This window comes from Bos indicus x Bos taurus, chromosome X, assembly GCF_003369695.1.
Source record: "Bos indicus x Bos taurus breed Angus x Brahman F1 hybrid chromosome X, Bos_hybrid_MaternalHap_v2.0, whole genome shotgun sequence".
In the NCBI taxonomy this organism is placed as follows: Eukaryota; Metazoa; Chordata; class Mammalia; order Artiodactyla; family Bovidae; genus Bos; species Bos indicus x Bos taurus.
Window position 1 is genome coordinate 52,894,933 of NC_040105.1, and position 72,089 is coordinate 52,967,021.

Consider the following 72,089-nt stretch of genomic DNA (forward strand, 5'->3'; position numbering starts at 1 on the left):
AAAATACCCCAAGGGAGCATTTTTGAACATTGAGACATTTTCTACGTTTTTATTGTGGTAGCATTTATACCACGGTATACATTTGTCAAAAATCTACAAATGGTAATATGTTAAAGTGTTGGCTTTTATTGTATATAAATTATACCACAATAATTTTTTTAAAGGAAAAAGAAATTTTAAGTATTTAAATACTGGTTATTTTATCCATGTAGACCATGAGCTCAAAAACATAAAAATCTAATTTGGAATTCTTCCCAGACCTGGACAACTTCCAGAATTCACCATGACAGTTTTGTACTTTATGACAGGACACACAAACTTGGTCTTATCCATGTTTACGATTCCCACTCCCTCACCTCAAGTCCAAATTCTTGCTGAGTTCTGTCCATTTTACTTCATAAACATCTAATGCATCTACTTTTTCTAGAACATCTACTTCTGTGTCATTGACTACGCTAAGACCTCTGACTCGTGGATCACAACAAATAGAGAAAATTCTTAAACAGAGGGCAGTGCCAGACTACTCGACCTGTCTCCTCAGAAACCTGTATGGGGGCCAAGAAGCAACCGTTAGAACCAGAGTTGGAACAAATGACTGCTTCATAATTGGGGAAGGAGAACGGCAAGGCCGTGTATCGTCATGCTGCTTATTTAACTTATACGCAGAGTACATCATGCAAAACGCTGGACTGGATGACTCAAAAGCTGAATGAAGATTGCTGGGAGAAATCTCGACAAGCTCAGATACACAGATGACACCACTCTAATGGCAGAAAGTGAAGAGCGACTAAAGAACCTTTGGATACGGGTGAAAGAGGAGAGTGAAAAAACTGGCTTAAAACTCAACTATTAAAACACTAAGATCATGGCATCTGGTCCTATCACTTCATGGCAAATAGAAGGGGGGTAAGTGGAAGCAGTCCATCCTAAAGGAGATCAGTCCTGGGTATTCATTGGAAGGGCTGATGTTGAAGCTGAAACTCCAATACTTTGGCCACCTGATGCGAAGAACTGACTCATTTGAAAAGACCCTAAAGCTGGCAAAGACTGAGGGCAGGAGAAGGGGACGACAGAGGATGAGATGGTTGGATGGCATCACCGACTCAATGGACATGAGTTTGGGTGAACTCCAGGAGTTGGTGATGGACAGGGAGGCCTGGCGTGCTGCGGTTCAGGGGGTCACAAACAGCCGGACATGGCTGAGTGACGGAACTGAAGTGGAAGCAGTGACAGATTTCATTTTCTTGGGCTCGAAAATCACTGCAAATGGTGATTGCAGCCATGAAATTAAAAGACGCTTGCTCCTTGGAAGGAAAGCTATGACAAACCTAGTTTACATGAATTCTCAGGCACTTCAGTAGTGTCCGGCTCTTTACGACCCCATGGACAGAGGCCCACCAGGCTCCTCTGTCCAGGGTATTCTCGAGATGAGAATACTGGAGTGGGTTGCCATGCCCTCCTCCAGGGGATCTTCCTGACCCAGGGATTGAACCCATATCTCCTAAGTGTGCTGCATAACAGACAGATTCTTTACCGCTGAGCCCCCAGGGAAGACCATGACAAACCTAGACACCATATTAAAAAGCAGAGACATCACTTTGCTGAAAAAGGTCTGTAGAGTCAAAACTATGGTTTTTCCAGTAGCGATGTACAGATGTGTGAGTTGGATCATTAAGAAGGCTGATAAAAATTTTTTAAAAAACCTAAAAAAATAAATAAATAAATAAAAGGAGCATAACCCCTGCAAAAAAAAAAAAAAGAAGGCTGAGTGCCAGAGAATTGATGCTTTTGAATTGTGGTGCTAGAGATGAGCCTTGAGAATCCCTTGGATAGCAAGGAGAACAAACCCGCCAATCCTAAAGGAAATGAACTCTGAATATTCACTGGAAGGACTGATGCTGAGGCTGCAATACTTTGGCCACCTGATGCGAATAGCTGACTCATTGGAAAGGACCCTGATGCAAAAAGATTGAAGGCAGGAAGAGAAGGGGGTGACAGAGGGTGAGATGATTACATAGCATCACCAACCCAATGGACATTAATTTGATCAAACTCAGGGAGATAGTGTAGGTCAGGGGAGCCTGGCGTGCTGCAGGCCATGGGTAGTAAATAGTTGGACACGACTGAGCGACTGAACAACCACCACCACCTCCACCTTACCTTTGAGCTTCCCTAAGCTTCCAGAGCCCCACTCTCAGCACGACGACGAAGATTTCTGTGTCTGTCAGTATTAAACTTCTCTCTTCACACACTCAGTGCCCCCTGCTTAGGGCTGATGGTGGGTCCTTAGAATGCTCATCACTCCCTCCCAGAGCTCAGACCATGGAGCCTTCTCACGACAGTAATGGAGCACCTACCCTGCTACAGAATTGGGAGTTGGAGCTGTTTACCCCTTCTCCATGTGCTTTCTCCCTTTACATTCATTTGCATATTTCTTCTTGAGTCACCGAATCCAACTCCGCTCATCCCCACCTGGTAACTGTAACAAGCTGCACCTGCATCTCTTTCAGGGCGGGTGCACGTACCCCCTGCACTCTCTATTTTCTTTCTCTCCCTTCAGAATCTCTAGACTCCCAGACACCACCCTCAAAAGGGGCAGTGATGCAGGGGAGGTTGTGACTCTCATCCACAGCCTGGGTCAAAGCACAGCTGTGTTATATATAACCTCTTTCACTCTTAGAATGAACCTTATCTTCTAGCTTTCCTCCTGCTTCTTGGCCACCCTGCTCACCGTTTTGCTTTGCTTTTCCCTTAGGTCCATTCCCTGTGTTTCTCCTTTGCACTTCTTTTCTGTTTATGTGTCTGTCTGGCCCACCAGTGTGATATTCCCATCATCCACCTCACATCACTGGTCTTGTTATTTCAAGCATTGTAGACACGTCCTGAAACATGTTAGTAATCAATGTGTGTGTACTCAATGAAGGAATGTTTTCTAATGACTGACAGGAAAAGCATCTCCTCCATGTAGGAGTCAGTATATAGGTGTCATATTTGTAGCACCATACATAATGCCTTGTGTCTTGTTCCAGACACTGCAGGGGTGTGGCTCTGTCTTCATGCCTTGGTGCCCTTGCATGTCCCCACTTAGGCTATGTAGACAAGGCTAAATTGAAGGCTGGCTTGAATTTTGGCAGAGAACCTCCTGATTGCTCTTGCAGCAAGGGGAGAGAAGCAGCCTGATGAAGAGCTGCTATGAGGCCATTTCTCACCTGCCTCCTCATCCAGCTGGAGGTGACACAAAGTTGTTACTCATCCACCTCTGGTTTCAGTTGAACATATGACGGTCTCCCTAGCCCCAGCTGAGTACAGCTGTGGACTGCAGAGCTGCTCAGTGCCATAGGGCACAACTGTGGGCTCCTTCCTGGCACAGACCCACCACCTGTAGTGCCTGTTACTGAGCCCTTCCAATTCAGTGTCAAACCACTGGACTAGGGACAAGGCAACTGACACCAGGGTCATATTGCTTCTGCACTGTCTGTAAGGTAGAATCTGAATCCATTCGGGTTCATTGTCTCCTTACTGGCCAAGCCCATAGAAGGTGACAAGCCAAACTAACAACTGCAGTGGTGCCCTGAGGCCCTGTAGCTCCTGTGCTGTGACTTAGGGACTGGCTGCCTGACTACGTGACAGAGTCTGGTGTTGAGTTGTGTGATGTTGTGTGACCAGAATACTGGCTTATTTTGTCATCACACACAGCAAGGAGCACGGTTTTCACTACATGCTATGACTCAGGGTAGCCTTGTCAGTCCTCATTAACCAACCAACCTTACAATGGATGCCATGTCTGATACCAGCTATTGAATCAATATATTTATTTAGACAAAATATGTTTCTGAAGTCCAGTTCATATTAAAAGTTAACCTTATAGTCTACTTGAAATTCAAAATCTGTATCACTTGTGAGAGAATTGTAATTGTAAAGGTAAATGTTTAAATGAAAAAATGAGGTAGAATAAGCCAAATCCATTTGCAATGTAATGCCTACTTCACGTTATCTTGTTTATTCTTCATAACAAATATTTAGTGTAAAATTTTAATTTCCATTTTAGAAATGGGGAAACAGATCCAAAGGATGTAAATACCTTTCTCACCTTCACTCAGTATGTGTCAGAGCCAGTACTGATACTCTTAGTTATGTCAAGTGCTGTGCTTAGTCGCTCCGTCGTGTCTGACTCTTTGTGAACCCATGGACTATAGTCCGTCAGGCACCTCTATCCATGGGGATTCCTCAGGCAAGAATACTGGAGTGGGTTTCCGTGGCCTCCTCCAGGAGATCTTCCCAACACAGGGATCAAACCCAGGTCTCCAGCACTGCAGGTGGATTCTTTACCGTCTGAGCCACCAGGGAAGCCCAGTTATGTCATGTCATAGCCAATAAGGAGACAGAGCAGATAAGACTCAAGTCATTTTGTCTCACGAAGTTCCCCTCATTCCTTTCCCTTTTCTTCTAGCTAGGATCTAATCTTGTCAGACAGCTCCATGACCTAGGGGCTTTTTCACATACTTTTTGGTAAGATGGGATACTGTCTAATGGTAGATTTGAACCTCCCATTTTCAATCCTTTTGGACCTGGATTTTCATACCTCTATAAGGGCACAACAGCTGCTATTTATAATCCCCTGTTATTCGCTAAGCAGAGTGAAGTCTGAATAGGTCCTTTGTTGCAGAAATATATTTTTTTGGTGCATGAGGATGCAGATGGGGGCTCAGAGATGTAAGCGTTTTGTTATTATGTTAATAAAAAGGATAGAAGGGAGGAATCAGACAGCTGGAGGACTTCCCTGTAGCTCAAAGAGTAAAGAATCTGCAGGAGACCAGGGTTCGATCCCTGGGCTGGGAAGATCCTCTGGAGAAGGGAATGGCAATCCACTCCAGTATTCTTGCCTGGAAAATTCCATGGACAGAGAAGCCTGGCGGGCTACAGTTCGTGGGGTCACAAAGAGTCGGACACGACTAAGTGAGTCACACACACACACACACACACACACACACACACACTCACAGACAGCTGGAGGGCTTCTGAGATCTCGTGACTATCAAGCCAATGGAGGACATCATGGAGAAGAAAAGATGTTTGTGGCTGTTCTCTCCCTGCACCCAAAAAACCTTGGAAGGCAAGTCAGAAATGTGTGAAAGATATGCTGTGCCATTTGCCATGCAATTTGACAGCAGTTCTTTCCCTGTCTCCCTACAACCTTTAACAATGGCTTTGGCATTCCATTTCTCTATAGGACAATACAAATATATTAAGTTTTTAAAAATGTTTCTCAATGATTTCATCAGGGACACCGTACGAGATTTGGGTGGCACATTTTGTAAACCCATTTATTCAAGAGAAGACCAAAGGCTTTTATGAAATTTTTATGTGTGGGTATATATATATATGTATGTATATGCATTAACATGTAGATTACACCTAAAGAATATGTTATGACCAAACTTTTTTAACCCTAGAAGTGCAAGGGTGGTTTACATGTATAAGGTTACCAATGCAATTCACCACACTAATAGAAAAATGGAGGGAAAACAATTCTATGATCATCACAATTGACGCAGTATAAGTGTTTGATGAAAATTAATCTATATTCAAGACAGCAAACTAGGAACAGAATGGAACTTACTCTGATAAAGTATATCTACAAAAAAGTAATGTAAACAGGTTGAAATGGAGAAGATTTTTCATTTCCTATTGGGAAAAATCCCGATTATCACCTGCTTTAGTCAAGACTCTTCTGGCCAGGTTTGTTCAATGCTGCAAAATGAGGACATGTTTAAGGTTTAAGCCAGTAGAAACTGTTGATATTCAAATATAATAGTATATTTTGAAAAGCAAAAATAATCTAGATCTAAATTTTTGGAATTAATATGCATATTTAGAGGAATTGTTGGACAGAAAATCTATATATAGATATTCTATCTCTACATACATCCTAAACTAGACAATAAAAGCCACAAACCATGAATTTTCAATAACATTAAATACCCACGGATAAATTTAACAAAAAATGTGCAAGTAGAAAATGAAACTTTATTGACTTAATAAACTTTTTTGACTTTAATAGTCAAAAACACACCATAAGAACAGCATAGATGGTTTCAGTTTATCTTCTTTCAAGCAAATGGTTGCCCTTCACCTATAATATAAACATTAAAAACGTTACTTAGCAGAACTTTATTTCGATGACAGGAGAGGTATACAAAGTTCACTGCAGTTGTAGTTTTATAAAATGGACTAAAACAGGAACACTAAGGGCGACCTTTGGCTTACCTTCAGTTAATCCTCTATAGAGATTTTATAGACTTTCCAGGCACAATACCAGTATTTTTAAAAACACACTACTCTTCCTAGTTATACAAGAAAATAAGGACACTGAGTTCAGAACAAATGAAATCAATGGAGCCTATCAGAAGTTAGTTTTCAGTAGAAGGCAAAAGTGTGTACACGTTCAGTAAAATATCTAACAACAAAAAGCACCCTAAGGAGAACAAAATACACAAAAACTGAAACAAAAAATCCCAAACAAAGTATCATTTAAATGTGTTGGTTTGAAATAATATTCCAAATATAGGATAGCTAAACAGTTGTTCTCTCTGTTACTGCTTAAGTGAAGTAAATAAAAAGGCCAGTATTACATTTGTTTCTTCTCTACTGTGCAAAAGTGTAGACATTTTCATTTGTTCTAATTTATCCCTGATATGGTGGTTTTAAGTCGGTTAAATGTTTGTCCCCTTTTTTACCTGTGGCCCTCATGTAATTCTAAACGTTTCTTTTCACCCTGGAAAGCATTCCAGTTGGTATAATACATTATATGGTGACACTAATTTTAAGTCATTACTATCACTGGTGACATGGTGACATCAAAATGTGAAGCAGAAATAGGACTGTTTCTCACAGCCACACCAAAAAAAAAAAGAAAGAAAGAAAGAAAAAAGGAGAAAAGAAAAGGGAGAGCAAGAGGCAGTATGAGTGAGAGAGTAAATCAAGTAGGAAGAGAGAAAGAAAATCTGGAAAAGCAGATTTTTTTGTTTCTAAATGGTAATGGCTTTTGAGAGAAAACTCTGACCAATTTCAAAAGTTCATCCACGGTATTTGTGATGTTTAGTTGTTTAGTTACTGTGGGGTATGTTAAATAATATTTGTTTTTCTACCCTAATAGCCATTTCATCAATATTCTGAAAATATTTGAGTTTCAGATTATATTCTGTTTAATTCTGTACTATACTAACGGTTAGTGTAGAAGGCAATGGCACCCCACTCCAGTACTTTTGCCTGGAAAACCCCATGGATGGAGGAGCCTGGTAGGCTGCAGTCCAAGGGGTCGCTAGAGTCGGACACGACTGAGCGACTTCACTTTCACTTTTCACTTTCATGCACTGGAGAAGGAAATGGCAACCCACTCCAGTGTTCTTGCCTAGAGAATCCCAGGGACAGGGTAGCCTGGTGGCCTTCCATCTATGGGGTCGCACAGAGTCGGACACGACTGAAGCGACTTAGCAGCAGCAGCAGCAGTGTCTTGTTCATATTTCTAATTATGTGTACTTGGGCTTTGTCCATTTGCTTCACAATGATGTAAACTAGAGGAATGGATTGGCAGTTTGGGGTTGGCAGATACAAACCATTACATTCAGAATGGATAAACAACAAGGTCCTACTATACAGCATAGGGAACTAATGTCCAATCTCCTGTGATAAATCACAACGGAAAAGAATATTGAAAAATGTGTGTGTGTGTATATATATATGTTAAAAACTATGTAAACTAGCACATTGTCTTTATTTATTAGTTGAGTTTATTTTCCTCTTCCTAACACTTCATACCTGTCTTTTAATAAGTATCTTTTTCTTTTTCCCTTAGGTTTATTCTGTTGCTCTTTTTCTTACCTTTTATATTGGATGTAGGATTTTGTATTTATGTACCTTGTAATTTATGTGTTTTTCTTTTTAAATACCACACATATTTAGGGCTAAGGTTTTTCTATGAGAACATTTTAATCATGATCTCTAGTTACTTGAAAGTCGTCTGAAAGTTGTATTTTTATCTAATTGTTCAAATGGAATGGAAAAAAAATGTGAAGTGAAAATATTTAGAAGGCTAATACACAGTAAATTCTTCCCTAATTATGAAGTTCCTCCTTTAAAATCAGAACCATGCAATTTATTGTCAGCAAGTTGGAAAACAGGTAAGTGAAAGATACTAAATTGATTACACGGGAAGAACTAGAGTTACAATTTTTGGCCTTCAAAATTTTTAAACTCATGTATCAAAGAGGAAAAATAACATACTTGATACGGTTAGAGATGATTATATCATGAGGCTCAGATTTTTATTAGTTCTTTAAGAGTGAGAGTGGGGTATATGGCAAAACCTTCATAGTTTTGTAAAGTAATCATCCTCCAGTTAAAATAAGCAACCACCACCTCCCCCCCGCAAAAAAAAAAAAAAAAAAGTGGGGGCAGGTAGTGTGCTTAGCATATGTATCTTACTCACACCTGGCTTGAATATCACTGACTAAATGCACTCTCTCAACTTGATCAGCCACAGAAACAGGAAACTAGACTATTTTTGGCCATTTTATTCAGTCATTTCATGCTTCCCTGGGGAAAGGATTTAAAATGCAACTATTTTTTAAAGAGCTAGAGAATTCAGAATTTGAGACAATTTAACATACATCAAGCAGAATGTTGGCTCATTTTCTTTTATAAAAAATTAATTAATTGATTTTAATTGGAGACCAATTACAATCTTCTGGTGGTTTTTGCCATACATTGACATGAATCAGCCACAGGTGTACATGTGTCCCCCGTCAGAAAATGAAATCTCAATCCCCCTGTTATAATTTGACTCAAGATGATATTTTATGATAAATATATCATACAAAACAGAGTATTCTTGTATGCTTTCCATCAAAGAGAATCAGAGAATGCAAAAATCAGCATTGAAAAATCAGCATCTTCGTGTATCTATTCTGAATTCACAACTTACATGAGTAAAGTTGAGTTTAGAAGTTAAGGGATTTCACAGAATCACACACATTATGCTAAAGCTGGTACTAGAACCTACTTGGATGCCTAAGCATATTTCATATAAACTGATATTTATTACAAATGCATTCCATATTTGCTACAAGCAGAAATTATAAAAGAACCTGAAAATTATTAGCTGTTACTTAAAGTACTTATACTCAAGAGAAGAAAACGGTTTCCTATTTTCAATTTGATATGGCTTTGATCCTGTCTGTTTCTTTATTTGAAAGTCTGTAAGTCAGGCACTCAGGCATCTGGGGTCTGAACTTTCTTTCAAAGAATATGTGAACTCTGTTATTAAAATAATAGTAATGTTCCCTCTATATTAGTAAAGATATAATATTCTGAAAAACAGAAACCACATAAATTACTTTCTGAATGGATGACATACCTGCTTCTGGCATTTCAACAGGCTCTGTATTTGATGCAAACTCCTCCCTCACATCAGGACCATCTCCACCTTCACCCCCAGTCTCTGCCACAGCCAATTGCTGCAGATCAGCTTCCAGGCCAGAATCTTTAAAAAAATGCATCAATTCAGCTGTAAAGCATACAATATAAACAAGGGAATGATGATATTCATTCCCTCGGTGTTATGAATTAAAAGCCTTAGGTTAGTATGCTAAAAATGTGATGAATAAGAACCTCAGGAGCATTATTCCGGGAATGTTTTGCTGGAGAAAAAGGAAAGCAGAATTTTCCGAATGTTATTACCATTTTCCTTTTCCAGGGTTGTCCTCAGACACCTTAGTTGCCCCCTTCTCTTTGTCTTGAAAACAAGGGAAAATTTGAGCAACCACACTGACCTGCAAACTATACTCTCCTCAGTTTTTTAGGAACTGTCTGAAGTCCTTTTCTAATGTTTCCTTTCCTCTTCTTACTGGTTATGTCCTAACGCATGAGGCACAGATACACTTTACCTTGAAAGGGATCCTTCTCCTCTTCTTCATCACGATTCACTGGATCCTCTCCATGTACTTCTTCCTTTCTAGGTGTGATATCCTGAATCTCAGCTGGTGGTTCCTCTTGTTGAGGTTGTTCAACACTGGGCTGCTGGTCCTAGTAGAGTGTGCATGCAAATAAAAACTTTAGTTGTTAATACATCTAATAGCATAAATATACATAATACATAGATATATCTGATCTTAATTAAAACTAACAACATTTTTCCAACACAATTCTATGTACTTACTTTTAATAAAGTTACTCTTCCCACAGAGAAGAGTTAGCTCCCATAAGAGTTACCCAGAAAGACTTTGGAAGTTATTTAAATCTATGTTGGGATGGAAGTATGCAGCCTGTTGTTAATAAGCAGGAGGAGGGAGTCACTGGGCACATATCCAGGGAATTTAACAGTATAATCATCCAGGCAACGCCGGACTATAGTATATCTGGACCAATGTTCCTTCCTAAGACAAAGTGTCACCCTTTATCAGCATGGAAGACCTTTATCACCACATCTGTACTACTTAACATCATTTTCTCAAAAATAAACTTGTGCTGATAGAAAACACCAAATGGTAAGGTTACTCACAACCACAGGTTCATCCACCTCGGAGCTATCTTGCTTTGTAGGTCCCAATGTTGATGCCACTTGCCCACTCATATTTCTCCCTGAAAGCAGAATATTGTGATTTAGAAAATGTATTTTAAGAGTACAGCTGTATTTGATCACTTTTATGACCTTATGCTGACTTAGTTTTTTTTTAATGTGAACATACTTTCAAAAGAAAACTCTGGTTAAGTATGAGTGTACAAGCATTTCAATTACACCAAATACAGTCTTTTGCAAAGCCATTTGTGTCTTTGCGAAGCTGGCAGAGAAATCACCTTAAGGTACACAAGAAGGCTGAATTTTTGGGAGGAAGTTTGATTTCACAACAGAATTCTCCATCATGAAGATCTTTAGTGAAATACTGCTAGGAATTTAAAAGCTCAGGACTACTGCTCATGTCACACTCCTATTCACCAGACCTATTTTCCCCAACTCCCTTGGAATTCAGTTGGAACACGAAGAAAGGCTCAGTCTTTACAGCCTGACTATGGCGATTTTCTCAGTGTCTGGGGCTGAGGTGAGGCTGCATACAGAGCAACCGGTCCACTTCTCTCTTGGCACCTTACCACAAAATCCGCGATACAGTCACAACCCCACTGCGGTCCGGTTTCTAGGCCTTTCCTTAATCGCCCACCCCAACCCCTGCCCAGGTCCCACTGCCGGCCCCAGGTTCTGTGCTCTGTCGTCAGTTCCAGGGCCCCAATGAACCAAATATCTCAAATAGCACCCCCAAGTCTCCCCCCACCATCATCCTACCCCCTGCCCTCCTCTGCCCACTGCCCTTCCTCTCCCACCACCAAGGCAAGAAGTATGGCGTCGCAACACTTGTGAGGAGAAAGATGACTACCTTGAGGGCCTTCCTCCTCAAAGGCCCCAGATCTCACTGCCCGACCCGCCCGAAACTCGCTGGCTCCCCCTCACACGCACACACATTTAAACTCCAGACAGGACAGACCTGTGAACCTACCTGCTGAGTCTCAAGTAGTGAGAAAGAACCGGGACTGAATAAACAGACCCGTCTAAGGCCCAGTGCTCCTCACAGAATGCTCAGGAAGGCGTATGCGCACCAAGGCGCATGCGCAGCAACGGATGCGCACGAACACACTGCGCATGCTCACTGAGTTGGGCATGTGCAGTGCAGGTTGCGGTTTTCCCGCCACTGAGGTAGAGTCCTGGAACCGCAGGGTCTCTGGAGGATGAGAAAGGGGCTTGAAGACTGTATTTTTTCCCTTCCACTGCAGTCTTTCTTATGCATCCACAAACTGTGGTGATAGGTAGTCCCAGGTTACCCTTAGTGGAGAATGTGTCTCAGAAAGACAGTCATGACAGAAATAGATATTATGTTTTTTAATATCTATTTTTATGCATGCTTTGATGAACCATTTCCTTCTCTGCTTCTGGGTTTTCTGTCATACTCCCAATGGCTTTACTCACTTCCATGGAATAAGTACATAAATAGATGCCTCTGTTTCCACTTTTTGCTTGGTGCACTGCACATTTAAATCTCTGAACTGGTAACTAGTTTCTCTGAATATACCTCTGGTTCCTATACAGTATTGTTCTTTTAGCATCGGACTTCACTTTCACCACCAGACACATCCACAACTGGGCATTGTTTCCACTTTCTTAGCCTTTTCATTCCTTCTGTAGCTATTTCTGCACTCTTCTCCAGTAGCACGTTCTTCTTTTTCAATTATAGCAGGAATTTTCGTACTTACTAGGAGTTTTAAATTTACCCAAGAGAAAGGAAAACATGTTCACACAAGGACCTTTACTCAAATATTCTACTCATGTACTCCTAATAGCCAAAACTAGAAACAGCCCAACTATTCAACAACTGGTATAAAGATGAAAGAAAAACAAAAGAGTATACTCATACAAAAGAACACTACACAGTCATTTGAAAAGGAACTACTAATGCATGTAACAGCAAGGATGCATCTCAGCTGTGCCAATGAGAGATGTCAGACACAGAAAGCTATGTATTATATGATTTCATGTCAATGGATTTCTGGAAAAGCACAACTAAAGGCAGAGAAATATATCTGTGGTTGCCAGGGTATAGGACTGGAGGAAGAAGTCTGAATGCAAATAGCCCAAGGAAGCATTTTCAAACCAATGGGACGTTTTCTACATTTTTATTGTGGTAGCATTTACACAATGGTATGCATATGTCAAAACTTGACAAACGGTAATGCTTTAAAGCATTGACTTCTATTGTATATAAATTATACCTCAATACTTCTCACTTTTTTAAAAAAGGAAAAGGATCTTTTAAGTATGTAAATACTGGTTATTGTATCCATCTAGACCTTGAGCTCATAAACATAAAAATCTTATTTGAAATTCTTCCCAGACCTGACCAACTTCCAGGATTCCCCATGACACCTTTGTACCCTTATGACAGGACACAGAAACTTGGTCTTAACCAGGTTTACAATTCCCTCTCCTTCACCTCAAGTCAACATTGTTGCTGAGTTCTGTCCATTTTACTTTGAAAATGTCTAATGCATCGACTTTTTCCCATGTCCGCCACATCTGCTCTAGTCCAAATCCACCCTCAATTTAACTGTCAACCCCCTTCTAACGGGTCTCTCACATCCATTCAGGGTGCCTGTCTCCCACTCACCACTCTCTCCCTCTCTCTCTTACATTTGCAGAACTGTTTATGACTTTCTAGATAAAGGCTACTGTCCTACACAAGAACTGGAAAGTATGGTCTAGCACTTGCCCAGCTTGCTAACAACATGGAAAGTAGAGAATCCTCTTCTTGTCTCTCTTATTGGGCTTCATTCATACCCTCCAATTTCTCAAGCTTAGATTGTCCCATATTTCCGAAGCCTCTGATTAGTAGACTCCTTCAAGCTAGGCTTCAACAGTATATGGAACGAGAACTTCCAGATATACAAGCTGGTTTTGAAGAGGCAGAGAAACAAGAGATCAAATTGCAACCTTCATTAGATCATGGGGAAAGCAAGGGAATTCCAGAAACACATCTACTTCTGCTTCATTGACTAGACTACCTCAAAGCCTCTGACTGTGTGGATCACAATAAACTGTGGAAGATTCTTAGAGATGGGAGTACCAGACAAGCTGACCTGTCTCCTGAGAAACATGTATGAGGGTTAAGAAGTAACAGTTAGAATAAAACATGGAACAACAGACTGGTTCAAAATTGGGAAAGGAGTAAGACAAGGTTGTATAGTGTCACTCTGCTTATTCAACTTACATGCAGAGCACATCATGGGAAATGCTGGGCTGGATGACTCACAAGCTGGAATCAAGGTTGCTGTCAGAAATATCAACAAGCTCAGATGTGCAGATCATACCACTTTAACGGCAGAAACTGAAGGGGAACTAAAGAACCTCTTGATGCAGGTGAAAGAGGAGAGTGAAAAGGCTGGCTTAAAAGTCAACATTCAAAAATATAAGATTATGGCATCCAGTCCTATCATTTCACGGAAAACAGAAGGGGGGAAGTGGATGCACGGACAGATTGAATTTTGGAGGCTCCAAAATCACCGTGCCTGGTGATTGCTGCCATTAAATTAAGACACTTGATCCTTGGAAGAACAACTGTAACAAAGCTAGTATGCATGCATGCTAATTGCTTCAGTAGTGTCTGACTCTTTACGACCCCATGGACTGCAGCCTGCCAGGTGCCTCTGTCCATGGGATACTCCAGGTGAGAATAGTTAAGTGGATTGCCATGCCCTCCTTCCATGGGGCATGGCAGGGCATCTTCCCAACCCAGGGGTGAAACCCATGACTCTTGCATCCCATGCATTGCAGGGAGATTTTTTTTTTTTGCCACTTTATTTATTTTTTAATTGAAGGGTAATTGCTTTACAGAATTTTGTTGTTTTCTGTCAAACATCAACAAGAATCAGCCATAGGTACACCCATGCAGGCGAATTCCTTACCACTGAGCCACCAAGGAAGCCCATATCAAACCTAGACAGCATAGTATAAAGCAGAGACATCACTTTGCCGACAAAGGTCCATATAGTCAAAACTATGGCTTTTTCAGTAGTCATGTACAGATGTGTGAGTTCGATCATTAAGAAGGCTGAGTGACAAAGAACTGACGCTTTTGGTTTGTGGTGCTAGAGAAGACACTTGAGAATCCCTCGGACAGCAAGGATATCAAAACAGCCAATCCTAAAGGAAACCAACTGAATATTCACTGGCAGGGCCGATGCTGAAGCTGAAGCTCCAATATTTTGGCCACCTTAAGGGAAGAGCTGATTCACAGGAAAAGACCCTGATGCTGGTGATCAGGATGGGAAGCGTAATGCAGGTTATGCTGCGGTGACTGCTGAACAGGTTTTAGAAGCAAAATCTCTCCCCCAGGGAACCAGTGCTCAGTAGCGGAACTTGTGGCTCTGACCCGAGCTCTGCTGCTGCTGCTGCTGCTAACTCGCTTCAGTCGTGTCCAATTCTGTTCGACCCCGTAGACAGCAGCCCACCACGCTCCCCCATCCCTGGGATTCTCCAGGCAAGAACACTGGAGTGGGTTGCCATTTCCTTCTCCAATGCAGGAAAGTGAAAAGTGAAAGTGAAGTTGCTCAGTCGTGTCTGACTCGTAGCGACCCCATGGACTGCAGCCTACCAGGCTCCTCTGTCCATGAGATTTTCCAGGCAAGAGTACTGGAGTGGGGTGCCATCGCCTTCTCCTGACCCGAGCTCTAGAGTTAAGCAAAGGGCAGCGAGCAAATATCTACACTGATTCTAAGTATGCTTATTTGACTTTACAGGCTCATGCTGCAATGGGGAAGGAAAGACAGTTTAAAAGGACAACAGGAGAACCTATTAAGCATTTCAGAGAGATCCAGAGACTTTTAACTACTATATATCGTCCTAAAGGAGTAGCCATTACGCATTGCAAAAGGCACAGCAGGGATGGGAGTAAAGTAGCTGAAGGTAATCAGCTGGCTGACTGTCAAACCAGAAAAGCAGCACTTTAGGAAACCCCTTCACTGCAGATGCCTTTGATCTGGACAGGTCCCCTGGAGCAGGAAAACCCACAATATAGTGAGGAAGAATTAGAAAGATATGAGAAAAGAGGAGCAAAGATTACTGATAAAGGATGGCTACAGTCTGAGGATGGACGATTAATAATTCCTGAAAATACTCAATGGAAAATTCTTAAGGGTTTACACCAGAGATTTCGTTTAGCTGTAGAGAGTACTTCAGGTCAGTTCAGTTCGGTTCAGGCGCTCAGTCGTGTCCGACTCTTTGTGACCCCATGAATCGCAGCACGCCAGGCCTCCCTGTCCATCACCGACTCCTGGAGTTCACACAAACACATGTCATGACCATCGAGTCGCTGATGCCACCCAGCCATCTCATCCTCTGTCGTCCCCTCTCCTCCTGCCCCCAATGCCTCCCAGCATCAGGGTCTTTTCCAATGAGTCAACTCTTCGCATGAGGTGGCCAAAGTATTGGAGCTTCGCCTCAGCATCAGTCCTTCCAATGAACACCCAGGACTGATCTCCTTTAGGATGGACTGGTGGGATCTCCTTGCAGTCCAAGGGACTCTCAAGAGTCTTCTCCAACACCACAGTTCAAAGCGTCAATTCTTCGGCCCTCAGCTTTCTTCACAGTCCAACTCTCACATCCATACATGACTACTGGAAAAACCATAGCCTTGACTAGACGGACCTTTTTTGCCAAAGTAATGTCTCTGTTTTTAATATGTTGTCTAGGTTGGTCATAACTTTCCCTCCAAGGAGTAAGCGTCTTTTACTTTTGAAAGGTTGTTGCTGAAGGAAAAGACGCTGGGATTCTTGGCCTCTGGAGAAGAATTCATTCCAGGGCCAGAGACGAGGCTTGATCACTCAGAGCTTTTGTGTAATAAAGTTTTATTAAAGTATAAAGGAGACAGAGAAAGCTTCTGACATAGGCATCAGAAGGGGGCAGAAAGAGTACCCCCTGCTAGTCTTCAGCTGGATATTATATATAGTCACTAGCAGTCTGTTAATGAAAGAAAAGAATGTCTTAAAACTCAGAATGGTACCAGGCCCCTCATCCATAAGATGTATTTTGGGATAATCTTGGCACCAGAGGATTCATCCCTGGCCGTAAAATGATGGACTTGAATGTTGTAGAAGGGCAGATTACCATACAAATAGTTTCATTTACATAGATTAGGGGAACAATGTCTGAGTATAACATACTGGTTTGTCAAGTAGGTTCTGAGCCATTAGGTGGAACAGACTTGAAGACAGAGTTTGGGGTAAATGCATACTACATTAACAGAGCTTAAGACAAACATCTCCATAAGAAAAAATGCATTGGTTAACTCAAGGTTTGAGAATAGTTAACTTCAGGTGAAACCAGGTGTCATTATGGCAACACAGTATTTTAAGAGAAACCTCCTTTGAAATTTGTAAAGAGAAGGAAAAAATATCAGTAGTTTGTTTCCTTCTGCCGCTTAACAGAGATAAAAAATGTCTGACACTTGCAGCCTATTTCCTCCATTTGGAGATCCCTGGCCTTCCTGCCTGTTACCCTCTCTATTTCATGGCTGCAATCACCATCTGCAGTGATTTTGGACCCCCAAAAAATAAAGTCTGACACTGTTTCCACTGTTTCCCCATCCATTTCCCATGAAGTCATGGGACCAAATGCCATGATCTTCGTTTTCTGAATGTTGAGCTTTAAGCCAACTTTTTCACTCTCCTCTTTCAATTTCCTCAAGAGGCTTTTTAGTTCCTCTTCACTTTCTGCCATAAGGGTGGTGTCATCTGCATATCTGAGGTTATTGATATTTCTCCCAGCAATCTTGATTCCAGCTTGTGCTTCCTCCAGCACAGCATTTCTCATGATGTACTCTGCATATAAGTTAAATAAGCAGGGTGACAATATACAGGCTTGACGTACTCCTTTTCCTATTTGGAACCAGTCTTTTGTTCCATGTCCAGTTCTAACTGTTGCTTCCTGACCTGCATATAGGTTTCTCAAGAGAGTACTTACCAGATGGCTTCTCATTTGTTTGAAGGTAGAAATGTAATGAAAAATTTAAAGGACATTATCAAAAGATGTTAAGTTTTTCAGAAAAATAACCCAAAGACTGGAAAGCTAGCAAAATCTGGATTACAACAAAATCGAAAATATCCTAGAGATGACTGGGAAATTGATTTTACTCATATGCCACAAGCTAATGGATATTCTTGCTCACAAGTTTGGGTGGATACTTCTACTGTCTGGATTGAGGCTTTTCCCTGTCGTAGTGAACAGGCTAAGGAGGTTATAAGAATTTTAATCCATGAAATTATCCCCAGGTTTGGGCTGCCACAGAGGCTTCAGAGTGACAATGGCTCCACCTTTAAAGCGGCTCTAACTCAGGGGATGTCTGACGCTCGAGGAATAGAATATCACTTACACTGTTCCTGGAGACCCCAACCCTCAGGAAAGGTTGAAACAGCTAACGACATTATCAAAAGACATCTGTGCACATTAACTCAAGAGACACAGGACAGTTGGATTAAAGTTCTACCCATAGCTTTAATGAGGGCTGGGACTGCCCCCCAAAAGGAGGGGCTTTCCCCCTTTCAATGTATTTATGGAAGGCCTTTCCTATGCACAGACCTTGTTATAGACCCTGAACCCTTAGAATTAACTAATTATGTAACTCAGCTCTCAGCTTTTCAACAGGCATTAATGGAACTCCAGAAGGTGACTCCTGACTCAGCTTCTGAGTCAAGCAAGCCTCTATTTCAGCCAGGAACTGAGGTCCTGATAAAAACACTGGGATCTGGGGGCCAATCCCTCGAACCCCTCTGGGAAGGCCCTTACCAGGTTATTCTTTCTTCTCCCACAGCTGTCAAAGTGCCAGGAATTGATTCATGGGTGCATCACACTCGAGTTTAAGAGGTGGCACCCTGACCAGAACTAAGTCACGTCATTTTATGTCTTTACTTTCTATGCTCTGACTTTGTACTCTTCAGATGGACATGATAATCAGTGTGAGCCTACATCTGCTGACTCCAAAAATCCTGAGTTTGCCGTTTGATCCTCAAGACAATGCCTTCCTGTCCTGGGCTCACTCCTATGCTGCATTCCACAATCAGTGTAACTGCTGGGTCTGCAGAGTGCTCCCTTCTTCATCAGTGGAAGGCTTCCTATGGTGTACATCTCCATTTCAAGGAAAAGACTATCTCCAAGTCTGTGAATACCTTCGACAACAATCGCATGTGATGCCTCTTCTTAATCTGATGACATCTAACAACCCTAAGATGGACTGGTGCGACACTTTGTACTTTCACTATGGACATAACGTGGCTTTTAATTTTGATTATACATTGTCTTGGTTTAATGACTATTTCGCTACACATAAGGTAAATAGGTCTAGATCTAGTGGCGTTTTACCTGACGTTTATCAAATATGGGATGATATGAGGTTATATGGCTACCTCCTGAAAAAGGACGTCTAATGTCTGCTGCTGCTGCTGCTAAGTCGCTTCAGTTGTGTCTGACTCTGTGCGACCCCATCAGGTGGCCAAAGTATTGGAGCTTCAGCTTCCACATAGGCCTTGCCAGTGAATATTCAGTTGGTTTCCTTTGGGATTGGCTGTTTTGATATCCTTGCTGTCCGATAGATTCTCAAGGTCGTTTTCAATCACTCAGTCGTGTCCAACTCTTTTCACGAGACCCCGTGGACTGTAGCACCCCAGGCTCCTCTGTCCTCCACTATCTGCCATAGTTTGTTCAAATTCATGTCCGTTGAGTTGGTGATGCTATCTAACCATCTCATCCTCTACTTTCCCCTTCTCCATTTGCCTTCAATCCTTCCCAGTGAAAGGTTGTTGCTGAACCATGGAAGACGGTGGGATTCTTGGCCTCTGGAGGAGAAGACTTCATTCCGGGGCCAGAGACAAGCCTTGATCGCTCAGAGCTTTTGTGTAATAAAGTTTCACTAAAGTATAAAAGAGATAGAGAAAGCTTCTGACATAGAGGGGGCAGAAAGAGTGCCCCCTGCTAGTCTTTAGCTGGATGTTATATAGCGACTAGCAGTCTGCTAATTAAAGAAAGGCAATGTCTCAAAACTCAGAGAATGGCACCAGGCCCCTCACCCACAACATGCATTTTGAGATAACATTGGCGCCAGGTGAGTCATCCTGGGCCATAAAACGATTGACTTGAATCTTGAAGAAAGGCAGATTTCCATACAAGTATATAGTTTCATTAACGTAGATTAGGAGAACAAGGTATGAGTTTAACATACTGGTTTGTCAAGTGGGTTCTGAGCCTTTAGGCAGAACCGCCTTAAAGACAGAGTCTAGGGTAAATGCATAAAACATTAACATAGCTTAAGACAAGCATTTCCATAAGAAAAATGCATTGGCTAGCCCAAGGTTTGAGAAAACTTAAGTTCAGGTGGAAGCAGGTGTCATTATGGCAACTCAAAATTTTAAGAGAAATCTCTTTTTATATTTGTATAGAGAAGGGGAAAAAATATAACACTAGTTTGTTTCCTCCTGCCGCTTAAGAGAGAGAGAGAAAAGTGTCCGACACTTGCAGCCTATTTCCTCTGTTTGGAGACCCCTGGCCTTCCTGCCTGTTACGCTCTCATTCCCCTCTTTTCCTTTAGGAGAATTATGTTGCCTAGGGAAAGGGGCATCATTTTCATTCCATAACTGCTTCCGAGCTGATAAGGGGCAGTGTCCCAAAATTGGTGAGGCAACATATTGTCCTAACCCTCATATTGAGGGTCTCTGATCCAGGGGTCCCAAATCGTAGCTGGAGGAAGCTGCAGCAGGCGCAGGAGTCTGAGCAAACATTTGTAACTTAAAAACCTTCATGCGACTAGAAACAAATCCAGCTACATAGTTACAGGTGCAGGGAGCACACAGCAAAAACAGAACAATCAGAATTATTGTAATCAAGATAGTTTTCCACCATGGGGAACTAGTTAACGTGTCCCAAAGTGAGGCAATTGAGGCTTCAGGAGCATCCATAGCCTGAATCATCTTGTTCATGTGTTTAGTAAAATGAGTAACATTAGTGCTCATGTCACGGAGAAGGCAATGGCACCCCACTCCAGTACTCTTCCCTGGAAAATCCCATGGGCAGAGGAGCCTGGTAGGCTGCAGTCCATGAGGTCTCGAAGAGTCGGACACGACTGAGCGACTTCACTTTCACTTTTCACTTTCCTGAACTGGAGAAGGAAATGGCAACCCACTCCAGTGGTCTTGCCCTGGGATTCTCCATCCAAGGGACCGGGGAGCCTGCTAGGCTGCCGTCTATGGGGTCGCACAGAGTCAGACACGACTGAAGTGGCTTAGCAGCAGCAGTGCTCATATCAGGTATATATGTACAGCACTGGGTGTGAATAATGGCACAAGTTCCTCCTTGTGCAGCTGTCAGAATATCTAAGGCCAATCTGTTTTGTAAAACCACCTTTTTAATTTGTATTTGTTCAGGCTTAAGAGCTGATAGAGCTTTTCGAGAATCTTGTAATGCCTGTTGAGTAAAACAAGGGGGAAGTAGAGGATGAGATGGTTAGATAGCATCACCGACTCAGTTCAGTTCAGTCGCTCAGTCGAGTCCGACTCTTTGGAACCCATGAATCGCAGCACACCAGGCATCCCTGTCCATCACCAACTCCCAGAGTTCACTCAGACTCATGTCCATCGAGTCAGTGATGCCATCCAGCCATCTCATCCTCTGTCATCCCCTTCTCCTCCTGCCCCCAATCCCTCCCAGCAGCAGACTCTTTTCCAATGAGTCAACTCTTCACATGAGGTGGCCAAAGTACTAGAGTTTCAGCCTTAGAATCATTCCTTCCAAAGAAATCTCAGGGCTGATCTCCTTCAGAATGGACTGGTTGGATCTTCTTGCAGTCCAAGGGACTCTCAAGAGTCCTCTCCAACACCACAGTTCAAAAGCATCAATTCTTCGGAGCTCAGCCTTATTCACAGTCCAACTCTCACATCCATACATGACCACAGGAAAAACCATAGCCTTGATTAGACGAACCTTTGTTGGCAAAGTAATGTCTCTGCTTTTCAATATGCTATCTAGGTTGGTCATAACTTTCCTTCCAAGGAGTAAGCGTCTTTTAATTTCATGGCTGCAGTCACCATCTGCAGTGATTTTGGAGCCCAGAAAAATAAAGTCTGACACTGTTTCCACTGTTTCCCCATCTATTTCCCATGAAGTCATGGGACCAAATGCCATGATCTTAGTTTTCTGAATGTTGAGCTTTAAGCCAACTTTTTCACTCTCCACTTTCACTTTCATCAAGAGGCTTTTTAGTTCCTCTTCACTTTCTGCCATAAGGGTGGTGTCATCTGCATATCTGAGGTTATTGATATTTCTCCCAGCAATCTTGATTCCAGCTTGTGCTTCCTCCAGCACAGCATTTCTCATGATGTACTCTGCATATAAGTTAAATAAGCAGGGTGACAATATACAGGCTTGACGTACTCCTTTTCCTATTTGGAACCAGTCTTTTGTTCCATGTCCAGTTCTAACTGTTGCTTCCTGACCTGCATATAGGTTTCTCAAGAGAGTACTTACCAGATGGCTTCTCATTTGTTTGAAGGCAGAAATGTAATGAAAAATTTAAAGGACATTATCAAAAGATGTTAAGTTTTTCAGAAAAATAACCCAAAGACTGGAAAGCTAGCAAAATCTGGATTACAACAAAATCGAAAATATCCTAGAGATGACTGGGAAATTGATTTTACTCATATGCCACAAGCTAATGGATATTCTTGCTCACAAGTTTGGGTGGATACTTCTACTGTCTGGATTGAGGCTTTTCCCTGTCGTAGTGAACAGGCTAAGGAGGTTATAAGAATTTTAATCCATGAAATTATCCCCAGGTTTGGGCTGCCACAGAGGCTTCAGAGTGACAATGGCTCCACCTTTAAAGCGGCTCTAACTCAGGGGATGTCTGACGCTCGAGGAATAGAATATCACTTACACTGTTCCTGGAGACCCCAACCCTCAGGAAAGGTTGAAACAGCTAACGACATTATCAAAAGACATCTGTGCACATTAACTCAAGAGACACAGGACAGTTGGATTAAAGTTCTACCCATAGCTTTAATGAGGGCTGGGACTGCCCCCCAAAAGGAGGGGCTTTCCCCCTTTCAATGTATTTATGGAAGGCCTTTCCTATGCACAGACCTTGTTATAGACCCTGAACCCTTAGAATTAACTAATTATGTAACTCAGCTCTCAGCTTTTCAACAGGCATTAATGGAACTCCAGAAGGTGACTCCTGACTCAGCTTCTGAGTCAAGCAAGCCTCTATTTCAGCCAGGAACTGAGGTCCTGATAAAAACACTGGGATCTGGGGGCCAATCCCTCGAACCCCTCTGGGAAGGCCCTTACCAGGTTATTCTTTCTTCTCCCACAGCTGTCAAAGTGCCAGGAATTGATTCATGGGTGCATCACACTCGAGTTTAAGAGGTGGCACCCTGACCAGAACTAAGTCACGTCATTTTATGTCTTTACTTTCTATGCTCTGACTTTGTACTCTTCAGATGGACATGATAATCAGTGTGAGCCTACATCTGCTGACTCCAAAAATCCTGAGTTTGCCGTTTGATCCTCAAGACAATGCCTTCCTGTCCTGGGCTCACTCCTATGCTGCATTCCACAATCAGTGTAACTGCTGGGTCTGCAGAGTGCTCCCTTCTTCATCAGTGGAAGGCTTCCTATGGTGTACATCTCCATTTCAAGGAAAAGACTATCTCCAAGTCTGTGAATACCTTCGACAACAATCGCATGTGATGCCTCTTCTTAATCTGATGACATCTAACAACCCTAAGATGGACTGGTGCGACACTTTGTACTTTCACTATGGACATAACGTGGCTTTTAATTTTGATTATACATTGTCTTGGTTTAATGACTATTTCGCTACACATAAGGTAAATAGGTCTAGATCTAGTGGCGTTTTACCTGACGTTTATCAAATATGGGATGATATGAGGTTATATGGCTACCTCCTGAAAAAGGACGTCTAATGTCTGCTGCTGCTGCTGCTAAGTCGCTTCAGTTGTGTCTGACTCTGTGCGACCCCATCAGGTGGCCAAAGTATTGGAGCTTCAGCTTCCACATAGGCCTTGCCAGTGAATATTCAGTTGGTTTCCTTTGGGATTGGCTGTTTTGATATCCTTGCTGTCCGATAGATTCTCAAGGTCGTTTTCAATCACTCAGTCGTGTCCAACTCTTTTCACGAGACCCCGTGGACTGTAGCACCCCAGGCTCCTCTGTCCTCCACTATCTGCCATAGTTTGTTCAAATTCATGTCCGTTGAGTTGGTGATGCTATCTAACCATCTCATCCTCTACTTTCCCCTTCTCCATTTGCCTTCAATCCTTCCCAGTGAAAGGTTGTTGCTGAACCATGGAAGACGGTGGGATTCTTGGCCTCTGGAGGAGAAGACTTCATTCCGGGGCCAGAGACAAGCCTTGATCGCTCAGAGCTTTTGTGTAATAAAGTTTCACTAAAGTATAAAAGAGATAGAGAAAGCTTCTGACATAGAGGGGGCAGAAAGAGTGCCCCCTGCTAGTCTTTAGCTGGATGTTATATAGCGACTAGCAGTCTGCTAATTAAAGAAAGGCAATGTCTCAAAACTCAGAGAATGGCACCAGGCCCCTCACCCACAACATGCATTTTGAGATAACATTGGCGCCAGGTGAGTCATCCTGGGCCATAAAACGATTGACTTGAATCTTGAAGAAAGGCAGATTTCCATACAAGTATATAGTTTCATTAACGTAGATTAGGAGAACAAGGTATGAGTTTAACATACTGGTTTGTCAAGTGGGTTCTGAGCCTTTAGGCAGAACCGCCTTAAAGACAGAGTCTAGGGTAAATGCATAAAACATTAACATAGCTTAAGACAAGCATTTCCATAAGAAAAATGCATTGGCTAGCCCAAGGTTTGAGAAAACTTAAGTTCAGGTGGAAGCAGGTGTCATTATGGCAACTCAAAATTTTAAGAGAAATCTCTTTTTATATTTGTATAGAGAAGGGGAAAAAATATAACACTAGTTTGTTTCCTCCTGCCGCTTAAGAGAGAGAGAGAAAAGTGTCCGACACTTGCAGCCTATTTCCTCTGTTTGGAGACCCCTGGCCTTCCTGCCTGTTACGCTCTCATTCCCCTCTTTTCCTTTAGGAGAATTATGTTGCCTAGGGAAAGGGGCATCATTTTCATTCCATAACTGCTTCCGAGCTGATAAGGGGCAGTGTCCCAAAATTGGTGAGGCAACATATTGTCCTAACCCTCATATTGAGGGTCTCTGATCCAGGGGTCCCAAATCGTAGCTGGAGGAAGCTGCAGCAGGCGCAGGAGTCTGAGCAAACATTTGTAACTTAAAAACCTTCATGCGACTAGAAACAAATCCAGCTACATAGTTACAGGTGCAGGGAGCACACAGCAAAAACAGAACAATCAGAATTATTGTAATCAAGATAGTTTTCCACCATGGGGAACTAGTTAACGTGTCCCAAAGTGAGGCAATTGAGGCTTCAGGAGCATCCATAGCCTGAATCATCTTGTTCATGTGTTTAGTAAAATGAGTAACATTAGTGCTCATGTCACGGAGAAGGCAATGGCACCCCACTCCAGTACTCTTCCCTGGAAAATCCCATGGGCAGAGGAGCCTGGTAGGCTGCAGTCCATGAGGTCTCGAAGAGTCGGACACGACTGAGCGACTTCACTTTCACTTTTCACTTTCCTGAACTGGAGAAGGAAATGGCAACCCACTCCAGTGGTCTTGCCCTGGGATTCTCCATCCAAGGGACCGGGGAGCCTGCTAGGCTGCCGTCTATGGGGTCGCACAGAGTCAGACACGACTGAAGTGGCTTAGCAGCAGCAGTGCTCATATCAGGTATATATGTACAGCACTGGGTGTGAATAATGGCACAAGTTCCTCCTTGTGCAGCTGTCAGAATATCTAAGGCCAATCTGTTTTGTAAAACCACCTTTTTAATTTGTATTTGTTCAGGCTTAAGAGCTGATAGAGCTTTTCGAGAATCTTGTAATGCCTGTTGAGTAAAACAAGGGGGAAGTAGAGGATGAGATGGTTAGATAGCATCACCGACTCAGTTCAGTTCAGTCGCTCAGTCGAGTCCGACTCTTTGGAACCCATGAATCGCAGCACACCAGGCATCCCTGTCCATCACCAACTCCCAGAGTTCACTCAGACTCATGTCCATCGAGTCAGTGATGCCATCCAGCCATCTCATCCTCTGTCATCCCCTTCTCCTCCTGCCCCCAATCCCTCCCAGCAGCAGACTCTTTTCCAATGAGTCAACTCTTCACATGAGGTGGCCAAAGTACTAGAGTTTCAGCCTTAGAATCATTCCTTCCAAAGAAATCTCAGGGCTGATCTCCTTCAGAATGGACTGGTTGGATCTTCTTGCAGTCCAAGGGACTCTCAAGAGTCCTCTCCAACACCACAGTTCAAAAGCATCAATTCTTCGGAGCTCAGCCTTATTCACAGTCCAACTCTCACATCCATACATGACCACAGGAAAAACCATAGCCTTGATTAGACGAACCTTTGTTGGCAAAGTAATGTCTCTGCTTTTCAATATGCTATCTAGGTTGGTCATAACTTTCCTTCCAAGGAGTAAGCGTCTTTTAATTTCATGGCTGCAGTCACCATCTGCAGTGATTTTGGAGCCCAGAAAAATAAAGTCTGACACTGTTTCCACTGTTTCCCCATCTATTTCCCATGAAGTCATGGGACCAAATGCCATGATCTTAGTTTTCTGAATGTTGAGCTTTAAGCCAACTTTTTCACTCTCCACTTTCACTTTCATCAAGAGGCTTTTTAGTTCCTCTTCACTTTCTGCCATAAGGGTGGTGTCATCTGCATATCTGAGGTTATCGATAATTCTCCCGGCAATCTTGATTCCAGCTTGTGTTTCTTGCAGCCCAGCGTTTCTCATGATGTACTCTACATATAAGTTAAATAAGTAGGGTGACAATATACAGCCTTGATGTACTCCTTTTCCTATTTGGAACCAGTCTGTTCTTCCATGTCCAGTTCTAACTGTTGCTTCCTGACCTGCATACAAATTTCTCAAGAGGCAGATCAGGTGGTCTGGTATTCCCATCTCTTTCAGAATTTTCCACAGTTTATTGTGATCCACACAGTCAAAGGCTTTGGCGTAGTCAAAAAAGCAGAAATAGATGTTTTTCTGGAACTCTCTTGCTTTTTTGATGATCCAGCAGATGTTGGCAATTTGATCTCTGGTTCCTCTGCCTTTTCTAAAATCAGCTTGAACATCAGGAAGTTCACGGTTCATGTATTGCTGAAGCCTGGCTTGGAGAATTTTGAGCGTTACTTTACTACCGTGTGGGATGAGTGCAATTGTGCGGCAGTTTGAGCATTCTTTGGCATTGCCTTTCTTTGGCATTGGAATGAAAACTGACCTTTTCCAGTCCTGTTGGCCACTGCTGAGTTTTCCAAATTTGCTGGTATATTGAGTGCAGCACTTTCACAGCATCATCTTTCAGGATTTGAAATAGCTCAACTGGAATTCCATCACCTACACTAGCTTTGTTCATAGTGATGCTTTCTAAGGCCCATTTGACTTCACATTCCAGGATGTCTGGCTCTAGGTCAGTGATCACACCATCGTGATTATCTGGGTCGTGAAGATATTTTTTGTACAGTTTATCTGTGTATTCTTTCCATTTCTTCTTAATATCTTCTGCTTCTGTTAGGTCCATACCATTTCTGTCCTTTATCGAGCCCATCTTTGCATGAAATGTTCCCTTGGTATCTCTGATTTTCTTGAAGAGATCTCTAGTCTTTCCCATTCTGTTGTTTTCCTCTATTTCTTTGCATTGATCACTGAAGAAGGCTTTCTTATCTCTTCTTGCTATTCTTTGGAACTCTGCATTCAGATGTTTATATCTTTCCTTTTCTCCTTTGCTTTTCACTTCTCTTCTTTTCACAGCTATTTGTAAGGCCTCCCCAGACAGCCATTTTGCTTTTTTGCATTTCTTTTCCATGGGGATGGTCTTGATCCCTATCTCCTGTACAATGTCATGAACCTCATTCCATAGTTCATCAGGCACTCTATCTATCAGATCTAGGCTCTATCAGATCACTGACTCAACGGACATGAATTTGAACAAACAATGGCAGATAGTGGAGAACAGAGGAGCCTGGGGTGCTACAGTCCATGGGGTCTCGTGAAAAGAGTCGGACACGACTGAGCGATTGAAAATGAACCACCACCACCACCTTACCTTTGAGTTTCCCTAAGGTGCCACAACCCCACTCTCAACGGGGCTAAGCTTTCTCTGTCTGTCAGTGCTAAAGGCTCAGACTTATCTCTTTACACACTCAGCGTCCCCTGCTTAGGGTTGATGGCGGGTCCTTAGAACACTCATCACTCCCTCCCAGAGCTCAGAGCACGGAGCCTTCTCACAACAGTAATGGAGCACCCTGCCTGCTACTAAAATGGGAGTTGTAGCTGCTTAGCCACTCTTAATATGTTTTCTCCCTTTGCATTGAGTTCACTTCCACATTTCTTCTTTGAGTCACCAAATCAAATCTTCTCATCCCCAACTGGTTACTGTAACAAGCTGCAGCTGCATCTCTATCAAGGACGGTGCATGTACGCCCTGCAGTATGTATTTTCTTCCTTGTTTGCCGTCAGAATCTGTCGACTCCCAGACATCACAAAAAGGGCTCCAGATCACCCACAAAAGGGGCGGTGCTGCAGGGGAGGCTGTGACTCTCGTCCACAGCCTGAGTCAAAGCAGGACTGTGTTATAAGTGTCACAAGCTGCCCCACTGCATCATGGGAGCCAAAAGAGCAATGGTCTGAAAGTCCTAACACAGACATTTATGTGGATAGAACACCAGTGTCTTCCTAGGGACCTGTGACTTGTTGTTTGGTTTGGGCCTATAGAGTCAGTGACCTTTTTCACAACACTTGCAGGCTTAGCTAACCTTCCATCAGGACCTCTCTCCTCCCCTACAGCCCCTTACCTACTGTACCAAAAATCATACTTCTGACTTCAGTGTGCCGATTGGGTTTTCACCTGGCAGGGATACCAACACAACTTTTTGTGCTGAAACCTCAAGATACCTGAAGAGAACGAGTTTTCAGAAAGTCCATCTTTCAATTATAATAGAAAAACTGCCTATGTAACAATGAAGATACAACAAATTAAAATACTAATAAAATGTTATTTGGAAATTATCTAGAATGTCACACTTAAGAGAAAAAAAATTTAACACGTGGTCTATTGCCTTTCAGGTCAAATCAGCATTTAAGAAAATTAGGAGATGGGCGAGGTAATGTCTTCATGATATTGTATTTGTTGTTCTGTTTATCATTACATTATTTCTATGGTTATGCTACTTTCCAGAATGATGAGGGTGCTCCACTAATGTCTGTCACGGCAAATACATGTTTAGAGCTTGATATGGACTAGGAACTGTTCTCTGTGATTTTTGCATGTTGACATGACACCCCACAGACTTTCATGCACTTAGGAGAAACTGTGTTCAATCCACATGCAGATCCATCATAGTGTTTCATGCGGATGGACATGTTGATCTGCCTTCTGACCCACAGTAGACTAGACACTGCACTGTATTCCAGACTGGGAGTCAGATACCACGCCTGTCTGTTTCTTTCTGGCCTGGGCACCAATCTGACTCAGCTCTTGCCAGCTAGGTGACTTTGTGCAAATGCATTCACCCATTAACATCTGTGCGTCTCTGCTCCTCAACTGCAGAAAGGGATGATAGCATTAAAAATGCTCACCTTAAATTTTGCTATGAGTACTCAAAGACATTTGAGTACATATGGAGTACATATGCACATTGTGTACATATGGAGAGCTAAGCACGATCCAGAAGGGTGAGCTCTCTCTTCACTTCCGTTTCTGCTTCTACTCATATGCCCCTGTCCCTGCCCCCATGCCTTTACCTCCCCAATCCCAACTGATCTGTGTCGTCTCTGATCTGTGCTCCTGTCTTCAGACTCTGCATCCCAAAACACAGCTGAACATCTCCTCATGATTTACCTCAGAAAATATCCATATCATCACCCTTGGATTAAACAATCATGAGTATTAGTGGAAGAAATAAGAAACAACAAAACTGGAAATGTGAAAACTACGCAAGAAATAAAGCGTTACTGATGATCATTTGACTACTAACATTTTCATATCTTTATCAGATTCAGATCTTCAGAATTTGATTGAGAATTAGACTTGATAAAAATAATGGCAAAAAAAGGCCATGTGATAAGGTTTCTTGGCCTTTTAATTTCCCTGGGCAATGTTTTTTAAAATTTATATACTCATGTTCTATAACTGTCCAGTGGTAACTTGCTTTCCCGTCATGATGCAAATCCTATGAAGAGGTCATTAGACGCCTAACTTCACATAGAATATTCACTAAACTTTTTCATACGAGCACATGATGAAACCCAAATATTTCCTTTAAGCTTCACAATATCCCCATAAGAAGAGCAGGATACTCACTGTGCTAAAAACAAAAACAAAAACAAAAACCCCCCCTCATACCTCATACACTCCATTCTTGAGGCCCTGAAAGGCCTGAAATGATAGTGCAAGGTCCATGCAGTGTGTCAAAGGTGGTCTTGACATTGTGTCTCTGGAACAATCTCCAGGGAAATGTGGAACAGCAATAATATTAACAACAGTAATGACAACAGTTAGAACTGACTTGGAACGTACCACATGGCACGTACTGTCCTGACAATTTCTCATGTCTTAACACGGTCAGTGGTCTACACTGCCCCATGAAGTAGTTAAATTTAATTGAAGCTAGTGTTTCCATGTGGTTAAAAGAGGAATGAGGCACAGAGGAGCTACATAACCTGTTCAGTGTCGCCCAGCAGTAAGGGAGCCACAGGTCTAGACACACTGTGGAAAACTCTGGGTGTATTTATTTATTCAGTCAAGGGTAAGATCCAACGGCTACAGCAAAATATGTAGAATAACAGCTACCACATAACAAAAATTGATCTTACATCATAGAAATGCACACTAAATGGAAATCCGATTTCTTCAGAAATCTTTCAAATGGAGGCTTGACAAGACTGGAATCAGGATGTTTTGTAGCAACGATGGTCTACAAACAAGAGCCTCCTCAGAACAGCAGACAGCATGTCAGTGAGTCTCCTAGACTGGAGGTCTTGGGTTTGGGCATCAGAGAAGGCAGGAAACCCCTGTCACATGCTCTCAATGAAGACAGAGCGTGGCAGTTGGCAAAATAAGACCATGCCTCTGCTCTGGTAGTGCCTAGAAAAGTTGTCCATGTCAATCAGAACTGAGGAATTCTTTTAAAAAGTGCAGATTCCATGATCTACACTCAGTGAATCTCATTCAGTGCGGCTACAACAGTGCCCTAGAATCTGTGAGATTTCACTATACTTGGGAAACTCTCGGGGACTTTATTAAACCCCTTTGGTAGTGAGACTGTCAGCAAAATAAGGAAAATAGAGATCAGAACAGATATTAGAAAAAATATATAGATAATCAACAAAACCCAAAGCTGGCTCTTTCAAAAGGTCAATATGAAATCATAAGTTTCCACCCACAAGAATAAAAAAAAAGATAACTTAAGACAAAACTTACCAATATCAGGAAAGAAATAGGTTACAGATTCCACATTTCCTAGTTCAATCATTTCATCAAGGTGAAATGGGCCAAATCCAAGCAATGTGATGAAACCACTTGTTTTCTCATTGTCCTCCAGCTTCCCCTTCCTGCCTCTCTCCTTTGCCTCAGTTCCTTTCTCCTTCTTAAGCCCTGCCCTCCATCAAGAGGAGCAATGTTTTGAGGCGTGATTCCCATGCCTCATAATCCCATGATTATAACTGATGTCCGCTGCTTGGCTGAGATTCAGCGTGGATGCTATCATCCCTGTAGCTGGTACACTGAAGCTCTCTGTCTCTCATGATGGACCAGAAGGTTTCACTTTAATTTCAAGTATAGGTAAGAGAAAAGGTGCAGGGCACATGTTGGAGCCTTGAGTCCTTCATCTAAGAAATGCAGAAGACCACAAACTGGGGGAGAAACAGAAATAGCAGCACCAGGCCCCTTTCAATGAGAGCTATGTGCCAAACACAGCACATCACAGGATTCCTTGACATTCAGGAGCACGCCAAGTAGATTTCCATGCCAGGACTGTTGCATTTATTGTTCCTTATGCCTGGAATGCTCTTCCCTTAGGTAACCCCACAGCCTGCTCCCTTACTTCCTCCAGATCTCTGCTTACTTGCCATCTTTCAGGGAGTCTTTCCTTCATTATCTTGAATAAAATAATAACATCACACCTACAGACACCTTTTCCCCTGATCTAGCAATATCTTTCTTCATAGCTCCTGCCACCCTTGATTATTTACTGACCACCAAGTCTATGAAATGAGAGACTTGGTTGGCTTTGTCCTGTCCCAAACTCCTCCAATAGTGCTCAGGTCTACAGCAGGTGTTCAGAAAACATTTGCTGAAGGACCGTCTGGAGCCAGGCCCTTTACATCCAGTGCTAACATGCACAGGTACCCTCCAAGATGGGCACTGGCCACATTGTATTAATTATGATACAAACTGAGATTTCAGGAGACAAGTGATACACTGAACAACACAGTCTGCATGTCAGGTTCCAGGCTTCAGAATCATATCTGCCAGCTTCCAAATCCTCAGTTCCTAGACAGAGACCCCACAGCCGAGAACATAAGAGGTTTTATATCTAACACAAAGACTCCAAACAGCTCAGATAGATACCCAGAGACACCAAAAAGAGCTCACTGAATCTCTGCACAGAGAGCACACAACTCGAGTCTCAGACCCTCAAACACAACAGAGACCATAACCATACACACTGTGACAGAGACCCTGCAAACAGACCAAAGTCTTCCAGACAGAAACAAAGGAGAACTGCACAGATACTTCACATCATGGAGACTGACTCCCAAACCACTGGGACACTTACCGACCTAACACAAAACCCCCTAAACAGAAAGACAGAAGTTTTAATAACCCAAGAACATCATATAATCTTAAGATAAAGTTTCCAGACAAAAGAAAAACTTGCAACCTGTGCATAGATTCACAAGCAGCTGATAGTTTACACCTTTACACTGACCCATCCTTAAAGCAGCACAGAGGCATCACAACTTCGGACCCAGAATCCAAAGCTCAGTGATCTCACATTCTGGGGTGCAGACGCCTACACAGAGATCTCACACCCAGGGACTGAAAAGCCAGCAAGCTCCAAAGATGCACATCCCGGTATACAGGCACATATCCTAGAGGCTTTGTACTATGGTTCACAAAATCCACTCAGATTAAATATCCCATCACTCACAACCCCACCCAAAGGCTCATGGAGATCAAATGTACCCAAGCAGCACCTGTGTTGTCACACGTAGCTATACACGATCCCAAGCTGCCAGATACAGGTTATTCTCCAGGGATAGACACCAAACGCAGGGACCTCTCCCTGGACATGAATTGCATGCATTTGTGTGAATGACCGTGCACTGCCCCAAGTTCCAGACTGAGCGAGAGCTAAAGAAGAATGAAACGCCGTCACCATGCAAAGCCAGGGACTGCGCCAAACCTCGCCACTAAGCTATTCGACCCCTTTCGGAAAAGCAATAAAACTCGGAGGAAAATTGTACGTTCTGAAAAGTCGCGCACGCCAACGCAGGTGCACGTGTATACAGGCGCCTCTCGCCCTCAGTTCCAGGTCTGCGAGTACAGTGCCTGCAATCACGCGGTGGCCAATCACTCCCTAGAACGCTTCCCTGACTCCACACCCAAACCGACTGCCAGTCTCTCGCTCCGTAGTCGTCCCACCAACGAAGGGGTGGAGTTGAAAAAGAGACGAAGAAAGTTTCCGCTTAATACCTGTGTCCACTCGGATTCCAAAGCAGTGGGAAGATGAAGAGGAGCGAATGGGGATGGACCCAGTGGCGCCATGAGTGCCGCCGCAGGGAACCGTGGTCCATGCCTGACGCGGTGTAAGGGGACCCTCTCTCTGTTGTCACACGCACTCTCCCAATGGTACCTTTCAGAGTGGGTGGTCTTTCCGCTACTCCTCAGTGGTACATCCCAGGACAGAACTGTTTCATCTCACGCGCCCCTTGCTGGTGGGATTGGGGAACAGCAGATGTAGATGCCTGTGGATCATTCCAGGAGGATCCACAAAGGTCAGAAGGGCAAGGTTAGGGGGAAAACCCCACAGATTCCTGCAATTTTGGACTCAGAAAAAAGTCTTCATAAACTGAAGATTACATTTCTATGGGGATCATTGTCTAACAGAGAACACTGAAAGCATTTTATCTATGCGGGGCATTGTGCTTGTTGGTGCTTTCCTGTTCAGTACAGAATAGGTCTCATGGGGGAAAGCCAGGCACAGTCCCCCAAGGGGCATGATAGATAAAGCTTCCGACTGGGATCTCCAGACCTGGCGTGGGAAAGCCCTCTGTCGCAGACTGCGAGTAATAGGTGGAAGAGACAACAGGACCTTCCATTGTGTTAGGAAAGGGGTCAACTCTGAGAGGACCCAAGGACGCCACCACGTAGGTGAGAGAAAGACCATGGCTTTGTCACCATCTTGTCATCCCTGAATATGTTCCCTAGCAGGATCCTCAGCCTGTCTAGCTATGCCTCTCTCAGCAAGTTTAAATTTGTGTATTCATTCCATCATTCATTCATTCTCTCCAAAGTATGAGTCAAGCACAACTCTGTGTGTTAGGAAAGAGAAAATCAACCTTTTCCTCGTGGAGCTTACATTCTGTTGGGATCATGTGGTCCCCAAATACAAGTAATGTATCAGGTGTTTGTAACTGCCATGATTAACATTAAATCGGGATTGTGAAATAGAGAGAGGGGATGATATCTAGAAAGAGTGGTCAGGGAAGTTCTAAGATTGTGACATTTGAGCAAAAGCCTAGAGGAGATATGCCTATCTGAGAGAAAAGTATCCTAGACAGAAGTAAGGCCAGGGGAAAAGCTGGGGAGTAGAACCCTGTGTAGTGTGTATGGAAAAAGTGAGGAGGGCAATGTGACAGGCACAGCATGATGGAGGGAGAGAGAGGAGATTGGGTGACAGAAGTGATGAAGGCTAGGTCCCTTGGGCCTTCTGGCCACTGGGAGGATTTTGACTTGAACCATAGGAGGGTTCTTGTCAGAGAAGTCCCCAGGCTTCTTTCTGAGGCCCAGATCGCACATGATTGTTGAGGAGCTCTTGGTTGATTTGAAGAAAAACTCTTCCCCACCCCTTCTGCAGCTGAGCATGCCTTTCCTGGAATCCCCTATACTCAAGGGGAATGCCTCCTCCTGCTCCCAGTGAACATTCTTTTCAACTGATGATACCCTCAGGAGAGACAGGGCAAGGACCCTCTTGCTGTGAGTGAGGCCACACTGAGTCTTGCAAAGGCAAAGAGAGATGATATAAGAGGCACAGAGATGGCAGGGAGAAAGACAAAGATAGAGCATTAGACAGGGACGGAGAGACTACTTCTGGCACTAAACTGTCCTCACTTAGTTAGCCCAAGCCCTGCTACTGGATCATGTACAGTACATTTTCTCTATAAGAGAAAAGAAGCTCCTCCCCAGGGACTCTCTCTAGGGAATGACTCAGTCACCCATAGCCTGGGCCTTAATCATGCTCCCTTCATCCACATCAGGGGCCCCTGCCCATCAAGACAAGGACATGCTCCATTCCTGAGGAGGCTCATGGTGGTGTACACAGGGTCCCTCACAACCTATCCTGCCCAGACTGCCCTCCTGCTGATCTCACTGCCAATGACTGATTTAATGGAGGAAAGAGAGGCAGGGATCTCTGCATTTGTGGTGGAGCCTCATGCAAACTGGTGAATGTGAGATTTCTCCCCAGCTGCTTGGAGGCTCACCTCTGTACCTTCCCCCACCACATCCCCAGGGAATGTGAAGATTACATTCCACACATCAGAGAAGAAGCTGGGTGTGTGATGGAGAGACACAGAGACATATCCTGACAGTGAGTCAGTCATAGGGTCCTTGTGGCCCTGTGCAAATGCCCCCCTCCCTACTACCTGGCCAGGGTTGTGCTGATTCTTCCCTGCCTCCTCCAAGGAGCCCAAGTTTACATGCAGTCTCTCTCCTCCTCATGAGCTGAGACCTTCCATCTGCCCTGGGCCTCGGGTGCCCATCTGCTACTGGTGCCCTCCTTGTTGTGGGCTGGACAGATGGACTGAGGGAGTGTGTGTACACAGTTTCTGTCACAGGGCCCCTATCAAGGGTGGTAGTCATATCAGCAAGTATTGTTCTTAAGAGGATTATTACTTGGGCTTCTGTGCACTGCACATTATTACCCTCTCTGAGGATGGGGCCCCAAGCTTTTATCTCTGTGCAGAGGCATGGTAGATATCATAGCAAATGTGACATCACAGGCCTGCTTCTATAGCCTGTGAGACTGGGGTCCATCCAGCCTTCCTCTTAAGACTATTCTCATTGCAGATACAGGAACAGCTCAGAGGCCCAACCCTCTAGACAAAGGCCCCCGAAATAGTTCTGAGATTTCATGCTCTGGAACAGAGATGTGCAAACAGTTCAGACTGCTCATCCTGGACACCAACCCAAAACAGCTCTAATAGGTCACGCCTGAGGACACAGATGCACTCCAGCTCAGAAATGCCAACTGTGGCTTCAGATGAATTAGGATCCCTAAGAGAAACAGCATTGCTCACAGCCAGTTCTACAGGGTTAACTTGTAACCTCTGTGGTTCCTGCATGACACTGCAATCTGAAGGAATTCTGGGTGACAAACAGGAAGAGGCACACTGTGCTTTGGACAAACTGGCCCTTATTTAGTCACACAGCTTCCTCAGGAAAAGGTTCAGTGACCCCAGATCCTTGCCCCACACACAAAAGCATGGAAATTATTAACTTGCAATGTTTGATCTCTGTGTTTCACAGTAATCTTTTGCCAGTATTCATGCTAGACTTCATGTATTTCCTAGGCAAAACTCATATTGTCTTCACTGCTACCTCCTCAGAGCAGTGTTCTCAGAGCTAACAGAGGAGCTGTGTCCCGGGCTATAGTCCCCAGGAGACCCCAAATCCAACTTGAACTCACAACTCCTCTGTTGTATGGTTTTCTCTAAGTGGACACTACTCTGGCTAACAGCTCCCATTTACCTCAGATGCTTCACACCCCTCCCCCAGAGCCTACAGTCTGAACCCTGGGACACAGAGACCCCACATTTTTGCCTCTTGGCTACTGCGTGGGCATTTGCATTGAGTCTCTGTTCAGTCAACCCCAAGGGAGAGAGGCCCCCAGTCTTGCAATTCCTGCAGCCTGCAGTCACCAGCATGTCATCCTGAGGAAGGCAGGTTCATTCCAGGGGTGTGGTGTGCCTTAGAGCTGAGGGGCTCTGAAATTGATTTCCCATGTCTGGGTCCTGAGAATGGCCCTAACCCCAGCCTGGTCAACTCTGGTCATGGTAACTCTGTATCCTGCCCCATGGGAGATTCAGAGTGAATGCCAGATCCACAGAAGAAGCCCCAGGGACTGGTCCTCTCTAACACAGCACCCACTCTATCCTACTGAATTCTGGAGATAGGAGAGGTTTTCCTCTCACTGTGCCTATGACAACTCCCTTACATTCCTCTAATCACCTCTGTCATTTTCCAGAGTCCTTCTCCTGGTAACAGCAGCCATAATTCCTCTCTCTCCCCAAATTGCCACCCCTCTCCTCCCCTTCCACCAGGCCTCCCCTCCCCCTTCAGGGGCCTCTTTAATCCCTCCCCCAGCCCTACTCACAGGGCCTCACCCCATTTGTGTCCTCTCACCAAGCACCCACACTCCCTCAGAAGATCCCCTCAAGACCTTGCCTGCTTCCTGCATTCTGCAGGACACCTGTCTCCTGCCCACACACAGGGTCTGTCATAAAGTCCGTGTGAGGACCAAACTGAAAAATCTGTTCAGGATCCAGATAAAATTCAGACCCAGACCAGCAGTCCAGGGCAGTTCATGTGGGGTTGGAAGGAAAAGGAGATGGTCTCTGAGAGGAGCATCTGGTCTCAGAATCCTGAGGGGTGAAAGGGTTTTCTTCAAGGTTCCTAGTAAGGATGAAGTGAAATGGCACCTTATAAGTATTTATGCATACATGCCAAGTGTGTGCCAATTCTCTTGAATCGTGTCTGCCAGGCTCCTCTGTCCATGGCATTCTCCAGGCAAGAATACTGGAATGGGTTGCCATTCCCTCCTCCAGGGGATCTTGCCGATCCAGGGATCAAACCCCCATTTCCTGCATCTCCTGCATGTCAGGTGAATACTTTCCCACGGAGACACGTGGGTAGCCCCAACATTTGTTGAGAGTTAACCTAATATTGTGTTCTCACTACAGACACACACACACTCATACACACACACACACACACACACACACACACACAAAGTCTAACATAAAACAAAACTAAAGGGACACAAGGAAATTTTAGGAGGTGTTGGGTATGTCTATTACATTGATTGTGGTGATGTTAGTATCATTGTTTGCATATGTCCAAACCCATCAAATTGTACACATTAAATATACAATTTGCTGTTTATCAGTTCTATTTCAATAAAGACGTTTAAAAAAGGAGAGCAGAAAAATGTTCTCCAAAAAATTGATACTTACATAAAATGAGAACATTTCTTTAAAAATATTGAGGAGCAAAGTTCACTCAAAAAGTAATGAAGCTGAATAGTACCTTTCTATCTATTAAGTTCATGTGTGTGCATGCTAAGTCACTTCCATTGTGTCTGACTCTTTACGATCCTATGGACCATAGCCCAATAGGCTCTTCTGTCCCTGAGATTCTCCAGGTAAGAATACTGGAGTGGGTGCCAGGGCCTCCTGCAGGGGATCTTCCTAACCCAGGGACTGAACCAGACTCCCTCATGCATTGGCAGGCAGGTTCTTCACCTCTAGCGCCACCTGGGAAGTCCCAAGGAAGTTAATTCCTTTGTCTCATATTATGAGGCCACTGTTACCAGATAACATACAGCCTTGTCATACTTTTTCCCACTTTTAAAGCAGTCACCTCTTCCATCTTTGGTTCTAACTTGCTTCCTGACCGGCATACAGGTTTCTCAGGAGACACGTCAGGTAGTCTGGTACTCCGCTGTGGTTAAGAATTTTCTACATTTGTTTGATCCACAAAGTCAGAGGTCTTAGTGTAATCAATGATGCAAAAGTAGATGTTTTGTGGGAGTTCCCTTGCTTTCCCCATGATCTAACAAATCTTGGCTATTTGATCTTTGGTTCCTCTGCCTCCTCGAAACCTAAGTTGTATATCTGGAAGTTCTCGGTTCACGTACTGTTGAAGCCTAGTTTGAAGGAGTTTACAAACCGGATGGCTTCAGAACGTGGGGACAATCTAAGTGGAGAAGTTTGGGAAATTGGCGGATGTGAAGGAAGTCTGATAAGAGGGACAAGAAACTGAAGCTCTACTTTCGATGTTGCTAGCAAGGTAGACAGGGGCTAGACCATGCCTTCAAGTCCTTGTATAGGAGAGTAGCCTTTATCTAGAAACACATAGACAGCTCTGCAACTGTAAGAGAGGGAGGGAGAGGGCGGGAATAGGGAGACAGACACACTCAGTGGATGTAAGAGACCAGTGAGAAGAGGGGTTGACAATTAAATGGAGGGAGGCTTGGACTAGAGCAGATGTGATGGACATGGGTAAAAGGAGACACATTAGACGTTTACGAAATAAAATGGACAGAACTCAGGAAGAATTTGGACTTGAGGTGAAGGAGAGGGAGTTGTAAACGTGGTTAAGAACACGTTTATGTGTTCTGTCATAAGAGTATGAAACTGTCATAGGGAATCCTAGAAGTTGGCCAGGTCTGGGAAGAATTCCAAAATAAGAGTTTTATGTTTTTGAGCTCATGGTCTAGATGGATACAGTAATCAATGTTTAAAACTTAAATGTTCCTTTTCCATAAAAAAAAGTATTAAGGTATAATTTCTTTACAAAGGAGTACGTCAGGCTGTATATTGTCACCCTGCTTATTTAACTTATATGCAGAGTACATCATGAGAAATGCTGGACTGGAAGAAACACAAGCTGGAATCAAGATTGCCAGGAGAAATATCAATAACCTCAGAGATGCAGATGACACCACCCTTATGGCAGAAAGTGAAGAGGAATTAAAAAGCCTCTTGATGAAAGTGAAAGTGTAGAGTGAAAAAGTTGGCTTAAAACTCAACATTCAGAAAACGAAGATCATGGCATTCGGTCCCATCACTTCATGGGAAATAGATGAGGAAACAGTGGGAACAGTGTCAGACTTTATTTTTTTGGGTTCCAAAGTCACTGCAGATGGTGACTGCAGCCATGAAATTAAAAGACGCTTACTCCTTAGAAGGAAAGTTATGACCAACCTAGATAGCATTTTCAAAAGCAAAGACATTACTTGGCCAACAAAGGTCCGTCTAGTCAAGGCTATGGTTTTTCCTGTGGTCATGTATGGATGTGAGAGTTGGACTGTGAAGAAGGCTGAGCGCCGAAGAATGGAAGCTTTTGAACTCTGGTGTTGGAGAAGACTCTTGAGAGTCCCTTGGACTGCAAGGAGATCCAACCAGTCCATTCTGAAGGAGATCAGACCTGGGATTTCTTTGGAAGCAATGCTGCTAAAGCTGAAACTCCAGTACTTTGGCCACCTGATGCGAAGAGTTGACTCATTGGAAAAGACTCTGCTGCTGGGAGGGATTGGGGGCAGGAGGAGAAGGGGATGACAGAGGATGAGATGGCTGGTTGGCATCAGTGACTCGATGGACGTGAGTCTGAGTGAACTCCAGGAGTTGGTGATGGACAGGGTGGCCTGGCGTGCTGTGCTTCATGGGGTCGCAAAGAGTCGGACACGACTGAGCAACTGAATTGAACTGAACATTATAGTTTGTAGAGTTTTCACAAATGTATACCGTGTTATAAATGCTACCACAATAAAAATGTAGAAAACGGCCCATCATTCAAAAATGCTCCTTTGGCGTGTTTGCATTCAGACTCCTTCTTCCACTCCCGTACCCTGGCAACCACAGATACATTTCTGTGCGAATAGTTGTGCCTTTTCCACAAATCAATTCACATGAAATCATAATATGTAGCCTTCTGTGGCTGGTTTCTCTCATTTGCACAGTTGAGACACATCCTTGTTCTTACATGCATTAGTCGTTTCTTTCTTTCTTTTTTTTTACCATGTAGTATTCCTTTGTACAGGTATATTCTTTTGGTTTTTTTTCATCTGTATACCAGTTGTTGAATAACTGGGCTGTTTCTACATGTGGCTATTAGGAATACATGTGTGGAATATTACAGTGCAGGCCACTGTGTGAGCATGTTTTCATTTCTCTTGGTTAAAATGGTCTAGGAGTAGAATTGCTGGGTCATATAAGGCTTCCCATTGGTGCTAGTTGTAAAGAATCCACCTGCTAATGCAGGAGACTCAGGTAGGATCCCTGGGACTGAAAGATCCCCTGTAGTAGGAAATGGCAACCCACTCCAGTATTCTCATCTGGAAAATTCCATGGACAGGATTCCTGGCAGGTACAGTCCATGGGACCCCAAAGAGTTGGGTACGACTGGGCAACTGAACACACACAAACATACACACAGTAATTTATTATCTTAAAATCTAAACTGTGTTTTCTGTAGAGAACATAGAGTTGGATCTTGTTTTGATTTTTAAACCGGTATCTCAGTGTCTGCCTTTTGATTGTATTGTTGTATCTATTCACGTTTAATGTTGACACAGACTTACATCTGCCAATATATTTTTCTGTCTCATGCCATTTTATTCTACAGTCCTCATGGTAGAGCTTTCTATTGCATTAAATGGGTATTTTCTAATGTAGTATTTAAAATTATTTACTGATTTTCCCACTATTTTTAAGTTATTTCCTTAGCTATAGGCTACCATAAACAACGTCAGTTCAGTCGCTAAGTCATGTCCCACTCTTTGTGAGCCCATGGAATGCAACATGGCAGGGCTCCCTGTCCATCAGCAACTCCCGGAGCTCACTCAAACTCATGTCCATCGAGTTGGTGCAAAAGCTATCCCACTAGCTTTGTTCATAGTAATGCTTCCCAAGGCCCACTTGACTTCATATTCCAGGATGTCTGACTCTAGGTGAGTGAGCACACCATCGTGGATATCTGGGTCATTATGATCTTTTTATGTATAGTTCTTCTCTGTATTCTAGCCACCTCTTCTTAATATCTTCTGCTTCTGTTAGGTCCATAACATTTCTGTCCAAAAGAAGCACAGATGTAAAGAACAGACTTTTGGACTTGGTGGTAGAAGGTGAGGGTGGGATAATTTGAGAGAATAACACCGAAACATGTGTATTATCATATGGAAAATAGATCGCCAGTCCAGGTTTGATGCATGGGACAGGGTGTTCAGGGCTGGTTCACTGGGATGACCCTGAGGGACGGGACGGGGAGGGAGGTGGGAGGGGGGCTCAGGATGGGGAACACCTGTAAACGCATGGCTGATTCATGTGAATGGATGGCAAAATCCACCACAGTATTGTAAAGTAATTAGCCTCCAATTAAAATAGATTAATTAAAAAAACAAAAACCCAAGGGTCTCTCGCCATCCCCACTGATCCCCTTCAGTGCCTCTGCAGGTGTAGGAAACACTTTTCTCCCCTAGCTGACCCTCAGGAACAGTAACCCCAACTAGCCTTCACAACTCCCCCCTCGCTCCCCACCCCCACATCATACAGGGTTGCTCTGGTGTTCCTCTGGTCCACCTGGGTTTCAAGGCTCCCTGCCAGCATCCAGTAGGTGCCCTAGATGTCTCACATTCTTGATAGTATCGCTTGAAGGATAAAAGTTTTAGTTTTGATGATTCCAAATTGCCTATTTTTGTTTCCTTTGGTGCTTGCGCTTTTTGTATCATATCTAGGAAATCATTGCCTAATCCAAGATTAGTATTTACATCTCTGTTTTCTTCTGAGTGCTTTATAGTTTTAGCTCTTATATTTAGGTGTTTCATCAACTTTTAGTTAATTGTTAACTACAGTGTGAGGTATAGGTCAAAACTGATTCTTTTGCATGTGAACATCCAGATATCCCAAAACCATTTGTTGAAACATTATTCTTAGCCACTGAATGGCTCTACACCCCTCACAATAATCAACTGACCATAGAGATATGGGCTTGTTTCTTGATTCTCCATTCTATTCCGTTATCTGTCTATATACAATTCTTATGTCAGTACCATGATGTCTTGATTATCGTAGGTTTGAAGTGGGTTTTGAAATTGGGAAGTGTAAGTACTTGTTCTTTCTCCACACTGTTTTGGCTCTCCCAGGACCCTTTTAATTCTTACAATTCTAGGATCAGTTTGTTGATTTCTGGGGGAAAAGAGCAGTTTGAATTTTGATAGGCCTCTATTAGGGGAGTACTGCCATCTTAACACAATAGTAAGTCTTCCAACCCATAAATGTGATCTCCCGATTCATAAAAATCTGAGCAAGCTCCGGGAGTTGGTGCTGGACAGGGAAGCCTGGCGTGCTAAAGTCCATGTGATTGCAAAGAGTTGGACACAACTGAGTGACTGAACTGAAGTGAAATTTCCACTTATCTAGACGGTCTTTAATTTCACTCAGCAACGTTTTGTAGTTTGTATTGTACAAGTCTTGAACGTGTACAGAGATCTATTTGCGCTTTTTATATGACCTTGTATTCTGTAAACCTGTCGAGCCCCTGTATTAGGTCTAATAGTCTCTGTGGGGAGAGGGTGGTTCTTTAGGATTTTCTATACTCACGGTTATATCATGGATTGACAAGATGGCAGAGGAGTAGGTGGATGGAGAATACATCTCTCTCCAAGGATATATCAGAAATAAACCCTCAGACACAGAAGTGCATGCAGAACACCAGCTTAGTGCGGACAGGAGTACCTGACCAGTGGAAAAGAATACATAGACCCACGCAAAACTCGGTAGGATGAAGGAACTAGGGGGGAAAACGGGAGTGTTAGTAGGGCTGGACCAGGACCTCTGTGACTCAAGCAGCTGCACCACCTCCACACCTGGCCCTCACAGGGGCAAACCCAAGTCCTCCAGGGAAGCCTCAGGAGCAAACTCCAGTGGACGACCCATATGCAGAGGTGGAAATAAAACCCAAAGTGTAACCCAGGGGCAGTGTGACTAAAGAAGAAGACCCAAAACCCTCCCACCAGCTGTACAAGCTGCAGATGAAATGCACACAATCAACTAGGCAGACTCTGTGTCTGTGGAATATATAAAAGGTCATTGAGAGCTCCCACAAAAGATTACATCATCTGCAAATAGAATAGTTTTACTTCTTTTCCAATGTAGATTCATTTTATTTCTTTGCCTTGCTTAATTACCCTGTCCAGAACCTTCAGGACAATGTGGAATAGAAGTGGTAAGAGATGATATACTTCTATTCTTCCTGATTTTCAGGGGAACTACTTCTGCCTTTTATCATTAAGTACGGTGATAGCTGTGGGATTTTCATAGATGTTTTATATCAGATTGAAAATCTTGCCTTCTACTTTTACTTTGAGTCTTTGTATCTCAAACGGATGCTGAATTTTGTCCAGTGCTTTTTAGGTAGCTACTGAGATGATAATGTGGTTTTTTCTCCCTTATTCTACTGATGTGGCATATTAAATTAACTGATTCTTAATATTAAATGAACAAGGACGAAGATTTTGTAAGGATTTTTCACTTTCATAGAGCCTTTCCGAATGCTGTCCATCAGCAAAGCTGATGTCCATCAGTAAAACAGGAGAAGTAAAGCTTGTTTACTACCCTGTCACATCATTCTTGGAGCAGACCCTCTGGTGCAGTGAACAGGATGCTTAGAACTTTGCTCATCATGGAGTTCACCAGTTGTGTAGGAGGGAGGCTGAGTCCAGTGCAGTCAGTTCAGTTCAGTCGCTCAGTCGTGCCCCACTCTTTATGACCCCATGAATCGAAGCACGCCAGGCCTCCCTGTCCAACACCAACTCCCCGAGTTCACTCAGACTCACGTCCATTGAGTCAGTGATGCCATCCAGCCATCTCATCCTCTGTCGTCCCCTTCTCCTCCTGCCCCCAATCCCTCCCAGCAACAGAGTCTTTTCCAATGAGTCAACTCTTTGCATGAGGTGGCCAAAGTACTGGAATTTCAGCTTTAGCATCATTCTTTCCAAAGAAATCCCAGGATTGATCTCATTTAGAATGGACTGGTTGCATCTCCTTGCACTCCAAGGGACTCTCAAGAGTCTTCTCCAACACCACAGTTCAAAAGCATCAATTCTTAGGCGCTCAGCTTTCTTCACAGTCCAACTCTCACATCCATACATGACCACAGGAGAAACCATAGCCTTGACTAGACAGACCTTTATGGGCAAAGTAATGTCTCTGCTTTTCAGTATGTTATCTAGGTTGGTCATAACTTTTTTTCCAAGGAGTAAGCGTCTTTTAATTTCATGGCTGCAGTCACCATCTGCAGTGATTTTGGAGCCCCCCAAAATAAAGTCTAACACTGTTTCCACTGTTTCCCCATCTATTTCCCATGAAATGATGGGACCAGATGCCATGATCTTCGTTTTCTATATGTTGACCTTTAAGCCAACGTTATCACTCTCCACTTTCACTTTCATCAAGAGGCTTTTTAGTTCCGCTTCACTTTCTGCCATAAGGGTGGTGTCATCTGCATATCTGAGGTTATTGACATTTCTCCCGGCAATCTTGATTCCAGCTTGTGCTTCTTCCAGCCCAGCATTTCTCATGATGGACTGTGCATATAAGTTAAATAAGCAGGGTGACAAAATACAGCCTTGATGTACTCCTTTTCCTATTTGGAACCAGTCTGTTGTTCCATGTCCAGTTCTAACTGTTGCTTCCTGACCTGCATATAGGTTTCTCAAGGGGCAGGTCAGGTAGTCTGGTACTCCCATCTCTTTCAGAATTTTGCACAGTTGATTGTTATCTACACAGTCAAAGCTTAGGCATAGTCAATATAGCAGTAATAGATGTTTTTCTGGAACTCTCTTGCTTTTTCGATGATCCAGCAGATGTTGGCAATTTGGTCTCTGGTTCCTCTGCCTTTTCTAAAACTAGCTTGAACACCTGGAAGTTCACAGTTCACATATTGCTGAAGCCTGGCTTGGAAAATTTTGAGCAGTACTTTACTAGCGTGTGAGATGAGTGCAATTGTGCGGTAGTTTGAGCATTCTTTGGCTTTGCCATTCTTTGGGATTGGAGTGAAAACTGACCTTTTCTAGTCCTGTGGCCACTGCTGAGATTTCCAAATTCGCTGGCATATTGAGTGCAGACCTTTAACAGCATCTTCTTTACGCATATGAAATAGCTCAACTGGAATTCCATCGCCTCCACTAGCTTTGTTCGTAGTGATGCTTTCTAAGGCCCACTTGACCTCACATTCCAGAATGTCTGGCTCTAGGTGAGTGATCACACCACGGTTAGCCATGCAAATAGTCAGGTCCCAGCCAGGACCAACAAGCCTGAATGAAAAATGGCTCCACATGGGGTCTCACCTCCTGGGGGTGTTGGAGGGTGAGGTGTGAAACTGGAACACTCCATTGTGCCTGCAGACGTGGGAAGCACAACCACAGGAAGCAGAAGGCACTACAGGGGAGAGGGTTTCATTTGGTACCAATGCAAGTACTGCGTATGGAAGGACAAACCGTCCCCCACTGCCCAGGGTGACCAACTGCAGCCTTTGACACAGATGGAGAGATTGCTACCCTGCGACCCAGGCCTCAAACCTGGACCAAGGGGAGTCCCCTTTCTCAGATGTCCAGGAGGATGCTCCAGCCCCATTTTGGCCATGCCCGCCCACTGCAGATTTGAATTCACAAGCAGCAGCGATTGGTTGTGGGGCTTGGGAGGCAAGGAATCCTAGACCACTCTGGGGAGTCCACGTGGAAAACACAGGCTCAGGCTCTCACGGGGTACAGGGACAGAGACCCCAGATCAGACCAGGGCTCACACAGGTAGGTGCTGAGGTTGATGGGCAAGAGTCTACAGTGGGGGTCTTGGGCCTGAGCACTGGAGGACCAGTGGAACCCAGTCTTCAGGAGTGTTCACTGCCCAGTAAACAGGCTGGAGACGCTTCCCCAGTCAGTGGCTGCTTTAGTGAGGTCACTCTAGGAGTCAGCTGGCATCCGTGGGGGCATCTCTGAGTTCTAGGCAATCAATCGTCTGAGTTGCAGTGCCCTAAGCACTTCTAAGGTGCCATCTCACTTGAAGAAAACCCTGTCACCCTTGCAGGACCTTGAGCCCAGCTCTTTCTCTCAGAGACCCCCTCCCTTTCCCCCAGCCCTGAGGGAAGTGCTTGGACGCATGGTCTGGGTCTGGATTTTCTCTGGATCCTGGAGAGATTTTCAGTTCAGCCCTCACCAGGACTTTGAGACAGACACCTGTGTGTGAGCAGGAGAGAGGTGTCCTGCAGAATGCAGGGACCAGGCAAGGTCCTCAGGGGATCGTCTGAGGCAGTGCAGGTGCTGGGTGAGAGGCCACAAATGGGGTGAGGATGTACCTGAGGCCCTGTGAGCAGGGCTAGGAGAGGGGCTAAAGAGGCTCTTGGAGTGGGAGGGAGGCCTGGTGGAAGGTGAGGGGAGAGGGTGGGGATTTGGGGATAGAGAGGAATTGTGGCAGCTGTCACCAGGAGAGGGACTCTGGGAAATGACAGCTGATTAGAGGGATGTAAGGGAGCTGTCATAGGCACAGTGAGGGGAAGACCTCTCCTACCTCCAGAATTCAGTGGCCCACAGTGTGTGCTGAGACATGACAGAGAGGACCAGGTCCCTGGGGCTCATTCTGTGAATCTGGGATTCACTTTGAACCTCCCGTGGGGCAGAATACAATGTCGCTAAGACCAGAGGTGGCCAGGGTGGGTTAAGTCCATTCTGAGGACCCAGACATGGGAAATCAATTTCAGAACCCCTCAGCTCTCAGGCAATCCCCACCCCTGGGATGAATCTGCCTTCCTCAGGATGACATGCTGATGAATCCCGACTGCAGGGACTGCAGGACTGGAGGCCTCGCTCCCTTGGGGTTGACTGAACAGAGCCTCAGTGCAAATGCCAACACAGCAGCCCAGAGGGAAAGATGTGGGGCTCTGTGTCCCAGGGTGCAGGCTGTAGGCTCTGGGGGAGGGGGGTGAAGCCTCCGAGCTAAAGGAGAGCTGTTAGCTGGAGTAGTGTCTACTTAAAGAAAACCATACAAAATCAAAACCACAATGAGGTACCATTTCACGCCAGTCACAATGGCTGCTATCCAAAAGTCTACAAGCAATAAATGCTGGAGAGGGTGTGGAGAAAAGGGAACCCTCTTACTCTGTTGGTGGGAATGGAAACTAGTACAGCCACTATGCAGAACAGTGTGGAGATTCCTTAAAAAACTGGAACTAGAACTGCCATACGATCCAGCAATCCCACTGCTGGGCATACACACTGAGGAAACGAGAATTGAAAGAGACACATGTACCCCCATGTTCATCACAGCACTGTAATAGCTAGGACATGGAAGCAACCTAGATGTCCATCAGCAGACGAATGGATAAGAAAGCTGTGGTACATATACACAAAGGAGTATTACTCAGCCATTAAAAAGAATACATTTGAATCAGTTCTAATGAGGTAGATGAAACTGAAGCCTATTATACAGAGTGAAGTAAGCCAGAAAGAAAAACACCAATACAGTATACAAACGCATATATATGGAATTTAGAAAGATGGTGACGATAACCCTGTATACGAGACAGCAAAAGAGACAAATGTGTATAGAACAGTCTTTTGGACTCTGTGGGATAGGGCGAGGGTGGGATGATTTGGGAGAATGGCACTGAAACATGTATAATATCATATGTGAAATGAATTGCCAGGCCAGGTTCCATGGATGATACAGCATGCTCGGGGCTGGTGCACTGGGATGACCCAGAGGGATGGGATGGGGAGGGAGGTGGAAGAGGGCTTCAGGATGGGGAACATGTGTACACCTGTGGCAGATTCAGGTTGATCTATGGCAAAAACCCATACAATATTGTAAAGTAAAATAAGTAAATAAATAAAATAAATTCTTGCAAAGCATAAAAAATATGAAAAAACTCCATACTCATTAAACAAAAATTGAAAAGTAGAGAGAAGCAGAAAACACCAAATCAGTTTTCAGAGTTTCACTATGTAAACAATGTCTGTAACATTTTGGGTATGAATTACTCTCTTATTTATGGACTTTAAGAAAAACCAGTCAACAGCAAAATAAATAAATAAATAAAATAAATTTAAAAAAGAAGAAAAGCATACAACAGGAGAGTTATGAGTTTAAGTTGGATTTGGAGTCTCCTGGGAACTACAACCCAGGACACAGCTCCTCCATTAGCTCTGAGGAAACTGCTTGGAGGAGGTAGCAGAGAAGTCAGTATGGTTTTTGCCTAGGAAGTACATGCAGCCAAGCGTGCATACTGGTAAAAGATTACTGTGAAACACAGAGATCAGATGTCACAAGTTCCTTATTTTCATGCTTTTCTGTGTGTGGAAGATGCAAGACTCTAGGGTCACCGAACCTTTTCCTGAGGTATCTGTAAATAAATAAAGGCCAACTTGTCCAAAGCACAGTGTGCCTCACACTGTTTTTCACCCTAAATTCCTTCACAATGCACTTTAGGTCAGCAACCACAGTGGTTACAACTTAACACTTGTAGAACTGGCTGTGAGTAATGCTGTTTGTCTTCAGGATCTGAATTTACCTGAGACCAGATGTTCAAGCTGGATTTAGAAAAGGCAGAGGAACCAAAGATCAAATTGCCAACATCCTTTGGATCATAGAAAAAGGAAAAGAGTTCCAGAAAAACATCTCCTTCTGCTTTATTGACTATGCTAAAGCCTTTGACTGCGTGGACCACAAGAAACTCTGGAAAACTCTGAAAGAGATGGGAATACCAGATCACCTGACCTCCCTCTTGAGAATTCTGTATGCAGGTCAGGAGGCAACAACCAGAACTGGACAAGGAACAACAGACTGGTTCCAAATAGGAAAGGGGGTAACTCAAGGCTATATATAGTCACCCTGCTTATTTAACTTATATGCAGAGTACATCATAAGAAACGCTGGGCTGGATGAAGCACAAGCTGGAATCAAGATTGCCAGGAGAAATATCAATAACCTCAGATATGCAGATGACACCACCCTTTTGGCAGAAAGTGAAGAAGAACTAAAGAGTCCCTTGAAGAAAGTAAAAGAGGAGAGTGAAAAAGTGGGCTTAAAACTCAACATTCAGAAAACTAAGATCATGGTATCTGCTCCCATCACTTCATGGCAAATAGATGGGGAAACAGTGGAAACATTGACAGACTTTATTTTGGGGGTGCTCCAAAATCACTGCAGATGGTGACTGCAGCCATGAAATTAAAAGACACTTGCTCCTTGGAAGAAAAATTAGGACAAACCTAGACAGCATGTTAAAAAGCAGAGACATTACTTTGCAACGAAGGTCCATCTAGTCAAGCCTATGGTTTTCCCAGTAGTCATGTATGGATGTGAGAGTTGGACTATAAAGAAAGCTGAGCACTGAAGAATTGATGCTTTTGAACTGTGGTGTTGGAGAAGACTCTTGAGAGTCCCTTAGACTGCAAGGAGATCCAACCAGTCCATCCTAAAGGAAATCAGTCCTGAATATTCATTGGAAGGACAGATGCTGAAACTGAAACTCCAATACTTTGGCCACCTGATGCGAAGAAACTGACTCATTTGAAAAGATCCTGATGCTAGGAAAGATTGAAGGCAGGAGCAGAAGGGGATGACAGCGGATGAGATGGTTGGATGGCATCACTGACTCAATGGACATGAGTTTGAGTAAACTCCGGGAGTTGGTGATGGACAGGGAGGTCTGGCATGCTGCAGTCCACAGGCTCTCAAAGAGCCGGAGACGACTGAACGACTGAACTGAACTGAGAGTTGGAATTGTCTAAGATGGTTAGGGTCTGTGTCCTCAGGTGTGACGAATTTGAGCTGTTTTGGGTTGCTCTCCAGGATGAGTGCTCTCTGAACTGTTCATGGATCTCTGCCCCAGGCATGAAGTCTCTGAACTATTTGGGAAGGTTTTGTCCAGAGGGTTGGTCTCTGAGCTGTTCATGGATCCGCATATGAGAGTAGTCTTAAGAGGAAGGCTGGATGGACCCCACTTTCGTGGGTCTTAGAAGTAGACCTGTGATATCACATTTCTACCATGCCTCCTTACAGAGATAAAAGCTTGTGGCCCCATCCTCAGGGAGGGCAAGTCATGTGCAGTACACAGCAGCCCACGGTAACAATACTGATAAGAACAGTACTTCCTGACATGACTACCACCCTTGATAGGGGCCCTGTGAAAACACTGTGTACACACACTCACTCAGACAATCTGCCCAACCCACGACAAAGAGGCCACCATTTGCAGATGGGAGCCCAAGGCCCAGTGCAGACGGAAGGTCGCGGCTAATGAGGACAGGAGGAACTGGATGCAGGCTTGGGCTCCTTGGAGGAGGCAGGGAAGACTCAGCAGAACCCTGGCCAGGTAGTGGGGGAGGGAGGCGTTGGTACAGGGCCCCAAGGACCTCGTGACTGTCTCACTGTCAGGATATGTCTCTGTGTCTCCCCATCACACACCCAGCTTCTTACCTGATGTATGGAATGTAATCTGCACATTCCCTGGGGACATGGTGGTGGAAAATACAGAGGTGAGCCTCCAAGCAGGTGGGGAGAAACCTCACACTCACCAATTTGCATGAGGCTCCGCCATGTAAATCTCTCCACAAATGCAGAGATCCATGCTTCTCTTTCCCCCATTAAAGCATTCCTTGGCACTGAGGTCAGCAGGAGGGCAGACAGGGCTGGACAGGTTGTGAAGGACCCTGTGTACAGCATGAGCCTCCCCATGACTGGAACATCTCCATGTCTTAATCAGGGCAGAGGACCCTGATGTGTGCCAAGGGAGCATAATTAAGACCCAGGCCGCAGCTCTCACGGGCTGGCCGGCCGGCCTGGCTCCCCTCCCCGGCCCCGAGCGGCGGGCGGGCTGCCCTGAGGAGGCGGGGAGGGGAGGGCTAGGTCGGCGGCTGGCAGACAATGATGCCGAACTTCTGCGCGGCCCCCAACTGCACGCGGAAGAGCACGCAGTCGGACCTGGCCTTCTTCAGGTTCCCGCGGGATCCGACCAGATGCCAGAAGTGGGTGGAGAACTGTAGGAGAGCAGACTTAGAAGATAAAACAGCTGATCAACTAAATAAACATTATCGATTGTGTGCCAAACACTTTGAAACTTCTATGATCTGCAGAACTAGTCCTTACAGGACAGTTCTCCGAGATAATGCCATACCAACAATATTCGATCTTACCAGCCATTTGAATAATCCACATAGTAGACACAGAAAACGAATAAAAGAATTGAGTGAAGATGAAATCAGGACACTGAAACAGAAAAAAATTGATGAAACTTCTGAACAGGAACCCAAACATAAGGAAATAAACAACAGCAATGCTCAGAGTCCCAGTGCAGAAGAAGCTGGTGAAGAGCAGGATGAAGACATTTTACCTTTAACTCTTGAAGAGAAGGAAAACAAAGAATATTTAAAATCTTTATTTGAAATTCTGATTCTTATGGGAAAACAAAACATACCTCTGGATGGACATGAAACTGATGAAATCCCAGAAGGTCTTCCTGATAACTTTCAAGCACTGCTAGAGTGCCGGATCAATTCTGGTGAAGAGGTTCTGAGAAAGCGCTTTGAGACAACAGCAGTTAACACATTGTTCTGTTCCAAAACACAGCAGAAACAGATGCTGGAGATCTGTGAGAGCTGCATTCGGGAAGAAACCCTCAGGGAAGTGAGAGATTCTCACTTCTTTTCCATCATCACTGATGATGTGGTGGACATAGCAGGGGAAGAGCACCTGCCGGTGTTGGTGAGGTTTGTTGACGAAGCTCACAACCTGATAGAGGAATTTGTAGGCTTCCTGCCTTACGAAGCTGATGCAGAAATTTTGGCTGTGAAATTTCACACTACAATAACTGAGAAATGGGGATTAAACATGGAGTACTGTCGTGGCCAGGCTTACATTGTATCTAGTGGATTTTCATCCAAAATGAAAGTTGTTGCTTCTAGACTTTTAGAGAAATATCCCCAAGCTATCTACACACTCTGCTCTTCCTGTGCCTTAAATATGTGGTTGGCAAAACCAGTGCCTGTTATGGGAGTATCTGTTGCATTAGGAACAATTGAGGAAGTTTGTTCTTTTTTTCATCGATCACCACAACTGCTTTTAGAGCTTGAAAATGTAATTTCTCTCCTCTTTCAGAACAATGAAGAAAGGGGCAAAGAACTGAAGGAAATTTGCCATTCTCAGTGGACAGGCAGGCATGATGATTTTGAAATCTTAGTGGACCTCCTACAACCACTTGTTTTATGTTTAGATGGCATAAATAGTGACACAAATGTTAGATGGAATAACTGTATAGCTGGCCGAGCATTTGTGCTCTGTAGTGCGGTAACAGATTTTGATTTCATCGTTACCATTGTCGTTCTTAAAAATGTTTTATATTTTACAAGAGCTTTTGGGAAAAATCTTCAGGGGCAAACCTCTGATGTCTTTTTTTGCAGCCAGTAGCTTGACTGCAGTGTTACATTCACTAAATGAAGTTATGGAAAATATTGAAGTTTATCATGAATTTTGGTTTGAGGAAGCCACAAATTTGGCAACCAAACTTGATATTCAGATGAAACTCCCAGGGAAATTTTGCAGAGCTCAGCACAGTAACCTGGAATCTCAGCTAACCTCTGAGAGTTACTATAAAGAAACTCTTAAGTGTTCCAACTGTGGAACACATTATTCAGGAACTGAAAGATATATTCTCAGAACAGCACCTCAAAGTGCTTTAATGCTTATCCCTGGTACCCTCTGTCATGGGACAGCTCAAATTCAATACATCAGAGGAGCACCATGCTGACATGTACCGAAGTGACTTACCTAATCCTGACACACTCTCTGCTGAGCTGCATTGTTGGAGAATCAAATGGAAACACAGAGGGAAAGATATAGAACTTCCATCCACTATTTATGAAGCCCTTCATCTACCAGACATCAAGTTTTTTCCTAATGTTTATGCATTGCTGAAGGTCCTATGTATTCTTCCTGTGATGAAAGTTGAGAATGAACGCTATGAAAATGGGCGAAAGCATCTCAAAGCATACCTGAGGAACACTTTGACAGATCAAAGATCAAGTAACTTGGCTTTGCTTAACATAAATTTTGATATAAAACACGATTTGGATTTAATGGTGGATACATATGTCAAACTGTATACAAGTAAGTCAAAGCTTCATACAGATAATTCAGAAACCATTGAAAATACCTAAGAGACTTTTAACCTAGACTTTCTCTTATATTTGACATTTGAAAAAAAAATGTAAGAAATTTTAAAATATCTTACAGAAAAGTTGTAAGGGTAGGCCACTTAATCACTGAATATCTTGATCTGTAGGCCTCCCATTGAGTATATTAGTCATTGATAATCTGCCTGTTTAAATGGCCTGTTCAAATGCCCATGCTTTGGAGACCTAACTGTTCTTCCAGAAGATAGCATTGAAAGTACCATATTACAGTTTTATGTGATCTCTGCTAATGGCACTTTGGAATCGTTTTAGTTAAGTGATTTTAGACATTACGTTTATCACTGTGGACCAAATTGTCAGGTATTAAGTTATCAGATCTTTGAAAAAATAAAATTAGAGGAGGTATGGGAGGAAGGAATGCATTTTGTAAAATGTTACAGTGAAGCTCATGACTGACTTTTGAATAGTAGGAGTTATAAGTATGCTATTAAAAATCTGTAAAGGACAGTTAAGAAAATTATCAACTCTAAGAGAAATGTGTAAGCTTGTCCGACAAGGATTTCAGTGTAGATTTTCTCTTTATCAAATGAAGTTAAAATTTGAATGGAAGAGCCTGCCATTGTTGTTCCACATCTGGTATTGCTGTTTACATTCCTTTATTGAGCCTACGTCTTCATAAGCTTTTTGGCAGGTATATGTTGAACACTTCAATTTCATGGTCAAGAAAGGATCAGAGGCCATGGATACTGACAGGTGATTTGTCTGTTTTCTTCTGTCTTTTTCTATGACTGTATCTACTGCCTCATCTTGATTTACAAGCAAAGCCTAGAAAGCCTACAAAAATAAGTGTTTTGTAGTTTACCTAGGAATAATACAGAAAATATTGCTGTTATTTTTGGTGAAGAAAATCAATTTTGTATAGTTTATTTCAACCTAAATAAAATGTGAATTTTGTGTTAAAAAAAAAGACCCAGGCCATGGGCAACTGAGTCATTTCCAAGAGACAGTCCCTGGTGCCGGGGGGGGGGGGGCGGGGAGGCGCTCGGGGGCAGGGGGAGCAGTTTCTTTTCTCCTCTAGAGATAGGAACATCATCCAGTACCAGGAATGGGGGCCCACATGTGGGTGCTAATTGGGGATCCTTTGCTGCCAGAAATAGTCTCTCTGTCCCTGTCCAATGTTCCATCTTTGCCTTTATGAGACTGACCGTGACCTCACTCATACCCTGAGGGTCCTTCCTCTGTCTCTCCTGAGGGTATCAATTGACAGGGTTGTTCACTGGGAGCAGTAGTGGGGATTCCCCTTGAGTGTAGGGGATTCCAGGAAAGGCATGTTCTGTGGTTTTCCTGGGATGAATCTAGAGCTCCTCAACAACCATTGGGTGATCTGGGCCTCTGAAAGAATCCTGGGGGCTTCTCTGGTAAGAACCCTCCTGTGGCTCAAGTCAAAGTCCCCACTATGGCCTGAAGGCCCTAGGGGACCCGACCCTCATCACTGCTCTCATCCGATCTCCTGGCTCTCCCTCCATCATGCTGTGACCGTCACATAGCCCTCCTCACTCTTTTTATACACACTACACTGAGTTCCACTCCCCAGTTTCTTCACTGGCCTTAACTCTGGGATACTTTTCTCCCAGATAGGCATCTCCTCTAGGCTTTTGCTCAAATGTCACAATCTTAGAAGGAACTCCCCTGGCCACTCTTTCTAGACATCATCCCCTCTCTCTATTACACTCTCCCAGTTTAATGTTAATCACAGCAGTTATGAACACCTGATAAATTACTTATCTTTGGGGGCTGTATGACCCTAACACAATGTAAGTTCAATGAAGCCAAAGTTGATTTTCTCTTTCCTAACACACATAGCTGTGCTTGACAGAAAATGTGGAGAGGATGAATGAATGTCGGAATGAAAAAGCAAATTTAAACTTGTTGAGAGAGGCATAGCTAAACAGGCTGAAGATTCTGCTAGGGACATATACAGGGATGACAAGATGGTGACAAAGCCATGGTCTTTATCTCACCTACACGGTGTCCTTGGGTCCCCTCGGGGTTGACCCCTTTCCTAACAGAATGGAAAGTCCTGTTGTCCTTCTCACATATTACTCGCAGTCAACGACAGAGGCCTTCCCCACTCCAGACCTTCAGATCCCAGTCCGAAGTTTTCTCTCCCCTACCCGCTGGGGGACTGTGGCTGGCTTTCCTCATTGAGACCTATCCTGTATTAAACAGGAAAGCACAAACAAGCACAATGACCAGCACAGAGAAAATGCTTTCAATGCTTCCTGTTACGATAGTGGCCACTACAGAGAAGTAATCTTAAATTTATGAAGACATTTTTCTGAGTCCAAGATTGCAGCAATCGGTGGGGTTTTCATCCTAACTTTGCCTTTCCACCCTTGCAGGATCATCTGCTAATTGTCCACCAGCATCTACATCGGCTGTTCCCCAGTCTCACCACCAAGGGGCGCGCGAGATGAAACTGTTCTGTCCCGGGATGTACCACGAAGGGGTAGCGGAAAGACCACCCACTCTGGAAGGTACCATTCGAGGGGGCGCATGACAACAAAGAGAGTACTTTTACACCGCGTCAGGCATCGACCAGAGTTCCCAGCGGAGGCACTCGTGGCACCACTGGGTCCATCCCCATTCGCTCCATTCCGTCTTCCCGCTGCATTTGAGTCCGAGTGGACACCGCTATTAAGCCTCAACTGTCTTCGTCTCGTTTCCATTTCGACCCCTTCGTTTCTACATGGTTACATCCTAGGGGGGACGGCTACCGAGCGAGATGGGCTGCCAGTTTGGGGTCTGGCATCACGGAAGCGTTCTGGGCATTGATTGGTCACCGCGTGATCGCCGGAATTAGCTCTTCCGGGGCGCGAAGTCCCGCGACTTCCGCCGTGCTTCGTCTCCTGCCCAGTTCCAATTGGCTGGCTGGCTGTTACAGGCATTGGGATCGCAGAGCTGGAACTGAGGCCGAGAGGCGTGTTGCCGTGCGCGGCTTTTTAGAGCATACAATTGTTCTGCGAGTTTTTTTGCTTTTCCGGAAGGGGTCGAATAGCTACCCTGGTTAGTGGCTAGGTTTGGCGCAGTCGCTGGCTGTGCATGGTGACTGCGTTTCAGTCTTGTTCAGCTCTCGCTCAGTCTGGATCGTGTGGCAGCGCACGGTTATTCGCAGAAATGCATGCAATTCATGTCCAGGGAGAGGAGTTTGCTGTCTCTCCCCGGAGGGTCACCTGTGTCAGGGATCCTGAGCTTGTGTATCGCTACGTGTGACAACACAGATGCTCTTCGGGTACATTTGATCTCCTTGAGCCTTTGGGCGGAGTTGTACGTGGTGGGATATTTGATCTGAGTGGATTTTGTGAGCCATAGTGCAGAGCCCCTAGGAGGCATGTTCCTGTATTCCGGGGTGTTCATTTTTGGAGCTTTCTGGCATTTCAGTCCCTGGGTGTGAGATCTCGTGTAGCCGTGTGCACCTGAGATTGTGAGAGCTCTGAGATTTTGATTCTGGGCCCTAAGTTGTGATGTCTCTGAGCTGCTTTAAGGATGGGTTTGTCTAAAGGTGTAAACTCAGCTGCTTGGGGATCTGTGCACAGGGTGCAGGGTTTCCATGTGTCTGGGCACTTTATCTAAAGGTTATATGATGTTCTTGAGTTATTAGAAGTTCTGTCTTTCTGTTTAGGGTTTTTGTATTAGATCGGTAAGTGTCGAGTGGTTTGCGAGTCAGTCTCCATGATGTGAAGTATCTGTGCAGTTTTCATTTCTTTCTGTTGAAGACTTTGGTGTGTATGGAGGGTCTTTGTCACAGTGTGTATGGTTATGGTCTCAGTTGTGTTTGAGGGTCTGAGACGAGTTATGTGCTCTCTGTGCAGAGATTCAGTGAGCTCTTTTTGGTGTCTCTGCATATCTGTCTGAGCTGCGTGGAATATTTGTGTCAGAAATAAAACCTCTGATGTTCTTGGCTGTGAAGTCTCTGTCCGGAAACTGAGGATTTGGAAGCTGGCAGACATGATTCCGAGGCCTTGAACCTCACATGCTGTTGTGTGTTGTTGAGCATATCAGTTGTCTCCTGGAATCTCAGTATGTATCATAATTAATACAGTGGGGCCAGTGCGCATCTTGCAGGGTACCTGTGCGTGTTAGCATTGTGTGCAAAGGGCCTGGCTTCAGACTATCCTTCAGCAAATGTTTTCTGAGCACCTGCCATATACCTGAGCACTATTGGAGGAGTTTGGGACAGGACACAACTGACCAAGTCTCCTTTAGTAGACTTGGTGGTCAGTAAATAAACCAAGGGTTGCAGGTGCTGTGAAGAAAGATAATGCTAGATCAGGGGAAAGGGTATATGTAGGTATGAGGTTATTATTTTATTCCAGGTAATGAGGGAAAGTCTCCCTGAAAGATGGCAAGTAAGCAGAGATCTGGAGGAAATGAGGGAGCAGGCCATGGGGTTATCTAAGGGAAGAGCGTTCCAGACAGAAGGAACAATAAATGCAACTGTTCTGGCATGGAAATCTACTTGGTGTGCTCCTAAATATCAAGCAGTCCTGTGATGCACTGGGTTTGGCATTGAAAGGGGGTCTGGTTGCTGCTGTCTCTGTTTCTCCCACAATTTGTGATCATCTGCATTTCACAGATAAAGGACTGAAGGCTCCAACATGTGGCCTGTACCATCTCTCCTACCTATCCCTGAAATTAGGAGTGAAGCCTTCTGGTCCATCATGAGAGAGAGAGAGAGTTTGAGTGTCCTAGCTGCAGGGATGTCACGCTGAATGTCAGCCAAGCAGCAGAGATCAGATATAATGTGGGAATCATGCCTCGTAACATTGATACTCTTGATGGGGGGCAGGACTTAAGAAGAAAAAGGAACTGGGGCAAAGGACAGAGGCAGGAAGGGAAGTTGGAGGACAATGAGGGGGAAAAAAAAAAACACGGCTGCCTTCATCACATTGCTTGGGTTTGGCCCAGTTCATGTTGACTGGCTGGCTGTACTAGGACGTATTCACCTTTTCCTGTCCCTACCCTTTCTTTCTCTTCCCTTTTTTGTGCCTGAGCAAGTCAGTCCTAAAGCCATTAGGTGTTGCCAGGCAAGGCATGTGTATGTGTAAAGGGGCATCCCTGCCTGAAGAGTCAGAGCCCAAGGTGGAAAGAAGGATATCCCTGGGGGTTGGGTGGGAAGGAGGCTAACTGCTTCATGGATTCAAGCTTGAGTGAGGTGTGGAAGTCAAGGGCCAGGGATGGTTCTGCATAGATTGTGAGGAGGACCTTTTTGTGGAGGAAGGATCACTTATTTGCACTGGCATTCATCAACTCGGCAAATACATAAGAATGCTGAGAGAGCCACGTCTCATTTTTGGAAAAGGGAATTTCCAATATGGAAAGGAAGTAAACTAGAACAAATTGTGAGGAATTCTACTGGAATTAAAGGTCTCCATGCAAACTTCTTGTATTCGATAGGTGTGCATATGTGGCTAGACTGATCTATAACTATAGATGTGTGTCTACGTGTTTGTGTGTGTGATTGTGTACACACATGTATTCCCAAGTTACTGGAAACAGCAACATTCCAATGGCACTAATTACACCAGTCCCCAGATCCTAGCTTCTGAACACCTTTCTCCACTAAATGATGGGTTCCCAGGCTGAGGAAGGAAAGGTTAAATGAGACTGGTTCACCTTGTCATGTCAGTAATAAGGGAAAGTTCAAGAATGATGGGGAGATGTCAGAGGGACACAGAATATAGCTTGAGGGCTCTCCCGCCAGAAACATGCAGGACTCTCTTATTTTTTCCACCTTTTTTGAGGTATTATTGACATATAACCTGTAAGTTTAAGATGCCAATGTGATGGTTTGATACACACATATTTGGCAAAACGATTACCATGGCAGGGTTGGCACTCTATCCCCTCCCATAATCCTTTTAAAAAAACGTTGAGGAAATAACATCTCAGATCTACCCTCTTAGCTTTCACTGTATTATACAGTTTTGTTAATGATACTCACCATGCTATACATTGGATCCACGAAACTTATTCATCTCATACCTGTAATTTTGTACCCTGTATTCAACATTTTCCCCAGGGCCCGGAAACCACCGTTCTAAACTCTTATTTCTGTAAGTTTGACTTTTTTAGATTCTGCACATAAATGACAACATACAATATATGTCTTTCTCTCTTTCACCTTTTTCACTTAGCATAAAGCCTTTGAAGCCCATTCATGTTGTTGCAAAAGGCAGAATTTTCTTCTTTCTGACTGAATAATATTCCATTGTATATATCGCCACATTTCCTCTTTTCAAATTAGTTTATTTTAATTGGAGGGTAATTACTTTACAATATTGTGATGTTTTTGTCGAACATCAACATGAATCGGCAATAGGGATTCAGGTGTCCCCCCATCCTGAACCCCCCTCCTACCTCCCCCCCTACCCTATCCCTCAGGGTTGTCCCAGAGTACCAGCTTTGCCTGCCCTGCGTCATGCATGGAACTTAACACTGGTCATCTGTTTTACATATGTTACTGTATATGTTTCAATGCTATTCTCTCAAATCATCCCACCCACTCCTCCCACTGAGTCCGAGTCTTTTCTTTACGTCTATGTCTCCTTTGCTGCCCTGCATGTAGGGTCATTGGTACCGTCTTTCTAAATTCCATATATATGCGTTAATATAATATTTCCCTTTTTCTGACTTACTTCACTCTGTATAACAGGCTCCAGGTTCATCCACCTCATTAGAACTGACTCAAGGGCATTCCTTTTTATACTTGAGTAATATTCCATTGTATATGTATCACAACTTCCTTATCCGTTCATCTGCCAATGGACATCCAGGTTGCTTCCATGTCCTAGCTACTGTAAACAGTGCTGCAGTGAACGTTGGGGTACATGTGTCTGTTTCACTTCTGGTTTCCTCGGGGTGTCTGCCCAGCAGTGGGATTGCTGGGTCACATGGCAGTTCTAGTCCCAGTTTTTAAAGGAATCCCACACTGTTCTCCACAGTGGCTATAGCAGTCTGCATTCCCATCAACTGAGTGAGAGCGTTCCCCTTCCTCCACATCTATCCAGCATTTGTTGTTTGTAGACTTTTTGATGGTGGCCGTTCTGTCCAGTGTCACCACATTTTCTATATCCGTTCATCCCTTCATAGACACTTAGTTGCTTACAACTTTTGGTTGAAGGTGCAAAGTAAATTTCAGGTTAGTGTTAATCCTCCAACATTGTTTTTCAGAATCATTTGGCTATTCTAGTTCTTTTGCCTTACCACAGAAATTTTATCATCAATTAGTCTATATGTACAAGAAAGTCCTGCTGGAATTTTTGACTGGAATTGTATGAAACTGATGGATCTGTATGCAGACTACTCACATCCTAATTATATTGAATTTCTCATCCCTTGAACACACCGTGTGCCCCATTTTGTTAGGTCTTATTTAAGGAACCACGTTGCATTGCCTTGTCTGCCATTGTTTTATCAAGTCTAATTCTCGTATATCAAATTCTGAAGATCTGAATCTGATGAAGATATGAAAATATTAGGAGTCAGACTTTCATCAGTAATGCCTTATTTCTTGTGTAGTTTTAGCATTGCCCGTTTATTGTGTTTCTGCTAATATTCATGATTGTTTAATCCAAGGGTGATGGTATGGGTATTTTCTGGGGTAAATCGTGAGGAGATACTCAGCTGTGTTTTGGGATGGACAGGTCTTAGGACAGGGGCACAGGGAAGACAGAGCAGAGTAGGGGTTCAGGAGGTGAGAGCGTGGGGGCAGGGACAGGGGGCTACTAGTACAAGTGGAAACAGAAGTGAAGAGACACAAGAAGAAGAGCTCCCCTCTGGACCGTGCTTAGCTCTCGGTACATATATGCATAACGAAGTCTTTGAGTACTCATAGCAACACTGTGTGCAGAAGGCAATGGCAACCCACTCCAGTACTCTTGCCTGGAGAATCCCAGGGAACAGGGAGCCTGGTGGGCTGCCGTCTATGGGGTCGCATAGAGTCGGACACGACTGAAGCGACTTAGCAGCAGCAGCAGCAACACTGTGAGGTAAGCATTTTTAGCGCTATCATCCCTTTTGGCAGCTGAGGAGCAGAGACACATAGACGTTAATGGGTGAATGAATCTGCACAAAGTCACCTAGCTGGCAAGAGCTGAGTCAGATTGGTGACGAGGCCAGAGAGAAACAGCCAGGTGTGGTATCTGACCCCCAATCTGGAATACAGTGCAGTGTCTGGTGTACTCAGGATCAAAAGGCAGATCAACCTCTCCATCCACATGAAACATTAGGATGGATCTGCGTATGGATTGAACACAGTGTCTCCTAGGTGCGTGAAAGACCATGGGGTGTCATGTCAACATGCACACATCACAGAGAATAGTTCCTGGTCCATACCAAGGTCTAAACAATGTTTACTCTGACTGACACTAGTGGAGCACCCTCATCATTATGGAAAGTAGCATAACTATAGTGATAAACAGATAGAACCACAGATACAATATCATAAAGACATTACCTCCCCAATCTCGTAATTTTCTTAAATGCAGAGAACAAAACCTGGAAGGCAATAGACCACATACTAAGTTTTTTCCTCTTAAGTGTGACATTCTGGATAATTTCCAAATAACATTTTATTAGTATTTTAATGTGTTGTATCTTCATTGTTACATAGGCAGTTTTTCTATTATAATTGAAAAATGGACTTTCTGAAGACTTGTTCTCCTCAGGTTTCAGCATAAAAAAGTTGTGTTGGTATCCCTGCCAGGTGAAAACCCAATCGGCGCACTGAAGTCAGAAGTAATATCTTTGGTACAGTAGGTGGGGGCCTGTGGGAAGTAGAGAGTTCCTGATAGAAGGCTGGCTAAGCCTGCAAGCGTTGTGAAAAAGGTCACTGATGCTATAGGCCCAAACCAAACAACAGCTCACAGGTCCCAAGGAAGACACTGGTGTTCTATGCACGGAAATGTCTGTGTTAGGACTTTCAGACCTTTGCTCTTTTGGCTCCCATGATGCAGTGGGGCAGCTTGTGGTGCTTATAACACAGTCCTGCTTTGACCTAGGCTGTGGATGAGAGTCACAGCCTCCCCTGTAGCACCGCCCCTTCGGGGGTGATCTGGAGCCTTTTTTATGATGTCTGGGAATCGAAAGATCCCAAATAGAAAGGAGAAAGAAGATACATAGCGCAGGGGGTACATGCACCCACCCTGTGCATGTGGTGCTAGAGATGGGCTAGAGATGCAGGTGCAGCTTGTTACAGGAACCCTTTGGGGATGAGTGGAGTTGGATTCAGTGACTCAAGGAAGAAATGTGGAAGTTAATGTAAAGGAAGAAAACACATTGAGAGGGGGTAAACATCTACAACTCCCATTTCTGTACCAGGGTAGGGTGCTCCATTACTATTGTGAGAATGCTCCCTGGTCTGAGCTCTGGGAAGGAGTGATGAGCATTCTAAGGACCCACCATCAACCCTAAGCAGGGGGTGCTGAGAGTGTGAAGACATTGAGTCTCAGCCTTTACCACTGACAGACACAGAAAGCTTCTTAGCCCTGCTCAGAGTGGGGCTGTGGCATGTTAGGGAAGCTCAAAGGTAGGGTGGTGGTGGTGGTGGTTCAGTCGCTCAGTCATGTCCAACTATTAACGAGCCCATGGACTGCAGCATGCCAGGCTCCTCTGTCCTACACTATCTCCCTGAGTTTGAACAAAGTAATGTCCATTGTGTTGGCGATGCTATCTAACCATCTCACCCTCTGTCTCCTCCTTTCTCCTGCGTTTGATCTTTTCCAGCATTAGGGTGTTTTCCAATGAGTCAGCTATTTGCATCAGGTGGCCAAAGTTTTGCAGCTTCAGCATCATTCCTTCCAGTGAGTATTCAGAGTTCATTTCCTTTAGGATTGGCCGGGTTGTTCTCCTTACGGTCCGAGGGATTCTAAAGGGTCATCTCTCTAGCACCACAATTCAAAAGCATCACTCAGCCTTCTTAATGATCCAACTCACACATCTCTACACGACTACTAGAAAAACCATAGTTTTGACTCTGCAGACCTGTGTCACCAAAGTGATGTCTCTGCTTTTTATTATGCTGTCTAGGTTCGTCATGGGCTTCCCCGGGGGCTCAGCGGTAGACAATCTGTCTGCAATGCAGGGGAATTAGGACACCTGGGTTCAATTCCTGGGTCATGAAGGTTCGCTGGAGGAGGACATGGCAACCCACTTCAGTATTCTCGCCTGGAGAATCCCCTGGACAGAGGAGCCTGGCGGGCCTTGGTCCATGGGGTCGTAAAGAGTACACCGAGAGACATCACCTCCCAAACAGAATCTCTGGCCAATGGGCTGTCTCTATAGCTTTACTCATCTCAAGTAAAATCTGTTCCCTGGCCTCAGAAGCCACGTGAGATGACGAAGGAAACTTGAGGCGGTGGTGCTTTATGCAGCGATTTGGTGCGAGATCTGTATTCATTTGGGTCAAGTGATTGCAGGGAATGAAATGGGGTAGGGTGATGAAGGAAATGAGATGATGAATTTATTGCCCCGGCCACCTCCCTGCCCCCAGGTAGCCGACTTCAGTAGGGCTGGCTGGTGTCAATGCCTTGTGTGTAGGCTCACTTGTAACAACATCCTGTGTGTGGTATGAGCAACTTGGTGGGCAAATCAGACAGCATGGCCAAATATTCCTTTCTCAGAGTGGATGGAGGGAGAAGAGAGAAAAGAGGGATGAACCATGGGCTAGTTGGGAGTCACTTTCTAAAATCTCAGTATTTCCTCACAAGGTGTGTGTGTGAATTCTTTTGTTTATCTGAGAATTGGCTTTCTAGGTGAGGAAATATCATCGTGAGAGACTCCTTGTGACATGTGAAAAGAGGTTGGGAGTGAATTGGATTAAGGTCATTTTCCAAGTGTTTCACACCAAGTGTTTGTTTAAGGGGACACCAGTGGCCCTGAAGAACTGAACTGAGTGGTTGAAATACAGGTTTCAGTTACTGAAATGTGAAGAGTCTCTTTCTGGAATGTGTGTTCATCCTAGCCTGTGGTCACAGGCAACTCATAAACTCATAGGATTTGAACCGTGTCTTCCTAACGTCTTTTGCTTTCTGCCCTGGAATGTGATGGAGGCCTCAGTTCCGGTGATTAAAGTTCCTAGGTAACAGTTCTCTGAGAAAAGTAGCTGTCTAGAAAAGAGCAGCGCCTGGGAAGCTGATCTAAAGTTTTAACATAGCCTGTGATGTAATTTTTGTTAGCTTCACCCCAGATATGATTATTCAAAGGATATAGAGAGATGCACCTACTTCGGTATCTACCATTGGATTTTTCAAATGAACATACAGTAAGCTTGGCCCGGTTTTCTTTCTTCTTATTTATTTATTCATTGTTGGCTGCACTGCGTCTTTGTTGCTGCACGAGGGCTTTCTCTAGTTGTGGAGGAGGAGCACTACTCTCTAGTGGCGGTGCATGCGCTTCTCATCTCAGAGACTTCTCTTGTTGCGGAGCATGGACTCTAGGCTCGGGGGCTTCCGTAGTTGGAGCAGGTGGGTTCAGTGGTTGTGACACACAGTCTTAGTTGCCCTGCGGCACGTGGAGTCTTCCTGGATTAGGGACCGAATGCCTGTCCCGTTGCATTGGCAGGGGGCTTCAGTTTTATTTTTTTAATCATCAATTCATTTTAATTGGAGAATAATTACTATATGATATTGTGATGGGTTTTGCCATATATCAACACGAATCGGCCACAGGTATACATGTGTCCTCCCCTCCTGAACCCCCATCCCACCTCCCTCCCCACCCTATCCCTCTGGGTTATCCCGGAGCACCGGCTTTGGGTGCCCTGCTTCATGCATTGAACTTGCACTGGTCATCTGTATATGTTTCACTGCTATTCTCTCAAGTCATCCCACTCTCACCTTCTTTTGCCGAGTTGAAAAGTGTGTTCTGTACGTCTCTGTCTCATTTGCTTCCCTGCATGTAGAATCGTTGCTACCTGCTTTCTAAATTCCTTATATAGGCATTAATATAAGTATTTGTCTTTCTCCTTCTGGCTTACTTCTGTCTGTATAACAGGCGCCAGGTTCATCCACCTCATTAGCCCTGATTCAAATGTGTTCCTTTTTATAGCTGAGTAATGTTCCATTGTGTGTATGTACCACAATTTCTTTATCCATTCATCTGCCGTTGGACATCTAGGTTCCTTCCCTGTCCTAGCTATTGTAAATAGTGCTGCTGTGAACATTGGGGTACATGTGTCTGTTTCACTTCTGGTTTCCTCAGGGTGGTATGCCTAGCATGGGATTGCTGGGTCGTGTGGCAGTTCTGTTCCCAGTTTTTTAAGGAATCTCCACTCTGTTCTCCTCTCCACAGTGGCTGTACCACTTTACATTCCCACCAACGGTGGAAGAAGGTTCCCTTTTCTCCACACCGTCTCCAGCATTTATTGTTTGTAGACTTTTTGATGATGGCCATTCTGACCTGTGTGAGATGGTACCTCATTGTGGTTTTGATTTGCAGTTTTCTAATAATGAATGATGTTGAGCATCTCTTCATGTGTTTGGTAGCCATCTGTATGTCTTTGGAGAAATGTCTGTTCAGGTCTCTTGTCCACTTTTTATGGGGTTGTTCGTTTTTCTGGTATTGAGCCGCATGAGCTGCTTGTATATTTTGGAGATTCATTCTTCAACAGTTGTTTCATTTGCTATTATTTCCTCCCGTTCTGAGGGCTGTCTTTTCACCTTGCCTATAGTTTCCTTCGTTGTGCAAAAGCATTTAAGTTAAATTTGGCCCCTTTTGTTTATTTGTGTTTTTATTTCCATTACTCTGGGAGGTGGGTCATAGAGGATCTTGCTGTGATTTATGTCAGAGGGTGTTCTGCCTATGGTTTCCTCTTAAGAGTTTTATAGTTTTTGGTCTTACATTTAGGTCTTTAATGCATTTTGAGTTTATTTTTGTGTATGGTGTTAGAAAGTCTTCCGGTTTTTTTCTTTTACCCGTAGTTGAGCATTTTCCCAGCATCACGTGTTGAAGAGACTTTGTTTACGCCATCGTGTATTTGTGCCTCCTTTGTCAAAGATAACGTGTGCATAGGTGTGTGGATTTACCTCTGGGTTCTCTATATTGTTCCACTGATCTATACTTCTGTCTTTGTGCCAGTACCATACTGTCTTGAAGACTGTAGCTTTGTAGTATAATCTGAAGTCAGGAAGGTTGATTCCTCCAGTTCCATTCTTCTTTCTCAAGATTGCTTTGGGTATTTGGAATCTTTAGTTTTTCCATACAAAGTGTGAAATTATTTGTTCTAGTTCTGTGAAAAAATACCTTTGCTAGTTTGATCAGGATTGTGATGAATCTATAGATTACTTTGGGTAGTAGAGTCATTTTCACTGTACTGATTCTTCCAATCCAAGAACGTGGTACATTTCTGCATCCATTTGTGTCATCTTTGATTTCTTTCATCAGTTTTTTTTTTTTAAATAGGTCTCTGTATACAGGTCTTTTGTTTATTTACGTAAATTTATTCCTAAGTATTTTATTCTTTTCATTGCAATGGTGAATGGCGTTGTTTCCTTAATTACTCTTTCTGATTTTTCCTTATTAGTTTATTGGAATGCAAGGGGTTTCTGTGTATCAATTTTATATTGCAGGCACATTTTTAACCACCAGACCACCAGGGAATTCCTGGCCTGCTTGTCTTTGGGTGTGCAGCTATCTGAGCTGTGACGCAAGGAGAGATTCCAGTGATGACCACCACGACCAGGACACAGGCCATGTCCATCACCCTAAAAACGCCCAGGTGCTGCCCCTTTCTGGTTTCCCCTCCCACACCCCAGCCCCTAGCACAAGGATCTGTCCTCCTTCACTACATTTTGTCCCCTGCAATTTTAAAATTCCTTATGTATTCTGAATAGAAGACCTTTCTCAGATCTGGCTTCACAAACGTCTTTCCCCTAATAACAAATAGCTTCCCTTTTCATTACAGGAGACATGAGTGATGAAATGTACTTTTCCTCCCCACACTCAGAGCCCAATGTTGTGTAGCCAGCAAGTGCCTGTGAGATTCTTCAGACGTGAAAATAAATTCTGCTGTATGTCAGTCTGTGCTCTCAGATAGCCCCAGAGCTATATTTCTGCAGAAACCCACGAGTCTTCTGCAGACAGAGGCACTTGAGAACAGGTATATTTATTGGAGTCTGAACTGGTGATCTCATCAGAGAGCTTCAGAGCTCAACCCATCTTGTAGGACTTGTCTCCCAGCTGCAAGGGAGCTTTTCTTCTTGAAACTCAGAGGCATGAATTTAGTCAGTGTGGGCACGTTAAGCAGGGCTAACATGGCATTTCAAGGTTGTTCATCCTTTACCAGGTATCAGACCACATTCAATTTATTTCTTTCTGTCACCTTAGTTACTCCTCCTTCAAAGACCCAAAATTTTGGAAGATTTCAATCCTAGTTGATGAGGTGAGAAAGCAGAGGACAGGGAAGTTAGGGGAATTGCTCAGAGTCACATAGGCCACCAGAGGAAAAGTGACCCACACACCTCGGCATTCTCCATTCAGAGCCCCCAGTCTTTATTTCTTCAGTAAATTTGCCATGCGTGTGTGCATGCTGTCACATCAGCCATGTCCAACTCTTTGTGACCACATGACTGTAGCCCACCAGGCTATAGTATCTGGCCTTACATTTGGTCTTTAATTGATTTTGAGTCCCCCCCCCTTTTGTGTTAGGAAGTATTCTAATTTCATTCTTTTACATGTTACTGTCTAATTTTCACAGCACCACTTACTGAAGATGCTGTCTTTTCTCCATTGTACATTCTTACCTCCTTGGGTATAGATGAGGTGCCCCACAGGTGCATGGGTCTATTTCTGGGTTTCCTATTGTGTTCCATTGGTCTTTCTTTTTGTTCTTGCCTAGAGATGTTACATGAGTCTTTGTTGTAAAGCTGGTGTGGTACTGTTGAATTCTGAGCCTTTGCCTGTGTTTTGATTACTCTGTTGAATCTGAAAGAAGAGCCTTGCTTGGTAGAGTATTTTTGATTGTAGGTTTTTCCCTTTCACCACTTTAAATACATCATGCCACGCCCTTCTGGCCTGCAGAGTTTCTGCTGAGAAATCAGCTCCTCATCTTATTAGGATTCCCTCCGATGTTATTTGCTACTTTTCCCTTGACCTGCTTAACATTTTCTCTCCGTTGTTAACTTGTCAGTTTGCTTAATGGGTGTCTCAGCATTTGCCTCAGCACTTCCAGCCAGCCAACCCGCACTAGCACAGAAAGAAAATCCGCCGCCAATTACCACAAAAGGCTTTGAGACCTTTTTTCAAACGGGACGGGCGGGGGAGAAACGGGCAAGCAGCTCCGCGGAGCAACACTGCCCCCTGCAGACCACAGAAACCAAACTGCCAGCAAACCCGGAAGAAAATCGATCCTTCCCGCTCGGTTTTCGGGCAGAGGACTCATGGGGGATGCCCCTGAGGACCAGAGAAAGAAAGGGAACCTCTCGAAGGGGCCCGGGCCAACCGCCCCTGGACCGCACGAGTTCCGCTCGATCCGCGCACAGAACCACAGCGAGGCGGGCAAGAAGTCAGGAGGTCTAGGAATATCCGGGGTTGCTGAGGGCTGGTTCTGGGCCTGCCCCGGGGAGCAGTGAGGTCAGTGCCAGTCTCCCAGCCTCTGTCTGCTGGGAGATTTCTCCCGGAAACTGCTTGGAACTTTCCACTGAGGGACTTGATCCCTGCTGTCCGGGTCCTGTCCAACCTGGCCCCAACAAGATGGTTATTTTGGGTCACTACCCTGCCATCTTTTCTGTCCGTCGACTCTGGATTAAAGTCCCTTCTTGATTCACCTTGCAGTGAGCTGAGCAACTTGTACTCCGTAACAGCTGATTACTTCCAGGTATTTTGCATTATAAATGTGTTATCATGTAATAATCTTGATAGAGTGGATGAGTTGTTTTCTATGTAGTTTCCCTCCCCGCCCCGTTTCATTTAGTATCTCATTGTAATAAATATGTTACTGTTGGTTTTCAGTCCGTCGGCCATGTCAGACTCTTTGCGACCCCATAACTGCATGCAGCACGTCAGGAGGCTTCCCTGTCCTTCACCATCTCCCGGAGCTTGCTCAGACTCCTGTCCATTGAGTCAGTGATGCCATCCAACCATCTTGTCCTCTGTCATCCCCTTCTCCTCCTGCAGTCAGTCTTTGGCAGCATTGCAGGCTGTCTTACCCTGGATCCCAGTGAGCATTTCCTTTCACTCTTCCACTGGGGAGGGGAATGTATCCTGCAAACCAGTGTGCAAGCTACAATCTGACAGCCTTGAGACCTGAACATAGGGACAGTCTCTGAGGAACCCTGAGAACCTGGAGAGCTGACTCTTTGTGTGCCACAGGTCCCAAAGGCATAAAGTGAGGGCAGTAGTAGCATTTGCTTCTTGGGTGGTGTCCAGCATCAATTACCCAGCAGGATCTTAGCTCGGCACTTGTGCATGTTATGTTATTATTGTAGGTGGCTCAGATGGTAAGGAGTCAGCCTGCAGTGCAGGATAGCCAGATTCAATGGCTGGGTTGGGAAGATCCTCTGGAGAAGGAAATGGCAACCCACTCCATTATTCTTGCCTGGAGAATCCCATGGGCAGAGGAGCCTGGCAGGCTACATTCCAAGGGGTCTTAAAGAATCAGACAGGACTTAGTCACTTTCACTTCCACTTCACGTAATGATTTTGAAGTCAAAGCTCACTGTCATAATAAAGATCTCTTTAAACATACAGGAATTCCTCAACGATCCGAAGCAAGACAAGGGTGAACCTTCCCTCCACTACCATTCACTATGTCAGCTTATATTATTTTATTGTAATTTTAAGTGTCAGTGGGTCCGGTGAAAGTTCTCACAACGGGCTCTCTGAAGGCTCAGATGCAGTTTGAATCAGCCAACAGGCCCAAGCGGAGGAAAACAAAACAAAACCAGCCGCCGCTTGTGGGAAAAGGCTTCCTGTCATTTTTATTAAAGCGCGACAGCGCAGGAAAAACCGGCCCGGCGACACTGTGGAGCAACACTGCCCCCTGCAGACCACAGAAACAAAACGCCGCAAGCCCGGAAGAAAAGTCAGTTTCTGCTGGGTTTTCGCGCAGAGGACTGGACAGCGTGGATGCCAAAGTTAAGGGGGATGCCCGTAAGGACCAGAGAAAGGAAGGGAATCTCTGGGCGGGGTCCGGCCAAACCATCCCTGGACAGCGAGCGGTCCGCGGGACCATAGCAACAGGGGCTGGAAGTCAGGGTGTCCGGGAAGATCCTGAGCTTGGTGGGCGGGGCTGAACTCGGATTTGGCTGGCTCTGGGCCTGCGCGCAGCCACCCAGTGAGGCCCGTGCCAGTTTCCTGGCCCTGATCGGCGGGGAGATTTCTCGGAGACCGCGTTCGAACTCTCCACTGAACCTGACCGGTGACGTCCGGATCCTGTCGCCCACTACCGAAGCCCCCCACGTGCAGGGACATTACGAGTCCCCTGTCCATTCTCCTCCCTCCCACCCCCGGCCTGTGAACGCGTTCCTCCCGTGGTACACTCACTGTTCTCTCAGGCCTCACTCTTCTGATCCGTCCTCAGTGACCACGAGGCTCACCTGGTCACCCCGGGAGACTCTCCTTCCTTAGCGATGTTCCCTTCCTCCCCACCCGAGCATCCCTCTGCCCACGGTCCCGCCCCGGGCAACAGGAAAGACCGCGCCCCTCATGCTGTCCTGTTTCCAGCCTTCCTCCCTGTCATCACCCTGAACATGACGTCCTGTCCTCTAGGTCCTTCGCACTAGTGCCAGTGCACTGATACCACAACCTCCCGGAGACGTCCAGCTCACCGACCACGCGTCCTTTCCCAGCATGCACCAAGCACTCCTGGATAGGCTGAGCCAGGGCTGGAAGCTGTCCCCCGCAAACACACCTCTCCCCGACAAACACACCTCTTCGGCTCCTTGCGGTCACCTAGCTACACTCCTAGACTACACACTAGTAACCTTCCTCCATGCTAATGACCACCAGCTCCACCCACTAATAATTCGTGGAGAATACCGAAGCAACCCCGTGGGATTTCTCAAGTTTCCCAGCCCCGATCTGCATGTTTCTGCCCTGGCACTCTGCTGCCCCTCTCCATGCCTGCTCCTGACTGA

The 72,089-nt window shown here is 44.4% G+C and overlaps 1 protein-coding gene and 1 pseudogene across 1 annotated transcript; one reads left to right on the top strand and one right to left on the bottom strand.

Annotated features, from left to right (window-relative positions):
* Nucleotides 1-6,007: 6,007 nt before the first annotated feature.
* LOC113887149 (P antigen family member 3-like) lies at nt 6,008-33,583 on the bottom strand. The gene is made up of 5 exons (XM_027534058.1): nt 33,468-33,583; nt 10,559-10,638; nt 9,945-10,083; nt 9,416-9,541; nt 6,008-6,133 (listed from the first exon to the last, which is right to left on the bottom strand). Exons 2-5 carry the CDS (start codon nt 10,628-10,630, stop codon nt 6,111-6,113), a joined length of 360 nt encoding a protein of 119 aa, XP_027389859.1. The 5' UTR covers nt 10,631-10,638; nt 33,468-33,583; the 3' UTR covers nt 6,008-6,110.
* Nucleotides 33,584-51,694: 18,111 nt separating this feature from the next.
* LOC113887148 lies at nt 51,695-54,434 on the top strand (annotated as a pseudogene).
* The last annotated feature ends 17,655 nt before the right edge of the window (nt 54,435-72,089 follow it).

Coding starts and splice junctions, on each gene's coding strand:
- LOC113887149 (XM_027534058.1), bottom strand. CDS start 10,630: ATGAGTGGGCAAGTGGCATCAACATTGGGACCTACAAAGCAAGATAGC. Junction 10,084..10,558: donor AGGTGGATGAACCTGTGGTT/GTGAGTAACCTT, acceptor ACACTCTACTAG/GACCAGCAGCCCAGTGTTGA. Junction 9,542..9,944: donor GGAGAAGGATCCCTTTCAAG/GTAAAGTGTATC, acceptor ATTTTTTTAAAG/ATTCTGGCCTGGAAGCTGAT.